The following is a 66,862-nucleotide window of genomic DNA, read 5'->3' on the forward strand; positions in this document are numbered from 1 at the left end:
ATTTCTTGTAACTTTTGGAGAAATAAATAAACCCTAGTTTGCCTCCCTATATAAGCAATGCTGTATCATGTAATTTTAGGAGCACCTCATTAAAGAAAAGACCCTATTCAGTGGCGAAGCTTGGATTAAGACACCGGGGGCCGGACTCAAAATGTTTACTGAATTTCACAAACGGAGGGGGCCGGGGTCAAATTTTCGACCAAAAACGGCTAAATTTACACTACGTATAAAAAATTTGGACGAAAACGGGTAAATTAACACTACTACGCAAAAAAACCGGGGGCGGGCCGCCCCGGCCCTAACTAACCTTCGCCCCTGACCCTATTCATTGCCCATGGACGTAGGTTGCACATCATGGCCGAACCATGTAAAACTCGTGTTCATATTGTCACCCACTCACCTTAGTGGCCCGCTTTATATTATTTCATGTAACTTTTGAAGAAAGAAATAAATCATAGTTTGTCTCCCTATATAAACAATGCTATATCATGTAATTCTAGGAGCACCTCATTAAAGAAAAGACCATATTCCGTGGCGAAGCTTGGATTAAGACACCGGGGCCGGACTCAAAATGTATACATAATTTCACAAACGCAGGGTGCGGGGCTCAAATTTTCGACCGAAAACGGCTAAATTTACACTACGTATAAAAAATTTGGACGAAAACGGGTAAATTTACACTATTAGGCAAAAAAACCGAGGGCGGGGCCACCCCGGCCCTAACTAACCTTCGCCCCTGACCCTATTCATTGCCCATGGACGTAGGTTGCACATCATGGCCGAACCATGTAAAATCCGTGTTCATATTCTTGCTTTATTATATTATCATTATTATATGTTTTGAGTTGGAGATAATAATCCCGCCATCACCAAAAGTCTACGGCCACCATTAATTATTAACATACTGCAATAGTTGTTTTAGTTTTGTATTTGATTTTATGTACGTGAGAAGTCAAAGCCACCTCCGTCATTCAACAATTAATATTATCAATCTAAAGAAGCCATAACCGCAAGTCGTAAACCCGTGTCCCGCCGACCACTGTTGAGTTCCGATCAGTATTGTTGCTGCCATGGGTTCTGTTTGTTTTGGGTTATTAATTCAGTTCAGATTAGTATTTGTTTTATCATTTATTCCGCTACGTTTGTTTGTAGGTCCTAAGAACGGATCAAACAACAAATAACTAGATGAAGAAACACTAAGTGAACCCTGGGCAGATTATAGATAATCTGGGGTTTAAGTAATGTTTCCCACGAGGATGAGGTCCAGCAGGGAAGGTTGTTCTTCAAGGGACCTGCAAAACAGACACCGTAAGCTCGTCACTGAGAAGGGGGGGTTCCTCCTTGTGACCACCCTCCGGCGTGAGAATCAGACTAGATTGCTCTGAATATAAGTGTATATTAAGAGATTGCTAGATAAGATTGAGATATCAGATGATGTCCTTACCATTCCAAGGTGTTGGAGTATTTATAGCCGAAGGTAGGTTTCCTAGAAGGTACAGCCGGCTGAATAGTATTCCTGTTCCACCAACAGTGGACTACGCACAGGCCATGCTGGTTGGTGGATAGGCTACGGCCAACAGTAAAGGTCGGCTGTATACTGTTCCTTTACTGCCGGCTACGCACTGTTCCACCAACTGTAGGCTGCGCACGTCCCATCGTAAGGGTTGGTGAGTAGGCAGCGGCTAATAGTGACAAACAGTACTAGAGGGTGCTCCTCCTCGTATTGTTGTCGGTGAGCTGTCACCCTGTGATTGGTTCATGGGCTGCTCTGGTCAAATTGTCTGTTCCGCCCATACCTTAGTAGGTATAGTACGAAAGACCTTCCAGAAGCATACGGACTGGCTCATTTAGGCGGGAGTATTCCCGCCTTGCTCATTCCTTCATGTGACTACTGAAGTAGTGGATGCCTTGTGCGTGTAGCCTTGCTGTTAGTGCGGGTAGCCTTCCCTGATGGCTTGTATCCGCAGCTGCGGGAACAGGCGGGGTACTTCACCATTGGGAGGCTTTCCCTGCGGGTACAGCTGGCGTACTGCGCGTAAGGTTCTCTGAGCATGGTGGGTCCTGCTGGAGCAGTTGGTCATTGCGCAGACGTCCCTATTCAAGGTGAGTCTTGCGGGTCCAACTGGGCTCTGCTGGGACCTACCTCTTCAAGTCCCCCCAGTCCAATGTTCTTCTCATGAATTATAAATAAGTGAGGTGAACTTTTGGACTTAGCAAGGGGTTTTTGAAAAGGGTTTAGTTTTTAGGTTTTCCGTGGTGATTCTTCCCGCGGTTTTCCTGATGTCACGCAGAAATTCCCGACTTTTCTGCTTGATCTTTGGGTGTGAAGCGGGTAGGTTTGTAACCTCCTCGTACGTCAGGAGCGTTGAGTCCCACTTGTGTGGATTCTCCATGGGGTTTTGGTAGTTTTCAACATACTGATCAATTATGCTAAAACCACCAATCCCATCATGGAGTTTCGAACAATATAGTTCTCGACGTTCCCGTCATGCGGGGATGTTATTCCCGTTTCCGCAAGCATGGCCCAGAAGATCCTTCTTGGTTTGAATTCCCTGCAGAGTGCTAAGTATGTGAAGGGTTTTGTCTTGACACTGTACCCGCACTTGTCTTACGGTTACTTTACTTCCAAGGTATTCCTGGCGTCAATTCCCTGCGGGTGCTAAGTATGTGAAGGGTTTTGCCTTAACACTGTACCCGCATCCGTCTTACGGTTACTTGGTTGCCAAGGTAAGGGGTATTTTCCCGCTTACTTTTGAATCTTTTTGAATTTTGAATTTTGAAATTCGAAGAGTTGGTGGAAGGATAAGAACAGTCCAAACCTCTGAAACGTCGTGCGACGGTTTCTTCTGACTGTGTCAGGACGTGCAGGAAGTTATGGTGACGTGACAGTACATGGTCATTCCAGACGCTTTTTCAGGCGCGTGGGCGCGATTTTTCGGGCGCGTGGCCGCGAAATTAATGGTATGCGTCCTATCAACAGCTGTTGCCAGCTTGCTTTTTGCCACGTGTCATAGTTTCATTGCACCTTCGATTTCTCTCTCTTCTGCATTAAATGCATCGCATTAATTGCGATTAGTATATAAAGGGGGAGAGGGTTCTTTGTAATCCACACTTTCACCCTTCTCTTCATCTTCCAAGCGATTTCCGGCGAATACTCACCTTTTCAGGCAAGCATTCTCCCGAAATCGTTTTCTTCTTTCTTTTGCAAGATGTCGTCTCGTGATCTCGATTCTACAGCCGATGACAAGAGTACTGCTGGCGAGTGCCAGTGTGCTCTGCCTGGCGATCTGTATCATTACATCGTCAGGAAGTTCATGCTCGAGTCTCTCGAGCCTGAGTTTCCTGAACTCCACCAGACGGTGTATGATGCCCCCAGAGGCAAGATCGGGGTTTATGCTGCATTCTTTGTTTATGGGAATCTTAGGTTCCCATTGACAAAGTTTGTTTACCGTGTCCTTGAGAGGCACGGTGTGCACCTGACCGAGGTGCACCCGATGGCGATTGCCAAGATTCGGCACTTCGAGTGGGTGTGCCGGATTCTGGGCATTGAGCCCTATGTTGACCGCCTGATGACCTTCTACACTTGGAGGTGCATCCAGGGGTGGTACACGTTGATAACCCGGATTAAGGGTTTGAAGATTTGCGCGACCGAGCGCAGTCTTCGCTCGTGGAAGAGGGAGTTCTTCTACATCTCCGCTCGCGCCATCCCCCTTGCCATGAAATTCAAGAACGGGCAAGCACTTCCCAGCCTTCACGCCTCCAACTACGAGGAGGCGGAATGGTTTTCGAAGATATCCCGGGTCCAATCTCCGGTTTACCGGTTTGCGGAGTCCGGGATGGTGATGTTGGGGATGAGCCGGGTGTGGAAGGAGGCGGATGCGCGAAAGATTCCGATCGTCCTCGAATACGGTTCGAACTCTGTCCCTTACGGTATGCTTTGTTTCTTTTTGTTGATTCTGAATTTCTTCTAACTTTTTTCCTGTTTATTTCAGAGGGGAACGACTTGCAGTCGCTCCTGAACCCGCGGGAGGCTGACGGTCCCGCTCGGATGGGTACTCGCGCTCTAGACGAGAACGAGTTGCCCATCCTAGAACAAACGGCGGATCGGTTCGTGGAGGTCTATCCGCAAGGCCATGAGATCCTTAGCGCCCGGCGGCCAGGTAAGGCGCTATTCGACCCTCGACCCCTCAATGTTGAAACCTCTGCTGGAATTCCTCTAATCGTATGTTCTGATGAGGAATCCGCAGATGGTCCTCCGTTGGTGCGGAAGAAGAAGGCTGCCGGCGGGAAGGGGAAGGAGAAGGTGGCCTCCACTGCCGATCCTGCGCCTCGGTCTGATTCGGAGACCGAGAGCGAAGAGGTGGCGGGGAATCCCGGTGGTGATAAGATCACCATTCCGGAGGCTGTGACAACTGTCGCCGCCGGAGAGCCCAAGAAGACGACGGTGACCGGCGCAAAGAGGCCGGCTCCATCGGGTTCGTCCCCGCCTCTCCGTACCTTTAGGCTCAAGAAAACCCGTAAGTACAAACTTCCTTTATCTTTAGCTTCATAGTTTAATATCGTTAACACTTATCTTCTTTACGCAGGCGTGGATGTTGACGCATTCCAGGGTGGAGCGCAGAGGAGTACCTCACCGCCAATGACGGTAGGCTTGGTCAGCCTACCTGAGGCGACGACCCAGGCGCCTGCGTCTGCTTCCGCTGGTTCAGTTGCTCACTCCTTTGAGCCGACTGTTCCAGCTGTGATGACGTCACCGCCGGCTGTGAGTGCTATTTTTACAGCATCTTTCACCGAGCCGGCGGTTACTATTGCTGGGGGATTCCGCAGCGGCGACCGCGGCGGCCGCTACCATGCCTCCTCCGTCATCGGCAACGACGGCCGATCCTTCAGGTATGCGTGGGGCGTATCGCCAACCTCTGCCACCTTCCCATCTGCCTGACCTCTTGGATGGATTTCCCTTGGGTTCAGGTGATGGGTTCGGCGGCTATCGGCCTGTTATTGACCCTATAGGCGCGTAGGGTTCTTTTGGCCTATTTTATATTTTTCAATCATTTTTTCCTAACTGCTCTTTGTTTTTTGCAGTGTCGGATTCCAATGAAGTGTATGTTCCACGATGGAACATTCGCCGAGGAACAACCCTTCGCACCCCTGTGGAGTGCGTGGAGTGGGCTCGTCACGCTGCTCCTAGTGGTGCGTTGGGGGATGCCATGGCTAGCTACCAGGAGGGTAGGCTAAGCAATGAGCTTCGGGTTCTCCTGGCCCGGATGCAGCCGCGCGTCGAGCTGCTTTGTCGTGAAAACGACAAGTTAAAAGCAGCTCGCATTCAGGAAGTAGCTCAGGCGCGGGCTGTCCGGGAGGAGAATAGGAGGCTCTCCGCCGCGGCGGCGGAGAAGGATAAGGCGTTCAAGGCCCTTGAAGTTGAGGTTCAGGCCCGTCTCGAGGCTCGCTCCAAGGCTGCCCAAGCTGTTAATGAACAGGTTCGGCTGGCTAAGGAGACTGCTTGGAACGCGACTGAAAGGGCCACCAAGGCTGAAGCTGTTGCTGAGCCTCTACGCCTGGAGAATGAAGAGCTTAAAGCCAAATTAGAGGCTCTCCAGCAGGCTCATGATGCCTTGGCGATGGAAGACGCTAAGAAGCTTCAAGAAATCCTGGACCAGAGGGGGGTGCTTGACCATACCGAGCGTAAGCTAAAGGGCGTCGAAGAGGCTGCGGCTAAAGATGTGTTGCTTGCCAACCTCAACAAGAGTGAAGACGAACGCGCCCGTAACGAAGCTCAAGCTGCCCTCCAAGAAGCTCTGGTTGCCAAGGAATGGCTTCTTCGAGAAGCGTTGTCTCAGGTAAGTTTAGCTTCATGTCTTCACGCTTTTCTTTGTAAATAGAAAAGGTTGTGATACTTGTATTTTTTCTTTGTAGGCTGTGCATCGGGTCTTCTCAGAGACGTCTTATGACGATGCTATGAGCGCAGCCCTCAACGCTTCTCATGAGGATGGGGAAAAGGCCGGCTTCCTGCTTGGTTTAGGGTTCGTTGAGAAAGGCATCCCGCCTTCCAACTTCCCTTTGTACGATGTGGATACTGAAGCTATTTACGACCAAGCAGTGAACCAGTATGCCGCCTTCCCGCATCCTGTGGTGGAGAAGGTGAACGAAGTCGCTGCTGCTGATGATGGGCTAGCTATTCTTAAAGCCTTCCTTGAACCACCACGCTCTACTGATGGAGCGGGTCCAAGTGGAAGTGGTCCTGAAGCCTGATTCTGAAGATCCCTTTCCACCATTAGCGTAGATTTTTGCTTTTGTATAGCTATCTTTGTAATATTTGAATTTGATGAAATAAAGATTGTGTTTGTTCTTTGCCTTGTTTATTTTACGCATGTTTTGATCTAACTTAGTAATTTCTTTAGTACTTAGATAAGTTAACTTTTTAACGTGGCAGATTATAAGTTTGTCTCGCTTCCTCTTTCATGATTGTGCGGGTATGACCGTCACTTACACTTAGTAGGATGGCTTGACTTTACTTATATCCGACCTGCGTGGAAGTTTTCTTCCTCTTTTCCTTTGAAATTTTCTAAGTGTTCAGAATAAGTTAACCTTTGAACGTGGTAGATGATAGGTTGAAGTTTTGCTTCCTTGTTCGTGATTGTGCGGGTAAGACCGTCACTTGCACTTACAAGGATGGCTAAACTTTACTTACATCTGACCTGCGTGTAGGTTTTCCTTATTTTTAGCGTTGTGTTTATGCGGGTTTTGCCGCCTTCCACACGTAACGACTTACTTCTTCCCCCATTTATGCGGTGAATACCGGCACCAGTGTGGGAAGTTCATAAGTATAAAGGTAAGGCTATCAACACATTGTGAAAGGAGAATCATTTCCATTAGAAGTGGCTCTAGGCCTTTTCTTTACAAATTTGGAATTGATCTACATATAACATTTGCGTAATTGAGCTTCATTCCATGTTCTTGGGATGGGAGTGCCATCGAGCCTTTCGAGCCGGTATGCGCCCTTTCCCAGGACTTCTTTGATAATGTATGGCCCTTCCCAGACCGGGGCCAGCTTTCCTGGGCGTTCTTGGTTCGAAGCCTCGTTGTTACGCAGTATGTAGTCTCCTACATTGAAGTTGCAGAGTTTTACCCGCGTGTTGTAGTACTTTTGCATTTGTCGCTTGTAGTTCTCTTCACGCACTGCGGCTAAGTCTCTGCGTTCCTCGGTTAGCATAAGGTCCAACCGTCTTTCCGCATCATTGTCTTCTGGCTGAATCAAGACCCTTGGTGAGGGTAAACCAATTTCGACCGGGACCATGGCTTCAGTGCCATAAGTGAGACTGAACGGGGTTTCTCCCGTACTGGCCTTCTTCAGCGTTCTGTTTGCCCAAAGGACGTGCGGAAGCTCGTCCACCCAGCCGGATCTGTGTTCCAAGAGTTTTTTTTTATGCCTTCGACGATGCTCTTATTTGCTCTTTCCACCTCACCATTACCTTGCGGGTGTGCCACTGAGGTAAAGGTGTGGGTGATTTGAAGTTCTTTCAGCCACTGTTGTAGCTTCTTGTCAGCAAAGTTGGTGCCGTTATCGCTCACCAAATTCTCTGGAAGTCCAAAATGACAAATAATAAATTCCCAAATAAATTTTTTGATATGTTTCGCGGTTGTTTGGGCTAAAGGTTTTGCTTCTATCCACTTGGTGAAGTAGTCGATGGCTACCACTAGGAACTGAACATTTCCTGCTGCTGTAGGAAATGGGCCTGTCACATCGATGGCCCACTTCTGAAATGGCCATGAAGAAGTGACTGGAACAAGTTCATTCTTCGGGCGGTGCGTGTTGGGTGCGTAAAGCTGGCAAGACCTGCATTTTCTGATGTATGCCAGTGCATCCGTATGCATCCCCGGCCAAAAGTATCCCGCGTTGTTTAGCTTAGCTACAACAGCGCGGGGACCTGCGTGTACTCCACAGATGCCTTCGTGTACTTCCCTTAGGAGGTAGTCAGCATCTTGGTTGTCCACGCATCTTAAAAGTGGGCCAAGAAAGTTACGTCTGTAAAGGATGTCATCGATGAGTTGATAATTCAGTGCTTTACAGCGTAGTTTTCTTGCCTGTGTTTTGGATTCTGGTAGTGTACCTGCCGCAAGGTATTTTATTATTGGTGTCATCCACGTTTCCGTGCCGGTTTGGATGACACAAATTTCCTTGTGCGGGACCGAAGGTGTCTCGAGGAGTTCAATGCGGATGTCCTTTCCTAAGTGGGTGAAGGCTAATGATGCAAGCTTGCTTAACGCATCCGCAGATTTGTTTTCACTTCGCTTGACGTGTATGACTTTGCAGTCGTTGAAATCGTGCATAAGGGATTTTGCTTGTGTGAGGTACAGGGCCATTGTGTCGTTCACGGCCGTGTACGTCCCGTTGATTTGATTGGCTACTAACATGGAATCCACGTGGGCTTCCAAGTTTTTCACTCCCATCTTACGTTCAATTCTCAGCCCAGCCAAGAATAATCCCGCCATCACCAAAAGTCTACTGCCACCATTAATTATTAACATACTGCAATAGTTGTTTTAGTTTTGTATTTGATTTTATGTACGTGAGAAGTCAAAGCCACCTCCGTCATTCAACAATTAATATTATCAATCTAAAGAAGCCATAACCGCAAGTCGTAAACCCGTGTCCCGCCGACCACTATTGAGTTCCGATCAGTATTGTTGCTGCCATGGGTTCTGTTTGTTTTGAGTTATTAATTCAGTTCAGATTAGTATTTGTTTTATCATTTATTCCGCTACGTTTGTTTGTAGGTCCTAAGAACGGATCAAACAACAAATAACTAGAGTTCTTGGATCAATCTGCACCACTAGCTAGGGGAAATTACTAGTGGTTAACCGAAATCTCAGATCTTGTTTGATTCGGTTTATTTTCTGAAGACGAAAGGTTAGAAGGGAGGGGAGAATTGGTGAGAGGATAAGATTATGATATTTTGCAAAAGGTTAGTGAGTACGTGGACATGCTCTTCTATTTATAGGAGAAGCATGCTATGCCTCTTTCCATTATAACCGGCCCAATGGGACAATACAAGGCCTGCCCAAACATACAATAAAGAAACCGACAAGCTAAATAGTATACAACGTGAATAGATCAAATAATAAAAAATACTAATAAACAAAACGGGACCCTACAATATCCCACTAGTCTTTAGTATTTAATCCGTTAGCTCTTGTCTTCAGTCGATCTCGTAGTCAAAGCCATTCTAATAGTTGAATAGTTGATTGCCAACAAGATAATGTACAAACTTATTGAACTTCTCAACTATGTAACATCGGACGTCTTCAACTGTACCCAGCAGGGATTTGTATTGCTTCAATAGATCTTCTTTGCTGAGTGCTGCAAGCTCATGTTCATCAAAGAAGCGAAGGTGGTGCATGTCTTCACAATGAATTAATGCTTCCCCGTGCTGTTATCAAACTCCCGCATATGAAGTGCTTGAACAAGTTGGACAAGAATGATTCACCATGATAGATTGCTCTCCCGTGCTTGTGAGTCTTGTATATCCACATTTTCTTATTCTTTCCAGTAGCTGGATCAATCTCCGTTGGATGACGAAAGGACTTACCCTTGTTGATCTTGAAGTCTTGGTAATCCTTCTTCCACTGCTTGCTCAGAAATCGGTAAACCATCCCTTGAGCTCCTTCTCTGTCATGTAGTGGCCCACGATTCTTCTGAAATAATTCATGTCAAGTTCGGACAGAGTATGCATATCAGTCAAATTCTGTCAAATTCATATAGGTAAGATCTTTGTTGGCTCGTCTAATGGCCCATGTTTTAGTGTTTGGGTGTCGTTTGCAGTAGAAGATTGTAAAGTCATCCATGTATGGATAGATGCGGTCTCGAATGCTTGCTTGGTTGTTGATTGAGTAGGACTTGTTCTTTTTTCGTCTCGAAGCTTGAGATGATTCAGCAGCAGCAACAGTAGTCACAGTAGGGAGAGCCACCACAGTCTCATCACGAACCGGAGTATCCGGGTTCGGAGAGTAGTTGATCCCATCGTCATCTTCTATATTTTCTTCTTCTTGTTCCACGACTTCTTGAATGATAGAGTCGGTAACTACAATATCATCAACACTAAAAAAAGTGGAGATCTCGACCTCCAAAGCAGCACCCGCATCTCTAACTTTTCTGGCGGGATCTTCTTACGCATCCCTTGGCGAGTCCTCAGGTTGTTGTTGACTAGCCTTATTTCCTCCGGTTGTACTATCACCACCACTTTCGTCATCAGCACCATTACCGCTCTCATCACGTGGTTCATCATAACTGTCATGAGGATCATCATCATCCGCGTCATTCTCATCACCACCTTCATCATCAACATCAGACTCATCCTCATCATCATCGTCATCACCATCATCACCTTGAACAACATTCTCACCAACGGCTGGAACAATTACTTGTGTGACTGAAGTAGCCACAACAAGTGTAGTAGTAGCTACAGCTACTTGACTAGTACTTGCAGCAGTAGTACCAATAGCAGCTATGCTCACAATGGTTCCAATGACCGTGATCGGTTTATCACCACCATCACCAACATGGCTACCACTTGCACCTTTCTTGGATGATCCAAAAACAATCCTATCTAGACTGCTTTGATCTCCAATTCATCTAGCTTCAGCAACGCGATTAGCAAGAGCATATCGTTTCTTTTTTGCTTTGCTCAGCCTCTTGCTCTTCGACTTGCACACGTCCTCTGAATGTCTCCATCGAACGATTACTCTGATTCTCAACATCATCATCGGTCATTCGCATGACCTCTGATGCAGCAAGATAGAGATTCACAAGACCCTCGTTGATTAGGTCTTGATCATTACTGAGACTCTTTTTCTCTTCAATCTCTTCCTCCAACCACTCAATCATCGATCCGAGCCCGACATTCTCACCTATTAAGGTGCCCACGGTCCTTGAAGAGGAGGAATCACCTTCCAACAAACGAACACGTGAGTCAAGGGTCTCACATTCAATCAAGGCTCGATCAACACTTGAATCTAGCTCCCTCCTTAGATTTTGAGCAAAGTTTGAGGAGGAAGGAAGATCGGTTTCAAGATGTGTATAACGTCATCATGACGTTCAACGTTCAGCAAGGACTCTTGACTTGCCATTCATTGTTGATTGTCCACCCGCTTTTGCAGGTTTCCAATCCAAAGTCTCTGACTCTCGATCAAGGCTCGATCAACCTAGGGAGGTCTTGCTCCAGTTGAGAAATCCGAGCAACCAGTTCATCCCTATATTTCACAACTCTCTCATTCATCTCCTGTTGATATTTGACAAATTTGATGAATATGTGTTCCACTTTTACCCTCTTCTCGTTTGATTCCTCCAAAGTCTTAATCTTATCGAGTATAGGATCCCGAAACACTAGAGATCTCGTTGAATTTCCACTTGACAAGGGAATGACAGATATAACAAGACTTTTAGTGGTTGAGGGAGGTGTAATGGAAAAGGTTGACTGAATGATTTTTTTGGTAGGCATGGTTATGGTTTGGGTAGGTAAGGATGTGATTATGGTTAGGGGTAAGCTGATAGCTTGAGTTGAGGTTTGGGTGGCTTTTGTGGTGGTTTGGCCGGTTTTGGGCTGATGAGGTGAAGGTGGTGGTCCAGAAAGATATACCTTTGATTAGGGAGGTGAATTGGTAAGTTGGTGAACTAAAAGGTGAGGAAGTCCTAAATGGTGAAAAGGTTTAACATGTAAACTCAGTTTCGATTTAGGTGGTGGATATGAGTAGGTTTTCAAAAATAGATGGCATAGGCTCATCTAATTTGGAAGGTGAGGTCTCGGGAGGAGTGACTGGTTCATCTACAAGTCTCCTAGAGGTGGTGGATTTGGTTTTGGTCTTGGGTTTGGGTTTGGGCACATGCACTTGTTTAGTTTTAAGTGTTTCTAATATGCGGGCTAGGGTGGTTAGAGAGGCTTGGTGAGGGTCAGCCTGTATTGTTGATGGTGGTTGTGTCATCATAGTAGAAATAGTAGGAAAGATTACATTAATTTAAGTCGGGATCTTGGAAGGTCCGGACTTCTTGGAGTCCTTAGCCTTCTTCAAACGTTTAATATGACGCTTGGAATCCTATTCTTCTTCAACGACTTCTTTGGACTTCTTGGAGTCCTTGCTAACAACCTGTTCTTGTCGTGGAGTCTTTTGGTTCTATGCTAACCCTTCACATCCGTCTCAGTATATGTGGCCTCACTATCAGCCACATCATCCCCAGACCGTCATCATCAGCATCATCACCATCGTCCCCACTATATCCATCTCCTTCTTACTTAGTATCATCACTATCTGGTTCAGTCTCAGCAAACAGACCAAACTTCGTACCAAGTTCTTTGCCTCGGTACCTATATTCACTTCTTCCAACGGGCTCCAACATGGCCTTAAAAACCGTTTGTTTCACCATCTTCACATGATGAGGCTCAGATGGTGTAACAAAATTTCTTTCATCGCCAACCTCTTCTGGATACACTGGTCTTGGAATAGTTTGCAGTGACACTGGTTCAGGTATAGAAGTTGACATCATTCATGCTATTGACAAGAGTTTGTAGTAACACTGGTTTAGGTATAGAAGTTGGAACTTGAGTGCTTGTTGAGAGTGCGTTATACATGCCACGAAACTGGTTAAACAGGTAGTCATAGTCAAACAACCAGCGAGCATCAATATGGTTAAACTCTTTCCAGTCAACATTAAAGGATTCCACAATCACCTTTGTCTCCTTGTTGTAGACACAATAGGTGGTTTTGTTGGCTGCATATCCAACAAAGTAACACTCATATTCCTTTTCACAAGAAAGAATTTTTGTGAGGTGGAACATATTCACTTAACGTACTTGCCTTTTAATTTTCAAAAACTTTCCTTTTATTAAAATTACCCTCAACTTTACAATCTTTTGATTAGCAACTAGTTATGTTCGTACCATCAACCACATTTGTATTCACATTAATTTTAACGAAAGTTTCATCATAAATAGTCTCACAATCACTATCAGAAACAAAACTATCATATTCATTCAAAACATTTCGAGAAGTACCAACATTAACACTCTCATAAATTACATGATCATTTAAAAGTATTTTCTCTCCATAACCCATGTCCTTTTCCACACACCTAATTTCTTCTACACGATCTGCTGAAGAAGATAAACTACCATTAGAACTAACTGATGAAGGAATGGCTTAACAGTTTTGGAGACAGGAGGAATAAATGTCTTTAGTTTTGGCACATGCCCAATACCATAGGCCATTTCGTCCTTAGATGGGGTATTAAAAGTAAAGTGAGGTAGGCTATAATAGTTCTCATCGAACGAATGTGGAATTGTTGTGTTATCATAGCCTATTATTATCTTTTGTTTCACCCCAATCTACGGCTATCTATCTTTGAGCTAAGTCTAATTCTAGATTCTCAGTTTTAGCATCTAATTCCACTACACGTCTTTCATGAAACTCAACTAGTTTATTAGACTGAAACAATTTCACATTTAATTTAGCCATGCCATTATTATGGGTTTTTATTCTAGTGGCAAAATCTTCTCAACCTTTTTGAAATCATCATTCTAACATTTAATGCTTAGATTTTCATCTATTAATGCAACATTATGAGTTCTATAACTCTCTGTTTTACTAATCTCAATTTCTCTAAAAAGAGCATAATCAGTTATTCTTATGTAATTCTTGAAACGCCACTTGAATTCTTCAAAGTTATTATCCCACTTAAGTAGCTTAGGTAGCCTCATTCTTAAAGATATTGAAGTTCTTTGTCTCCTCAGCTTCAGTTGACATCATGCAAATCAGCTTTTAATCAAACAGTTCAATAAACAGGTTCTTCAAAAAGTTTTAAGTGCAAACAATTGAATCGCAAAGGATTCGAATCGAATTGGTAAACGGATCAAATAGGATTTGAATCTAATCGAATAAGGATTTTAACCGAATTGAATTGAGAAAGCAATTGAATCGAATAGATATATGATTCGATTGGTTTTGAATTTCGATTTGACTGGTTTGTTAACTCGATTCGAATGGTTTTTGTATTCGAATCGAATGGTTTGATACTCGATTCAAATGGATTGAATTACACAATCACCTTTGTCTTATTGTTGTAGACACAATAAACGGTTTTGTTGGCTGCATATCCAACAAAGTAACACTCATATGCCTTTCTAGCAAATTTTGGATCAAGGTCAGAACATGTATGGAGTAAAGTGCATGGACATCCAATTGTCCTGAAGCATTTGATTTTTGGCTTGGTCTTATAGTAGACTTCAAAAAGGGTCTTCTTTAAGTGCTTGCTAATGATCACACTGTTTTGTATGAAGAGATTAATGGATGTTTGGAGTCTAAAAACATGGTTGTTGCAACTTCGATCAACGTTCGATTGCAACGTTCATCTACCCCATTCTGTTGTGGAGCGTACCGGGAACTGACCTGGCGATCTATTCCATTTGAATGACGCGATCTATTCCATTTGAATGACAAAAGTCGTCCGCAGTCTTTCTGCAGAATTCAGTTCCGTTGTTATTTCTAATACACTTCACCTTCTTGTCAGTCTGCCTCTCCACAAGATTTATGAATTTGATAAAAAAAAACTGCGCGGTTTCATCCTTGTGTCCTAAAAGAAAAGTCCAATTGGAACGCGAAAAATCATTAATAACAACAAGACAATGGACTTTTCGGCCGATTGCCAAAGGATGAATAGGACCAAATAAATCCATATGTAACAGTTGAAGAATGGAATGTATGGTATTGACAGTCTTGGGCATGTGAGAGAGTTTGTGTTGTTTGTATTTAGAGAACGAAAGACATTTTTCAATGCAAGAGAAACTTTTAATAGGCAAACCCCTCACATGCTCACCTTTGACCTGTTTGTTTACATTTTTAAAGTTGACATTGCCAAGACGTCTATGCTATAGTGATGGGTCGTTCTCCGAGGCCTTAGATATTAAACATGAAGCAGTCTTACGTGAGTATGAACTATTCATGTCTAATATGTAAGCATCATTATGCCTCAGACTATGCATCAAGATCCATTCCTCTGGGACCTTGGAACCTGGTTTTAAGATCAGGCATTCATTATTCATGAAAAGTGTGGAGTATTTTCGATCACAGATCAGTGAGACACTGAGTAGATTGTGGTTGAGCTGTTCCACTAGATTGACATCATCAAACGTCAAGATCCCGTTTGAGACTTTTCCTCTCTTCGTGATATTTCCTCCCATGTCACCAGCAAATGAAACGTGTCCACCATCAAACGGTTGCACGTCAAAGAGTAAGGACTCGTCTCAAGTCATATTTCGGGTGCAACCACTGTCTAAGTACCAAATACTCTTGAGAAGCCTTCTTGACTGACCCTACACGCATTGGCAATTAATTACGTACGGGTTCCCGAGACTTAGTTGTCTTGGGAAGGTTAACCATGAAGTCACCAAACTTTATTTTATTTTCTAAAAAGATGAAGCTTTATGAATCAGAATCAGAACAATCCTTAAGAACCCATGCAGGGCCATGTTTTTAGTTTTTGGAAGATCTTTTGGACCGTCTTATATTGGTTTCAACAAAAAAAATCCTCCGATATCTCGATTTTTGGACTTCTTCTCATTCCTTTTTGTTGGGTTCGTTGACTTCTTAGTCTTAGAATCCTTTTTTGATATTTCCTTCTTGGTTATCCAAAAAGGTTTTCTTGTTTTCACACTGTTTTTGTATCTCACATCCATTTCATTGGCATAACTATCGGATCGGTCATTCCTTGTTCTTGAGCTGGGTGTAGCTTTAGAACGGGACTGATTAAGCTGATTGTGTATTTTTGTTGCTTATGCCTGTAATGTCTTGCAAGGTGAGATGGGTTATAACAAACATAACAACATTTTCTTCTAGAGTCCGTATAAAACATATCAGAACTATGATACACACGATGTGATTGGAAGGGTGATGCTTGGAAAGGAACATGGAAGTTATCTGTTTTGTGACCTCGATCATGATAAACATTTGAGTAAAATGAATCAACATAATCTTGTTGGTGAGAACCATAGTAGTTATTATCAAAATGATTGTATAATTGAGGATGTTCATAATGAGTAAAATGATTGTATTATTTGTGAGGTGGAACATATTTACTTAACGTACTTCCCTTTTCATTTTCAAAAACTTTCCTTTTAATTAAAATTACCCTCAACTTTACAATCTTTTGATGAGCAACTAGTTATGTTCGTATCATCAACCACATTTGTATTCACATTACTTTTAACGACAGTTTCATCATAAATAGTCTCACAATCACTATCAGAAACAAAACTATCATTTTCATTCAAAACATTTTGAGAAGTACCAACATTAACACTCTCACAAATTACATGATCATTCAAAGTATTTTTCAAAGTATTATTATAGACTGAGTTAACAAATGATTGTTTTAGATTTACGTTGGAAACAAAAAGTGAATTTAAAAGTATTTTCTCTCCATAACCCATGTCCTTTTCCACACACCTAATTTCTTCTACATGGCCTACTGAAGAAGATAAACAACCATTAGAACTAACCGAAATAGAAATGGAATCAACAATTTTGGAGACAAGGGGAATAAATGTCTTTAGTTTTGGCACATGACCAATACCATAGACCATTTCGTCCTTGGATGGGGTATTAAAACTAAAGTGAGGTAGGCTAGTATAGTTCTCAATGAATGGAGGTGGAACTATTGTATAATCATAGCCTATGCTTATCTTTTGTTTCACCCCAATCTACGGCTATCTATCTTTGAGCTAAGTCTAGTTCTAGCTTCTTAATTTTAGCATTTAATTCCACTACACGCCTTTCATGAAACTCAGCTAGTTAATTAGACTGAAACAATTACACAGTTAATTTAGCCATATCATTATTATGGGTTTTTTTCTAGTGGAAAAATCTTCTCAGCCTTTTTGAAATCATCATTCTAACATTTAATGCTTAGCTTTTCATATATTAATGTAGCATTATGAGTTCTATAACTCTTTGTTTTACTAATCTCAATTTCTCTAAAAAGAGCATAATCAGTGTTCTTATGTAATTCTTGAAACGCCACTTGAATTCTTCAAAGTTATTATCCCACTTAAGTAGCTTAGGTAGCCTCATTCTTAAAGTTAATGAAATTCTTTATCTCCTCAGCTTCAGTTGAAATCATGAAAATCGGTTTTTAATCAAACAGTTCAATAAACAAGTTTTGCCAAAAGTTTTAATCTAAGATGAATCGAATCGCAAGGGATTCGAATCGAATTGATAAAAGAATCGAATAGGATTTGAATCGTATTGAATTAAGCAATCGAATCGAATAGAGATTCGATTCGATTGGTTTTGAATTCCGATTGGACTGGTTTCTTAACTCGGTTCGAATGGTTTTTGTATTCGATTCGAATGGTTTAATACTAGATTCGAATGGATTGACTTTGATAGGTTTTGATTTTTTGAAGGTACATATTGTAGTTTTGCACGTATTTTCACACTACTACAACTTTATAGATACTTATGGAAACTCGAATAAAACTTCTTGAACACTTGTAGATCTAAAACCCACCAATTATAAGGCTTGAAACACACAAATTCTTGAATTTTAACACTCTTAACAATCACAAGAACACTCAAACACCCTTTTTCACAAACCCGAAGGCTTCAAACGCACTTCTTTCAATCTTCTAAACACTCTTTTAACCACAAGTGAACCTGTAGACCCACTTAAACACTTGAATACAAGTCTTCAACACACAAACAAGACCAAAATCCAAGGTTGTGACCCAAGAACCATAACTAGTAGAGCTTTCAGCTAAGAACAGATTAAACTACATACATCTAGAGTTCTTGGATCAATCTGGACCACTAGCTAGCGAAAATTACTAGTGGTTAACCAAGATCTCGGACCTTGTTTGGTTTGGTTTATTTTCCGAAGAGGAAAGGTTAGAAGGGATGAGAGAGTTGGTGAGAGGATAAGATTATGATATTTTGAAAAAGGTTAGTGAGTGCATGGACATGCTCGTTTATAGGAGAAGCATGACGTGCCTCTTTCCATTATAACCGACCCAATGGGCTCAACAATACAAGGCCTTGGGCCCAAACATACAATAAAGAAACCGACAAGCTAACTAGTATAATCGTGAATAGATCAAATAAATACAAAAAACTAATAAACAAAACGGGACCTACATTGTTCGTCTTGATTGTTTATTGTTCGTTGTAGTAATTAAATAGATCACCCATTAAGTTCTTAAGGCTCACGCTGTTGGTGTGTTTTAATTACCGTAGCCCTATCCGACCAACAGCACCTAACATCCACTAAATCAGTAAAAACACCTATTTAAACGTAATATATGATGTAAACTAACCGTAATAAACATAATCGGTGTAGCACACACCTTTGAAGCCGAAAATGAACACAAATGAGCAACAAACAAAGCATTTGTGTAGCGAACCGATGGTTTGTGTATGTTTCATGTGTGTGAATTCAAATTACTTAATGAAGAAGACAGTTCAAAATCTATGCATACTCGATGAAGTGTCGCCACCACGTACCACCGGCGTCACTCGGTGAGTTTATGTGAGTTACTTTGCAACCCTCAGAGAGTGTCACGTATCACAGGATGTGTCACTTGTGACACTAGTAATTGCCATTACATAGTGTTGTCGGCAAAACCAAGTTATTAATTAATACAACTTTATTTTCTTTAAGTCTAGTGCTAATATCTTGCTAGCCTCATAATCTTCATTACTCAATTGACATTTTGGAAACCCTTTTCTAATTGTTTTTTATGTCAATATATTTTGAATATAGTAACCAACATAAAATAAAAACTTATTTGAGTAGAGAAAACATTATAATTCATTCTCAATTATATGTTTTTAATTAAAGTTTGAAACTTGTGGTTTACGATTAAAGTTAATAAAAAATGTAAAGGTAAAAATAACTTTTTATATCTCCTGAAAATATACGTAAAAGTTTGAATAAAAATAGAAAAACATTTTTTTTATTTTTTGATATTTTGTATTAAATATAACAACATATATTACATATGTAAAAAAGAAAAAAAAACGATGTTACATAGGGTTTTCATGGGTGTTCACAACTTAAAAGAGTTTTCATTTTATACATTGTCTAGTAGCCATTCTCTATCACATTTCTACTTATTTTAGATAAAGTTCTAGTAGACCTAGTTTTACTAAATCGTCAACAAGATTAACCTTTGGACCTTTATCAATAGTGCACTTCGTTTAGGACTTTTCTATTCCAAAATTTAAATCATGTTAGGATTAACTCCATCCCAACTTTTGGATCCAATATATCAACATGATAAACGCCAATACCTTCTATATTAGCATAATCAAGATTAACTTCTTCAACACTAGCATCCTTAACACTGTCATCTTTAACATTACCAACTTCAAAAGTTTTATTATAAGAATAAGGATTTCTTTTGATAAACCTATGTAGACCCTTGGCTAGATATTTTCTTAATTCTTGATCTACTTTTCTCTTTATATATAAATAGTTGTTTTTGGTGACATTACGTCTGAAAATAATATAGTAGACTAATAGTTAAGAGGTAGTCTCTTAAGAGGTAGCCTTTTAAGAGGTAGCCGTAAGTCATAAGTCTAAATGGTTAAGAGGAGACTTAGAGGACCTCTTACCAATTAAGAGCATTAAAAGCTAGCATCTTGATGGTTATTAAGAGGCTACCAAATATCCCCATCAAGCATCCAATTAGTCAAGCAATCAAAGAAAGAATAATCACAAATATTTCAACTAACAAATAATTATCCATTGTATACTAATGTAAATACCAAATTAAACAAATAAGGTGGAAAAATTAAAATTGTTGGGTTTGTAAAGTCCTTGGGCTCGTTTCTATTGGGCTTATTTATTTGGATGTTTAGAAGTCTTAGTTAGTTTTTTTGTTCACCAAACCTTAAACCCTAGATTAATTTTTATAAATAGTCCATGTAATTGTACATTTTGCACTGAAATACTAATATTAAGATCCCTAGTTGCAGAGAGTGGACGAAGGTCTCTTGACCGAATCACTATAAATTGTGGATTGGTTATTCCGTTGCCACATTTTGTTCATAACAAAAAAATTACCTAAATCGAATGAGTAATATAATGATTTGATGAACCAAATTTGAATTAGGATTGCCATATTGTGAAATGTGTAATCTAGTCGACACTAAAGCATTGCTCGATTGGGTTAATTTAAATAGTCTAATTACTAAAATGCTAGTTGGGTTTAATTTAAATGGGCTAATATATTTATTAGGTTTAAAAGGTTATTGGGTTTTAATTATTTAAAGTTTATTGGCTTAAAATAATTATTGGGTTTTAAATATTTAAAGGTATTTGTTTGACAATAATAGTATCTACTATTATAATAAACAAAAATGTTGATTGAACCACAAACCCGTTAGTTGGTTTAATATTTTGACAAGTGGCACACTCATGTAATTTATAATTAAATTTATTATTTAAAATACAATTTTAATTAAGATTTAAAACATTCCATATTAGCCTTATCAATCATCACATCAATATTAAATTTACACATTATACCTACTTGCATATATTATTTAAATATTAAAATTTTAGATATAGTTAATTTTAGCGTATAGTAACCATATAACCGTTTACAATATGTACAAAACTAATGTTGTATTTTTTGTTTACGGTTATGGTGGAAATGGTAAAACCTTTTTGTGGAAGACACTTTTTGCTTCAATAAGATCCAAAGGAGAAATAGTTGTGAATGTTGCTTCAACCGGCATTGCATCTTTATTATTTTCAGGGGGAAGAACAACACCTTCAAGGTTTGGAATTTCTATAAATCTTACTGAGGTTTCATCTTGTAGCATTAAAAAAACACCTTTATTAAAGAAAACAAAGTCATTTATATGGGACGAGGAACCTATGACTCATAAACATGCGTTTGAAGCTTTGGGCAGAACCTTGAGAGACATGTTGGGTCAAAATGGTAATATGAATTGTGAAAGGCCATTTGGTGGAAAAGTTGTCGTTTTTGGTGGTGATTTTAGACAAACTCTTCATATTGTTCAAGGCAGCACGAGGCAAGACATTGTTAATGCATCTTTGTGTTCATCCTACCTTTGGGGTATTTGCAAACTACTTAAACTAACAAAAAAACATGAGGTTAACCGTTGGAAGTGATAAATCTAAAATACAACAAACAAAAGAGTTCGCTAATTGGCATTTGGATCTAGGAGAGGGAAAACTTGGTGTTCAAAATGATGGTGACACGACTTTTGATGTTCCTGACGATCTTCTTATTAAGGATACTAGTGATCCTATTTCACAATTAATTAACTTTGTATATCCTTGTATCCTCCGAGTATGAAAATCCAGATTTCTTTAGTAAAGGAGCCTTACTCACCAACAAATGAGGTTGTTGAGGAAGTTAACAATCATTTGTTGTCCATGTTTCCAGGATAAGAGAAAGAATACCTTAGCTCTGATAGTATATATCCATAGGAAAATATTCATGATACGCTTCAAGAAAATATGTACTCTCCTGATGTTTTAAAGATTAAAAATTTCTGGAATGTCAAATCACAATTTAGTACTAAAAGTTGGAGTACCGATCATGCTACTTAGAAATGTTTACCAAAAAAATAGTCTATGTAATGGAACAAGACTACAAGTAAAAAGACTTTATAATCGTGTTATTGAAGTTGTCATATCTGGAACCAATATTGGTGACCGCACTTATACTTCAAGAACAAATCTTATACCAACAGATAAAAAAATTATGTTTAGATTTCAAAGGAGACAGTTTCCGGTTGCTGTTTGTTTTGCAATGACAATCAATAAAAGCCAAAGCCAATCACTTTCTAGGGTTGGTTTATTTTTTAGACAACCAGTTTTCGCCCATGGCCAGTTATATGCTGCGTTGTCTAGAGTTAAAACAAGATGACTCAAAGTACTCATTTTTTATAAAGATGGTCAAGTTTAAAAAAAAAAACTACGAACGTTGTATATAAAGAGATTTTTAGAGAATTTTGTCATGTAATTTTATTTGTCTTCATTGTAATTTATTAGATGTTTTAAATGCATCTTTAGATTCATTAACTTTTTTTATAATATAATTTATCCAACTAGTGTATTACACGGGTATCTAACCTAATATATTTAAAATATTATAACAAAATTTGAAAATTACGGTGATGTCGAACGCCATGTGCGATCATCTACCTCGCACTTGGCCTGGGCCAGCCATACTTGGTGTCACAATCTTCTCTAAATATGATATAAATTCCAATATGAACCCATAGTCACGTACCAGTCACCAAAAATGACATGCCTTATGACCAAGGTTGTTGTGACCATGACCTTCACATACCAATAATACGAATCAAGCACCGTAATTTCATTTAGCATGGGGACGTTCTTAGCAAAATTTCAAATGCCAAATTATCTTTTCACATAAAAGCACTTATAACTGCTCGAGTATTTTGTAAGCAATTAATTCCGTATTGTACATATACAACTACGTATCGTATAAATATAAAATCAATACTAGGCATATCGAATGGAAAAGTGGCAAACTTTTTAGGCACCACTTGGCTCCAACTAAGCGTAACACTTAAAACCATGGAAATGACCCTGCACACCACCACAAACGGACATGTATCACACATAGACTTCGTAGGAGACTAAATAGAATGATAAGGTCAAGATGTGCCTACATGTTGGAAGGTAAACCCGATTCACTGCCTACACATTGAAAAATAGGTTCCTTTGAAGCTAATCTAAGCAGGCACCATAGTTTCCTACATGCCATAAAATAAGCTCCTTTCAAGCCGCCCCAAACAGGCACTATAACTGCCTACATGCCTATTTTGAATAGGTAATAAGTTCCTTGCCTATTTTGAAGTTTTTTTTTTAAGTCCACATGCCTGTTTTAAAGAATGCCCCTTTATTTATCTAAAAGTGCTATTGATAAGAAATTATAGGCGCAAATGATACTACATAGGACCACCATCCAGGATTCAAGCAAACCCCAAAAAAACAGACGTTTTATTTCTTGCTCTATCCAACTTCTACTTTTATTTCCTATATTCAAAACTGAATGAAAATAATTTATATGTTAATACTGCAAAAGTGTTACTGATTTTACGTCTATGGAGGAAAGAAGAGTGATCAAGACGAAGTTCATCATTCCCTTCCTTGTAATATTTGCATCAATATGTTGTTCCATTGCTGTAGACACCATATCTGCAAACCAAATTATTAAATATAATGAAACCATCGTTTCACCGCAAGAAACCTTTGAGCTTGGTTTCTTTCGCCCCGGTAACTCCACAAATCATTATGTCGGAATTTGGTACAAGAAAATTCCCATCCAAACTGTTGTATGGGTAGCCAACCGTAACAAACCACTTACCGATAACTCCAGCGAGCTAACTCTCACCATTCAAGGAGTTTTAATTCTCCGGAACCCCACCACCGGCATTGTCATATGGTCAACAGGAAACTCATCATCAGCCGTGTCGGTTAAAAATCCGATTGGTCGGCTTTTAGATACAGGCAACTTTATAATTCAAGAGGAAGGCGAGGACATCAATCAAGAAGATCCCATATGGCAAAGTTTCGACTTTATTACAGACACTTTACTTGCTGGAATGAAGCAGGGCAGGAATTTTGTTACCGGGATTGAAAGAAACATGACGTCATGGAAATCTGATGATGACCCTGCTTTGGGTGAGTTTTCGTATTGGATTGATACCAGGGGTTACCCTCAGCTGATCCTATCCGACGGAGACGGGAAAATAAATTTCAGGGGAGGTCCATGGAACGGACTCAGGTTTACAGGAATTCCTTATTTGAGACTCAACCCGTTTTACACCTTCACATTTGTTCTTAATCCTGTAGAAGTTTACTACCAATATTATCTTAAAGATACTTCAACTTTCATGAGGCTGGTATTAAGACCAAATGGTCATGCAGAGCGCATGTTATGGATTCAAAGAGAACAAGAATGGACCCTTTATACCGCCGCACAAAAAGATCGGTGTGATGAATACGCGGTGTGTGGGCCATACGGGGACTGCAAGATCGAAAACTCCCCGATTTGTGAATGCTTGAAGGGGTTTGAACCCACATCTCCTGATCAGTGGAGGGATACAAATTGGTCGAGTGGGTGTCGACATAAAATCCCTTTGGATTGTAACTCTACAGAAGGGTTCAACATATATTCTAATTTGAAGTTACCAGACACTGGGGAGTCATGGTATAACCAGACCATGACCCTTGTAGAGTGTGAGAAGAAGTGTAAAAGTAATTGCTCGTGTACTGCGTACACATATACGAATATATCAGGGAGTGGGAGTGGTTGCGTGCTATGGTTTGGTGGCCTAATCGATATTAGAACCTTTGCTGAAGATGGGGACTCACTTTATATAAGATTATCAGCTTCTGAATTAGGTAATTAAAAACATTATTTTTATTTTCATTAGATATCACATAATTATTTGCCTAAATGTCAATTTAACTAGGACATTATGTTTTGTCACAGAGTCAAAAGAAAACAGTAGCAGAAGCTCAAGTGCAGTGAGAAAAGTACGAGTTATTATTCCCGTAGCATTTGTAGTTCTGGTCATACTAGCTTCAATATGCTTATTTTACCATTTCAAAAGGAAGAAGAAACAGCAGCAAGGTATTATATGTACCTGCAGTGTTAATAGTTCCTTTAACAGAAGCTTTGGTTGTCTTTTGAAAGTTGTGGTTTTCACGGCGACAATAGGAAACATTTCAGGGCATGATGGGGAAAATAGAAGTGGTGATGAAGATTTAAAGCTACCGCTATTTGACTTGTCTACAATACTTAAAGCTACCAGCAACTTTTCAGTGAACAACAAACTTGGAGAGGGTGGTTTTGGACCTGTTTACAAGGTATTATATGGATCCATACTCTTCTATGCATAATATAAGTTGATTCGTAGCGCAAGTTAAAAAAAACTGTTCTTGTTAGCTGTGTATCCTATTTTTGTTCTTGTCTGATATGAGTTCAAAAGTGGGTAGTGGTTTAACCAACAATAACTGTAATAATGGTGAACGGAAATAAGTCATAATATGTAATCTATGAGGATGTATACAACACTTGTGTGCCATAACGATATCAAAAAGTCATAATATGTTTCAGGGTGTACTCGAAGACGGGCATGAAATAGCAGTGAAGCGGCTAGCAAAAACATCCACTCAAGGACTTCATGAGTTCATGAACGAAGTGATATCAATATCTAAACTACAACATCGGAATCTGGTCAAGCTTTTGGGCTGCTGCATAAAGGGAACGGAAAAGATGCTAATTTATGAATACCTGCCAAACAAAGACCTTGATTCCTTCATATTTGGTAAGTGTAGTGGAACAATAAAAAAATTTATCAACTCCGAATGACCTAAACTAAGATTCTAACTATTCACAGATAAAATTCAAAGCAAACTGCTTGATTGGCCTGCACGTTGCAGAATTATCGATGGAATTGCTCGTGGACTTCTTTATCTTCACCAGGATTCTAGGCTCAGAATCATACATAGAGATCTCAAGCTAAGCAACATTTTGCTTGACATGGATATGAACCCAAGATATCAGATTTTGGCATGGCTAGAACATTTGGAGGAAATCAGATAGAGGCGAACACAAACCGAGTGGTTGGTACATAGTGAGATTCATCTACCCTAACCTTATTTAAATCTATTTAGTAGATTACTTACGAGAACACTGAGTTACTCTATTATACATGATATCTTTAGTTTCCACTCAGCTCATTAGTCTAAACAAACCTATTTTTTCTTAAGATTGTTTCAGACAAGTTAGCTTTATGTGAGGGCAGGGGGCAGGGCTAGACCCGTTGCCATGCTAATTTTTTTTTACACTAAATCAGGTTCTTCAAAATACCAGACCGTACATGCTCTTGAAGTGCAACCTTATTTAATTTAATTTAGTAAATAACTTACGTTAGACTTGATTCCACACAGTGGCTACATGGCGCCAGAGAGTATGCAGGAGATGGCAACTTTTCGATAAAGTCCGATGTATATAGCTTTGGCGTATTGGTATTGGAAATCGTGTGTGGGAGGAAAAATAGAGGGTTTGCTCAAAATGAAAATTTCAACAATCTTATTGGTCATGTAAGTTTTGGCCTTTAAATTTGAAATGGAAACTTGTATAATATGTTAAAATCTAAAAAGCTTTTATTATTTTTTAGAAAATAACCATATAATATATATACAAAGGAAGACAAAAATGAGAAGTGTGAGAAGGATTTGTGACCATACAAAACCCATAAAAATAAATTCAAAAAATCAGTTAAAAAATCATAACTCAAAATATAAATAAAAAACGAAAAAAATTAAAAAACTAAAATGCTTCCGCCATCATTCCTGTTAAAAAAATACAAAAAAATAAAAAAAAATTGACGAAAAGACACAATGCCGAGATCAAAGACACAATGACAAAATTGAACAAAAGACACAATTATAACTAAAAAAAGACACAATAGATCGTAAAATATAACACAATGCCGAACACAATATAACACAATGTTTAGTAATATAACACAATATAAAGGAAAAATAACACAATCTCAAGGAAAAAAGACATAATCAATGACGAAAATAAACACAAAACACAATGATAAACAAAAAGAAACAACGACTTTTTTCACTTACCATTGTGTTTTTTTATGAGAACGAGAAACACAGTTGAAACATTTTTGTATTTTTACATTTTTCGTCCTTTATTATATTTTGAGTTATGATTTTTTATTTATTATTTTTAATTTTCTTTAAGGGGTTTTTTTTGTATGGCTACAAATATTTGTCATCCTTCTCATTTTTTTCCATTTGTAAAATAACTTGACCTTAATAATACGGTTATTGTTTTATATTATTCGTTTCTAATATTTATATATTTTTTGAGTTTTAATTTTATTTATTGTATGGAAGTTAATAATATACTTAGGGTTTGATGATAAAATACTTTACAAATATATGAGATGTTATAATCCGATTTAAAAGTTATCTGGTTTGGTGAGACCTAAGATCCACTTATTTCTTTTACCATATAATTGTTTCTTATATTATAAATAATACATTTTTTTAAAAAAAATCACATATTAATTTTTAGTATATCCCTACTTTATAGGATAATCACATCAAATATATGATGAGATTAATTTAATTTAATGAGATATTATAACCCGTTCAAGGGTTATCACCTGGTTTGGAGACACTCATACATTGGAATTCGGGTCAAATGCATGAGAAGCCTCCATTTCTAATGGTTTGGAAAAATGTAACGAACAACCGGAGAGCTTTTAAAGGTTTCGTTTATATATATTATAGATATATTTATCTTAAATATATATAAACAAAACCTTTAAAAGCTCTCTGTTTGCTCCCTACTTTTTCTCAAGTTACCATATTGCTTTATTTGTAAATGAAGGCTTATGATGCATTTGACACGAATTCATAGGTATGAGTCTCACTAAACCGGTTTAGATAACCCTTAAACGGGTTATAACATCTTATTAAATTAGAAATTAATCTCACCAAATATTTGATACGAAAATTTCTATAAAATAGGGATATACTAAAAATTAATATCTTAGTTGAAAAAAATAATTAACTTATAATTAAGAAACAATTTTAGAGTAAAAAAAATAAGCGGGTCATGGGTCTCACCTAACCAAGATAACTTTTAAAACGGGTTATAGCATCTTATTTATTTGTAAAACCCTTTCATTATCAAATCCTAGTTACATTATTAACTTGATTATAATGAATAAAATTAGAATCCAAAAATATATAAATATTAGAAATAAATAATGTAAAACAATCCCGTTAAAACAATCCCGTAATACAGGGGATAAAAGCAAGTATATTTATATATAAATAACTACTAGTATGATTAGTAGGTATGTGATTTAGGTGTTTTAAAAAGTTACCTAACGTAAAATGAGAACATGGTTGGTGATGCAATTTGTCTTTGTGAAACTATGAAACTTATGAGTTGTGTTCATTGTTTTTACAGGCATGGAGACTTCATAATGACGGCAGATCGTTGGAGTTGGTTGACAAGTGCTTAGGTGAATCAATTAATGTGTCTCAAGTTCTACGGTCAATCCATGTTAGTTTATTGTGTGTTCAACGTCACCCTCAAGATAGGCCAACTATGACTAATGTGCTCCTCATGCTGGGGAGTGAGGGTCCATTACCTTCACCCAATGAACCAGGATTTTATGTTGGGAACACTAAACACGATACTACTCCAGTTTCAAGCTCGTGTGGAATAAGTACTAACAATGAACTAAGCATTTCTGTGTTGAGTGGTAGATAAAATGAAAGTTTCATGTACAAAAGAAAAACCTTCCCGCTGTAAGCTTATTAAGCGTATCATATCATAGTATGAAAAATGTGAACTTTGGTTTATCTTTCTACTTGGATGGACAATGATATATAATTTTATTGCTATTAACTATTGTTTATAGTGATTTTACAGAACATCACGCCTAACTCATAGCTTGTATTCTATATCTAATTAATAACTTCTAGTTGTGATGAAAGTGCATTAAACCCATTATACAGTAAAAGGGATCATAAATCTACTTGTTTCCAAGGACATCTTCAGACTACATTGAAATAACTTGTTAGATACTCATAGCATAAATGTTAAAGTGCCCATAGTATATTCTACTATTGTTGATTGAACAATTGCTCAGGTGGTATTATTGTCAAGTTGAAAGATCGTCGTTAATGACTGCTAGTGAGCAATTATAAAAGGGGCTGAAATTAGGTTTAGACTTGGACTATTCGTTGTGATAAATTCCTTGTAACTTCTTTCTGTAATCGCTAAATCATTCAATTCGAGTTAATAGATTTCTTGTTTTCGTTTATTCTTGATTCAATTATTGATCCAATTTTACAAAAAATTGTATCAAAGCCACGTTGGCTCAAATCTGAAGAAATTGGTCGATCTTTCTGTCGTTATCAATCAAGATGGTGTCAACGAAATTTGAATTGGAGAAATTCGATGGCCGGAATTATTTCTCGCTCTGGAGGGTTAAAATGCGTGCTCTACTGGTTCATCAGGGCATCGGCCTGTTGGGAGAGCCGAACATGCGAGAGGGATATACGGATAAAGAGAAGAAGGATGTGTTGAAAAAGGCTCATTCAGAGATTATCTTGAGTCTTGGTGATCGTATTCTTCGTGAGGTATCAGAAGAACTCACGGCGGCCGGAATTTGGTCGAGTTGGAGACTCTGTACATGACCAAGTCTTTGGCAATCATATTGTACTTGAAGAAAAGATTATACACATTTCGCATATGCCTGGTAAATCTTTAGAAAGTCATACGGATGAATTCAGTAAGTTGATTCTTGATTTAGAAAATATTGAGGTTGAGCTTGATGATGAGGACCATGCTATAATCTTTCTGACCTCATTACCATGGTCTTATGAACATTTTGTGGATACTCTCATGTATGGGAGAGATTCTTTATCCATGGAAGATGTTCTTGCTGCATTAAACTCCAAAGAGTTGAATAAAAGGTCTGATGTTCAAGAAGAGAGTGGTGATGGCTTGTTTGTTAGGGGAAGATCAGATCAGAAAGGGTCCAGGTGTAAAAGTTCACTAAGATCTATGTCTAAAGGTAAGAGAAGATGCTTTATTTGTAATTCAGAAAAGCATTTTAAAAAAGAATGTCCAGAAAGATTGGATAATAAGAAAGGTGATACAAGTTCTTCCAAGAATCATGGAAATGTCTCTCATAATGAGCTTCTAGATGGGTATGATTCTGCAGATGTGTGTGTAGCATCAAGTAATGGTGCCATGGATGGTTGGATCCTAATAAAGATTGTTTCAAGATATTGAAATATGAAGATCTTGGTGTTGTAAAACTAGGAGATGATAGGCCATGTGTGATTAGAGGACATGGTGTAGTAGCTTTGAGTCTGGATAATGGGATAGAGGTGGAGTTAACCAATGTCAGGTATATTCCAGAATTAACCAAGAATTTAATTTCATTAGGGACATTTGAAAGAAAGGGATTTACTATTAGCTTAAAATATGGTAAAGTCCGGGTTATTAAGGGGTCAATGGTGGTGATGTCATGCACTAGAGGGGAAAATAACATCTATGTATTAGATGGAAATTCTGTTGTAGGGACAGTTAACGTTGCTGATGGTAAAACAGTCAATAGTGCAGTTTTATGGCATATGAGACTTGGGCATATGAGTGAGATAGGATTAATGGAATTAAAGAAGCAAGATGTTATTAGAGATCTTTCAAGTAGTGAAATAGGGAATTGAGAAAACTGTGTTTTTGGTAAAGAAAAAAGGGTTAAGTTTTCAACCGGTAAACATAAGTCTAAGGGTATATTAGACTATATACATGCGGATTGTTGGGGTCCCACTAAGCATGTATCTCTAGGTGGAGCTTCATACTTTCTTTCCATTATAGACGACGAATCAAGAAGGGTTTGGGTGTATATCCTCAAACATAAGTCTGATGCCTTTGAAAGATTTAAGGAATGGGTAGTCTTAGTTGAGACTCAAACTGAAAAGAGAGTAAATAAACTAAGGACAAACGATGGTTTGGAGTTTTGTAGCGGTGGGTTTAATAACTACTGCAAACCAGAGGGATAGCCAGACATTTTTCCATTCCAGGTACACCACGGCAGAATGGGCTTGTAGAAAGAATGAATAGGACATTGATGGAAAAGGTGAGGTGCATGTTAATTGCAGCAGGGATGCCTAGGAGTTTTTGGGCTGAAGCAGTTAAGACTGCTGCATACCTTGTAAACAGGTCACCATCATCAGCCATTGAGATGATGGTACCCATGGAGAAATGGTCTTTGTGAAAAGCCAGACTATAGTCACTTTAAAGTATTTGGTTGTTTGGCTTATTCACACATAAGTCAAGGGAAGTTAGAACCTAGGGCTTTGAAGTGTGTTATGTTAGGATATCCTTATGTTGTTAAAGGATATAAGTTGTGGAGACTAGATAGTAATAGTTCTAGAGTCGTGATCAGTAGAAATGTAGTGTTCAAAGAAAATGTCATATATAAAGATGTTATTGTTGGTTCAACTGATGAAGATGATTGAGTCCAAGTTGAGGTGGAGCCAATGAAAAGTACTTATGAACCGGGGAGCACTAGTCATTCTACTAATGATGATGATAGGGGTAGTTCCAGAAATAATCAAAATGATTATTGGTTAACAAGGAACAGAACAAGAAGACAAGTAATTCCTCCTGCAAGATTTAGGAATGTTGATGATATATCAGCATTCGTGCTTAATATTGCTAAAGAGGAAAGTTTTATTGAGCCATTATCTTATAGTGAAGCTGTAAATTCAATGGATAAAGAAAAATGGATTCAAGATATGCAAGAAGAAATGGATTCATTATACAAGAATCAGACCTGGAAACTTGTTGATAAGCTGAAGGATCACAAGTTAGTGCCCTGTAACTGGATATATAAGATAAAGGAAGGCTTAGTGAGTGAGAAACCTGGATATAAGGCTAGGTTGGTGGCTAAAGGATTCACACATAGACATGGTGTGGATTATAATGAAATCTTCACACCAGTGGTAAGACATACATCTATAAGGGTGATACTTGCATTAACTGCTTTAAAAGGGTTTGAACTAGATCAGTTAGATGTTAAGAGGGCTTTTCTTCATGGTAACTTGGAAGAAAATTTATATATGAATCAACCTCAGGGTTTTGAGGTTGAAGGGCAAAATGGTAGAGTGTACTTATTGGTAAAATGGTAGAGTGTGCTTATCGTACCTAAGGTTTGATGAGTATATGATATCTTGTCGTTTTAACATAAGCAAGTATGATAGTTGTGTGTATTTCAAGGAGTATGAGAAGGACAAATATGTCTATCTGTTGTTATATGTAGATGACATGTTGGTGGCTTGTCAAGACAAGCATATTATTCAAGTAACAAAAGAACTGTTGAAAAAAGAATTTGATATGAAGGAGCTTGGTGAAGCGAAGAAGATTTTGGGTATGGAGATAAATAGAGATAAAGGTCAAGGTTTGTTGTATCTTACTCAGACATCTTATATTAAGAAGGTATTATATAACTATGCAATGAAAGATAGCACGTCTGTGAGTACTCCATTAAGACAATAGTTCAAATTATCTGATAGGGATTCTCCTGTATCAGAAGAAGAAATTGAGTATATGAACAAGATTCCATATGCCAAGGTGGTGGTAGCTTGATGTACCTTATGGTTTGTACAAGGTTGACTTAGGCTATGCAGTCAGTCTTGTTAGCAGGTATGTTTCTAATCCTGGTAAGACTCACTGGGATGCACAAAAGTGGATACTTAGGTATCTTAAAGGTACTAAGGAGGTTGGGCTGGTATTTGGGAAAGAATCTTGTGGTGATTGCATCGTGGGTTACTCAGATGCTAACTTTGCCAAAGACTTAGACAAAGGCAGATCCATGATGGGGATCTTTGGTTAGTTGGAAAGCATCTCTGCAACATATAGTAACTCTGTCTACTATTGAAGCAGAGTATGTTGCACTTACAGAAGCTGTAAAAGAAGCAATTTGGCTTAAAGGGTTCATTTATGAACTAATGGGTATTTTGGTCATTCTTGAGGTATTTTGTGATAATCTGGGTGCTGTTTTGTTGACCAGAAATGCTATATATCATGAAAGAACTAAACATATAAATGTTAAGCTTCATTTCATTAGTGATATGGTAAAAGCTAAGGAGGTGATAATTCAAGAGGTGGACACTTTAGAGAATGGTGCTAATTTGTTCACTAAAGTTCTACCAGGTTCAAATTTCCAATATTGTTTATATTTTCTAAACATAGGTTGACATTGATGTTAAGGTGGAGATTGTTAGATACTCATAGCATAAATGTCAAAGTACCCATAGTATATTCTACTATTGTTGAGTGAACTTTGTATTCTATTAATTCGACTCTCGCTAGTTTCATTGGTGGCATCATTTGTCCTCTCGAGGCATGTGCTCAAGGTCGTCGATCATGCGTGCTAAAGTACTTAGTTTCTATATTTAGTCTCTTCGTAATCTTAATCCGACTACCATAGACATTGGAATTATGAAAGGTATAGTCATATTCGATATATTATGTTTAAATACAACTAGAGGTTTACCCGGTGCGTTGCGCCGTGCAGGTCGGTAAAAGCAAGTGGTGGTAAAATCCAAGTGTTGTCGGTTCCAAGCGTTGAAGCGGTAAGTCGACGTGAATTCGGTCGGCTTCGGTTATGTGCACTAACGGAACTAAAAGCAAAAATAAAACAAAAAATAAAATAAAAATTGAGGTGGACCATTTGGGTGACGTCAGTTGGTAAAACTTCAGCGTTGGTAAAACCCGACTATTGTCGATCCCGGGCGCTGACTCTATGAAAATTCGACCGGTTTCTGTTATGTTTGTTATGGTACTGAAACTTAAAAAACAAAATTAGCATCACTACAAGAAAAAAGCCATATAGTGACATATAAAAGTGCTACTAAAACACAAAAAGGTGCCACAAAAGACCTCTAAAAGAATGTGCGGCACACAAACAAAGTGCGACTAGAAGTGGTGACGCTAAAGCCTTTTAGTGGCGCTTTTTCGATATGCCATACAAAGTTTTTGAGCTTTTAGTGTCACTCTTTTTAGTGCCACAATATAAAAATAGACTTTTGTGGCACAACTTGTGTGCCTTTAAAAATAATCTTAGTTATATATACGTATTAGTTTTAGTGGCACATTTTTTTGCCACAATATAAAAAATACTTTTGTGACAAATCTTGTGTTAGTAAAACTGTTTTTATTTAAATATTAATACTATTTTTAGTGGCACATAACTTTGCCATATTAACCACATGACTTACTATATAAAATAAAAATTCAATAAAATTGTAAATGTAGAAATATTAATTCTATAACTTCAATAATAAGTTCAATCAGAAACATATTCCAAATGTTGGAAAACAAATGTGTAACAAATAACATATTCCAATCTCCAAATGTTTACATGAGGAGTCTAAACGTTCTTTTGGGTGAGATTTTCACTTTCATAAAACTTAGTCCACAGCTTCTCATGATATCTACCTTGTCATCAACATTATAAACAAACATTAGTATTGGTTCAAAATTTTTTTTCAAAAGTTCTTTTTCTTTTGTGACCTTCATTCTAAAGTATATAGACCTACCTGATTTCTGCGTGCACCTTTGCTCTAGTCATGAAAGTTATGTTCCAAAATCCACTTGTAATACCCGAAAAAGAAACAAAGACTATCATTGTGAGGCCCATAACTGACATACAAATCATTAATTATCACACATTGAAATAAAACAGAGCATTACTGTTTCCGTAGTTATGACATCTCAACCCTGAGAACCCGCTCAATTTTAGGGGCAATGACTTCTCAACCTTCTTAATAACCTCTTCTCAAAATGTGAGGTCACTGGCTCTTAGCTCCATATGAAAATCAACAAGCCTAGTTAAAGTTAATTGTTACCTCAGTTTCGTTAAATGAGGCAAGATTCTTGTAATTTTGTGAAACTCGTCCTCACTATAAAATCTATCGAAGTCCAGAAAGTGAAGGCCTTGCCAAAAAAAGAATCCACTAAAATCTAAATCTGATATGCCCCTGTAATATAACAACCCATGTATTCTAGGCTCATAGACCTTATTTAAGGAAAAATGAACACGGATTTAGAAATGAGACACCTATCATCTATCTTAAAAATCACGTAACTCAAACTTCGCATGGAACAAGATTATAATGCCAGATCCATTAAATTTAAACTCAATCACTTCACAAGCAATCAAACTCAAACAACAAGAACTTAAACTTGATAGTTAATACATGTGATTACATGAAATGTGGTAAATGTTATTACCGAATTTCTTTTAAACTGTTGACGGTAGCTGTTGCAGCTTCCCCACTGTCGTATTTCTTAGTGAAGTCATCATTAATGCTTTCAAGAAAAGCAACTGGAACCTGTCTCAGCTGTCTGCAAATGGATTTAACCACAACACAGTATGCTTCATAGAAAAGATAATTGTTAGTTGATATGTGATGGAAAAATCAAGTGAGTTCATACCTCAAGCATGTATTCTTATGATAATTATTAGCCAGGAAACATACTAAACCAGGCATGTGAGCTTTTTTATTTTTTGTTTTCTCTATGATTGGTGAATAAGGTTTGTGGTATATTTAAACTGCAATTACAAGCTACAGTATTACTGAATCACATATTATATATCCTAATACAAGTAAATACAGAAAAATTACAAAACTGCACAAATAAAGGTAACAGTTACATGTTAGCGTGTAACCTAGCATACAAATATAAACAGTTTGAAGCAAAACCTGCATACTTTTACCATTCAAGGCACTTTAGAATCTAAAACTAAAAATGCAATCTCAATAACTTATTGGTGCAAATCAAATAATGAAATGTTTGAAATCCGTATTATGATCGACAATTTGTTGCTGGGAAAACAAGCAATGAAACTTTACACTGAGACTAGCTATCTAATTCTACTTGATTCATTCAGATCCAACATACACAACTTAGATTTACATTCAATTACGGTTGTAATAGAGCCAAGCCAGGGTGAGCCTCGAGATCAAGCTTAAACAAGCTGGCTAGATGTCCACTTGTTTACTTTACCAAGCTAAAAAGTCGATCTCGGCTCCTTTTAATGATCGAACCGAGCTCGCTGTTTTTTTTCATTTTTATTTTGTTTGTTTAAAGATATTGATGTATAAAAGATATAAATATAACTTTTTAAAATACATTTATATATAATTTATAAAGTAGAGAATTTACAACATTATATTCCTAGTTTTGTTCATTTTTATAACGTTTTAGAGATCAGGTGGCATTATATATGTATGTTTTTATTTTTTTTTTCTTGTTTTGGTATGCTATTTTTATTAATATTTATATATTAAAAGTTAGGGTTTAATCTACATAAGCCGACCCTGGGGCGCGCTTGGCTCGTTTAGATTCGAGCTTTTTCGAGTGAGCCCCAAACTTTTTTAACAACATTACATTCAATCAATTAGACATCAAAATAGCAAACACGCACCGGCATTAACCTCATCAACAAGAAGCAAATAAAACAAGAACTGATACAGATTGTTCAATTGATTTCTGACGTGGTGCAAAAAAGAACGAAATTATACTTCAATACGTGTATTTAAGTTGTTTTAGTTATGAATCAGTCATGCAAATCTAGTTTCCATAAACCCTTGTTAATTTTTACATTTTTTGATTGAAATGGAACAATTTCTACAAAGACAGTTGTTTCGTGAGCAATTTCCACTACTCCCTTTCTTAGGTTTCAGGTTAATTACATTTTATTTTCTTTTGTGCTCTTATGCCTCTGTTTTTCTATTTAGTGTTTTTTCAGTTAAAGATTTTTATGATGAATAATAATGTTTTTACTTGTAGGTTGTGAGCAATAACTATGAATTTGCTGATCAGCAAGTCCACTTATTATGTTATTCATGTTATCCAACTTCATTTGGATTTTTGTAATATTTTGATTCGTTTTATTTTAGCATTTGTGGTTTTTGATGTATGTTAGTGTCCACTTAAATACCTTATTTTTAGTGGCATAAATACTAAAATACCACTAAAGGTGTGTGCTAAGAAAATATGGCATAGACAAAGTGTCATTAAAGACAACATTTTAGTGGCACAAAGGCTTAATACCACTAAAAGAATGTGCCAATAAAATGTGGCATACACAAAGTGCCACTAGTACCTAAATTTTATTGGCACAAAGGCTAAATGCCACTAAAAGCATGTGTCAAACAAATGTGGCATACGTAAGTGCCATTAAAACATGAAATAGTGGCACAAAGGCCACTAGTACATTCGGCCGCAATTAAAAATGCGTGCCACTAAATGACATTTTTTTTGTAGTGCATTCGGTAGGTTTTCGTTACGATACTGAAACTAAAACACACACGACAACTCTACACAGCCATGAGCCCAACTAAAAAAAGAACATTTAAACCAAAAACTACCTCATGCAATCTTAGAGAATCGAACCCACGTAACATACCAATCAAGGCATTCACAAATATCAAAATAGCCAACAGGTCACCATTAAAGCTATTGTTAATGTTCAAAACTAATAGTTCAAATACTAAAACTTAAAAGTTTTACTTTGTGGCGCCAAAGATCTACTTTATACTAATTAGTAATAACAAAGAAGATAAATATAGCAAGTCTATCAATGCTAATAAAGAATGAAATCAGTATAAAATAAAGAAGGATATGGGTAATCCTCCCAAATCGTTAAACACCCCCCCCCCCCCCTTTCAAGCGAACCGGTGGAGAAGACACATGAAGCTTGCCACGGAGTCTTGAAATAAATTGCTCTAAGAGTCTTGAAATAAAGGGCTCGGTAACTGTTTAGTAAAAAAGATATGCCACCTGGAGCTTGGTAAGAACAAACCGTGTAAGAAGTTTCCCCGATAAGACAAGTTATCCTCACAGTCAATGTCTTATTGGTTCGCTCGTTTATGAGAAACAATATTTTGCAGAAAAATAGTACTAAGATTGTTGCATAATAAAGTGGGGTGACCATACGGAAAAGTATGTAAATCACAAAGAAAATGAGTGACCCAAATTAGTTCGGCTGCAACATTGGCCATAGCCCAATATTACCGGGAAACTGTTGGTTGTTTCTTTGCACTCCATGATTCAAGGTTTCCACCTAGAAAAATGGAATAACCATAAGTGGAACACTGAGTCTCGATGCAACGTGCCCAATTGGCACCTCAATAACCGACTAAAGAACCCATGGGAACATTAGAGAAATTTAGACCATAATAAATCGTTCCCTTAACAACATACCGAAGGATTCGTTTAACTAGCTGAAAGGGATCAACAGTAGGAGCATGTACGAACTGCCTAGCCTGATTGGCAACATAAGACAAATCAAGATGAGTAATGGTGAGATACTACAAGGCGCCGACCAAGGAGGATCATGGAATGGGGTGCCGGTTGTAAGAAACACGCCATTATTTCCGTTGTAAGAAACACGCCACTCTTTCCAAGGAGGATCATGGAATGGAGTACCAGTGTAGCAAGAGGTTTCAAGTCTAGAAGCCCAGCCCGTTGGAGAATGTAATGGGCATACTTGATTGATTTAGAAATATGCCAGTAGGTGTATTAGATTGTTCTCGCCAAAAAAAATAATTAAGGGTACCCATGTCTTTAATGGCAAACTCGGCATGAAGACGAATAATAAAGACTTTGATGGACGATTCATCATTTCCCGTTAAAATAATATCATCAACGTAAATGAGCAAGCATAGGATCCATGAACCTTTGGAAAACAAAAAGAGAGATGTTTCTAATTAGCTGCAAATGAAACCTTGACCGATAAGAAAAGAACTTCCGGACAAAAAATCCGGCCACCACTTTCACTCCGTCATCACGGCGACGCTACCTCGGCCACCTCCTGTCACCGCTGCCATGATCGCAGCCCACATACTACCGCCTTCAAACACCTTCATACGACCGAAAAAGAGAAAACATGGGGCCGCCAGAAAGGCACGCTGGAGCCTCTTCCGTTATCCACCATATGGTACCACCACAGCCGCCAGATGGGACCACCACAGCCGCCATCTCTTCTTCTTCCTTTCTTTCGACTGGAAAACCTTATTCTCTTCTTTGTTTGTTTGCCGAAAAACGAACGGCGGAAAAACGAGTCACCACCAGTACCGCCATAAAGCGGTTCCGAAACACCCGGATCGGGCACTTGTAGATCCCGAACATCCAGATCTAAAAAGAGAATGCTTCAAACAAACTTATTTCCCACTTTATTTCCGACATTATTTCTAAAACTTCAACGGATTTTAACGTCTCGGTTCCGGTAAAAGCGGAAATAGAACCTGAATATCAAGAGCAAAGTTGAATCATAAGATTCGACCCGCTCAGATACCAATTGTAGGTCCCAAAACGACCACTCGAACGGATTTTGCACTTGATAAACGTGTCGAGACGGGTGCGGTAAATCAAACGACCACATAAATATAAAGAGAAGATATGAACGATCTTGTTGTCAATTAAAATATTAGATATATTTAAAGAAAGAACCGACCCGCCCAATGTGAGCTCCCCTTGGGTGGTGATTTACATCTTAGAAACACACATACAATAAACATATAAAGCCTCTATATATAATAAAAGCTAAACATTCTAGAAGCTTTATCCCGTTGAAGCTAAACGCGTGTTCCCGAATCTCTTGTTTCGTGTTTGGTTTTGCTCGCCGACATTAATAATTATCTTGACCAAAATATATAACGGGTTTCGTCATTTGATATTGCAAGTCACTAATATTGGCCTTACAATCACCCCATTGGCTTGTGACATCGAAACATCGTCGAACCGTGTCTCACATCTTCACGAATCAACCCGATAAAGCTAAAGCCTCTTCAATCACACCCTAAAGGTATGATCCACCTAATACATTCAAGAAGGTGTTACCGCTTCTTTATCCATCTCGGATCTTCAAGCAGTATAGGTTTAGAAGAAATATCGGGGATAACGATCAAATGAAAAAATCTTGTTATTTCATCTTTAAGTCCAAATTTGTATCCAATTTATTCAAAGTTCCTCAACTTCTCGAACGCCTCGAAGATAACATAGAAATAACATGCTTTGAACATGGTCCAACAATGACGAAACCTCGAACGCATTTTACTTTCTTCAATTGGTCAACCCAAAAAAGATCCACAACTTGCAGCCCAAATATGATCCAGCCCATAAACACTCAGCCCAAACTAATAAAAAACTAGAAGGTCCATAACACTTTGGGCCATAACATGTACTATAATCATGCAGCCCAAGCCCAAATCTATAAGCCCACCTTCCTTTTTCTTTCTCATTTAGGGCAAAAAAAAAAACTTACAACATAGCATGTAGCAGCAGCCAAGATTCACCAGCCGCCACCACCATTTTTTCGGCGTCGGAAAAATGCATCCGGCCAACCATTGCCGAAAAACGGGCCTACGAAAAACCCATTTGAAAAACGCATTCGTGTCCATTTTCACAAAACAACGCAGCTACCACGCCACCTTTACATGTTCTCCGTTGTTGGTCTATCAACGCATTCGAATGGTATTTGAATCAAACACACTTGTATTTCGGGAATGATCACAAACAACTTTCTTGCCACCTTTTCAAACATCCCTTTCTTGTGTATATCACAACCTTTGATCATACCTTTGTAGATTTACACATAATCCAACATATTAACCTTTCCAAACACTATCTTTTGAATATTTAAACACCACTTTAACACAATTTTCTTGAAGATTTGAAGCTTGAACACACTTTGTTTTTGAACTTTTGAAGACTTTATCTTGAACAAGTGACCCCGAAAACCCACAAAACCTCTTGAAAATCCGTCTTTTGACACAAACAAGACCAAAATCCAAGGTTGTGACCCATGATCTACAACTAGTAGAGCCCGAAAGCTCTGATACCAATTGTATGTCCCAAAACAACCACTCGAACAAATTTTGCACTTGATAAACGTGTCGAGACGGGTGCGGTAAATCAATCGACTGAAAATAAATATAAAGATAAGAAATGAACGATCTCGTAGTCGGTTAAAAGATTAGATATATTAAAAAAAAATACCGACCCACCCAAGGTGAGCTCCCCTTGGGTGGTGATTTACATCTTAGAAACACACATACAATAAACATATAAAGCCTCTATATATAGTAAAAGCAAAACATTCTAGAAGCTTTATCCCGTTGAAGTTAAACGCGTGTTCCCGAAGCTCTCGTTTCGTGTTTGGTTTTGCTCGCCGACATTAATAATTATCTTGACCAAAATATATAAGGGGTTTCGTCATTTAATATCGCAAGTCACTAAAATTGGCCTTACAGCCAGCCCCCTTTGCTTCTTTATTTTTTTGTTTTGTTATTTGAAGCATATTAATGGTTTATAAAATTATTTTAATTAATATTAAACATCAAATAAACTTTATTTTATCAAACCGGCACCTTTAAGTTTTATGTTTCTTGTCAAATAAGCTCGTATATAATTCATATACAATATATGTATATATTATTTTAAATAAACCTAATTAAAACCCGACACTTTAAATTCACGTTTTATCATCGTTGAGTGTTTTTATAAACTAATTATCTTTATTATATATATATGTGTGTGTGTGTGTATCATTATTTAAAAATTGTAACAATTGCATTTTAAACGTATTAATTATATTTATAAAATTTGATTTTTCGTTTAATAGTCCAAGATATATATTATATGATAAATATATATTTTAACGTTTGTCTTAAATTAATTAATATATTACAAATTATATTTATATATGCACACATTTATAATTGCATTTTATTTAATTAATATTATTTAAATAATCATATAATTATTGAACTCATGTTTGTTTATTTAAACTAATAATAATGAATTCACAATAACAAATAACCGTAGAGATCAATCGTTTAATCAATAATGTATTAAATCACAAACATAACTCAAAATCACATTGAAATCTTAATTCATTATATTATGTCATATCATTTATAATTAATTTATATTATTTAAACAGGAATCCTTGTCGGTGTATCCCAAATGGTTCATCACTCTCACATCATCATTTTAATTTCGTTAATATTATCAGGTTAGTATCTCACTCACCCTTTTTAACTCATTTATTTACTGTTTTGGGGACATATGAGTTCGTAGATATTATACTATTATTTAATTCTCAAATTTGCAACTGTTAGTCTTGTGTGTTAAGAATTTAAACTTAACGTGTTATATGCTTATATACTTTATTTGAATACACGTCGGAGAGGTCCAACGTATTCGAAGACTAGTATGATCATACGCCCGTCGTGTTAGCCATCGTTCAGTTTCATCTGGCATCGAGCTTACCGATAACATTATATAAATACTCATTTTTAAATTGCTTATCTCACTTGACACCGTTTGCTCTTTTATATTGTTATTATTAGTATCTTAAATCTGGTGTTTTACTCACCCAACCCAGTGTTGACAAACCTTTTCGTATTTTTAACACATATGCAGGTTATTACATGATATGATTATCAAGATTGTTTGGAAAAATTTAGGATTGCATGCTAGAGAGAAGAAACAACAATTTAGATCTTATTTTAATGATATTTTATGTACTATGATTATTTGGATTTGTTGTACTACTTAAATTAAAAATAGATATTGACATTTTAAATATTGCATGATTGTATCTTAAGAGCTGTGAGCAATCAGCTCACGCCCGGAATTTCCGCCTTAGGTTGAGGTGTGATATGGGTAAGCCGTGAGTAGGCCCGGCTCCGAGAAAGGTTAAAAAATTTTGGGCCGAAGGCTAAAACTTTTTAAGCCTTAATAAAAAGGGGGTATCTTGTTGGTTTTAAACAATTTAATTTTTAAATGAGCTTTAATTTTTAGGTTTTGGGCCTTACGATTTGGTTGTGTAAAAAACATTATTTTTTAAAAAATATAGTTAAAACCTCTCAAATGAGGTTAGAACCCACAACCTTTTGGTTGAAAATCATACCTATTTGTCATTAAACCAAATTAGGAGTTACTGCTTCTTTATCCATCTCGGATCTTCAAGCAGTATAGGTTCAAAAGAACTATCGGGGATAACGATCAAATGAACAAAGCTTGTTATTTTCTCTTTATGTCAAAAATATGTATCCAATTTGTTCAAAGTTTCTCAACTCCTCGAACGCCTCGAAGATAACATAGATAATAACATGCTTTGAACATGGTTCAACAATGGCGAAACCCCGAACGCATTTGACTTTCTTCAATTGGTCAACCCAAAAACATCCATAACATGCAACCCAAATATGATCCAGCCCACATACACTCAGCCCAATATCTAGTGGCCCAAACTAAAAAAAACTAGAAGTTCCATCAGACTTTGGAACATAGCATGTATTATAATTATGCTGCCCAAGCCGAAATCCAAGCCCACCTTCCTTTGTCTTTCTCATTTAGGGAAAAAAACTTACAACATAGCATGTAGCAGCAGCCAAGATTCATCAGCCGCCACCACCATTTTTTCGGCACCGAAAAAACGCATCCAGCCAACCATTGCCGGAAAACGAGCCTCCGTTTATCGACGCCGCCACTGCCAACCTATGTCACTTCCACCGCGGTCAACAAAGCTGTCACCAACGTTCTCTAAGACCACCGCAGTCGCCACCCATATCCATCCTACACCGGCAACGTGATTCCGGTGACCGCTTCCGTACAAAAAATCCGGCCACCACTTTCACTCCGTCATCACGGCGACGCTACCTTGGCCACCTCCTGTTACCACTGCCATCATCGCAGCACACATACTACCGCCTTCTACTACCTTCATACGACCGAAAAAGAGAAAACATGGGGCCACCGGAAAGGCGCGCCGGAGCCGCTGCCGTTATCCACCATATCACCACCTCCATTGTCGTATTGGCTACTATGACCACCATAAGTCACAGCCGCCTCCATAAATTGTTCAACCTGCATTTCCGGTGGCCGCGCCCTTTACCGGAAAAAAAATTCAGGCCACTGCCGCGCCGCCTTCGTGTCCTTTTTCCCAAAACAATGTAGCTACCATGAGATCTGGAGACCACCACAGCCGCCATCTCTTTTTCTTCCTTTCTTTCTTTGCTGGAAAACCTTATTATCTTCTTTGTTTGTTTGCCGAAAAACGAACGCCGGAAAAATGAGTCACCCCACTACCGCCAGAAAGCGGTTCCGAAACGCCCGGATCGGGCACTTGTAGATCCCGAACATCCAGATCTAAAAAGAGAATGCATCAAACACGCTTATTTCCCACTTTATTTCCGACATTATTTCTAAAACTTCAACAGATTTTAACGTCTCGGTTCGGGTAATAGCGGAAATAGAACCCGAATATCAAGAGAAAAGTTGAATCATAAGATTCGATCCGCTCAGATACCAATTGTAGGTCCCAAAACGACCACTCGAACGGATTTTGCAATTAATAAACGTGTCGAGATGGGTGCGGTAAATCAAACGACCACATAAATATAAAGATAAGATATGAACAATCTTGTTGTCAGTAAAAATATTTAGATATATTTAAAGAAAGAACCGTCCCGCCCAAGGTGAGCTCTCCTTGGGTGGTGATTTACATCTTAGAAAAACACATACAATAAACATATAAAGCCTCTATTATAATAAAAGCTAAACATTCTAGAAGCTTTATCCCGTTGAAGCTAAACGCGTGTTCCCGAATCTCTTGTTTCGTGTTTGGTTTTGGTCACCGACATTAATAATTATCTTGACCAAAATATATAACGGGTTTCGTCATTTGATATTGCAAGTCACTAAAATTGGCCTTACAATCACCCCATTGGCTTGTGACATCGAAACATTGTCGAACCGTGTCTCACATCTTCACAAATCAACCCGATAAAGTTGAAGCCTCTTCAATCACACCCTAAAGGTATGATTCACCTAATACATTCAAGAAGGTGTTACCGCTTCTTTATCCTTCTCGGATGTTCAAGCAGTATAGGTTTAGAAGAACTATCGGGGATAACGATCAAATGAAAAAAGCTTGTTATTTCATCTTTAAGTCCAAATTTGTATCCAATTTGTTCAAAGTTCCTCAACTTCTCGAACGCCTCGAAGACAACATAGAAATACCATGCTTTGAAGATGGTCCAACAATGACGAAACCTCGAACGCATTTTACTTTCTTCAATTGGTCAACCCAAAAATATCCACAACTTGCAGCCCAAATATGATGCAGCCCACAAACACTCAGCCCAAAATCCAGTAGCCCAACCTAAAAAAACTAGAAGGTCCATAAGACTTTGGGCCATAACATGTACTATAATCATGCAGCCAAGCCCAAATCTAAGCCCACCTTCCTTTTTCTTTCTCATTTAGGGCACAAAAAAACTTACAACATAGCATGTAGCAGCAGTCAAGATTCACCAGCCGCCACCACCAATTTTCGGCGCCGGAAAAATGCATCCGGCCAACCATTGCTGAAAAACGGGCCTACGAAAAATTTGAAAAACGCATTCGTGTCTATTTTCACAAAACAACGCAGCTACCACCACCTTTACATGTTCTCCGTTGTTGGTCTATCAACGCATTTGAATGGTATTTGAATCAAACACACTTGTATTTTGGGAATGATCACAAACAACTTTCTTGCCACCTTTTTCAAACATCCCTTTCTTGTGTATATCACAACCTTTGATCATACCTTTGTAGATTTACACATAATCTAACATATTCACCTTTTCAAACACTATCTTTTTAATATTTAAACACCACTTTAACACAATTTTCTTGAAGATTTGAAGCTTGAACACACTTTATTTTTGAACTTTTGAAGACTTTATCTTGAACAAGTGAACCCGAAACCCACAAAACCTCTTGAAAATCCGTCTTTTGACACAAACAAGACCAAAATCCAAGGTTGTGACCCAAGATATACAACTAGTAGAGCCCGAAAGCTCTGATACCAATTGTTGGTCCCAAAACAACCACTCGAACGGATTTTGCACTTCATAAACGTGTCAAGACGGATACAGTAAATCAAACGACTGAAAATAAATATAAAGATAAGAAATGAATGATCTCGTTGTCGGTTAAAAGATTAGATATATTAAAAGAAAGAACTGACCCACCCAAGGTGAGCTCCCCTTGGGTGGTGATTTACATCTTAGAAACACACATACAATAAACATATAAAGCCTCTATATATATGTCACACCCCGCCAAAACGGAAGCGCGGGCGAGTGACGTCATGTATACCGTAAGCATATGATTATCGCCAACAATCATGTATTAGGATACCAATAGTATTAAAAATCGTTTACAAATCATAACTTATTTTCAAACAAAGTTCTTTGAAAACAATTAGGAGATTTCTCGTATATGACCCTAAAAATCGATAGGGTTATACAAGCAAAATCTTCCAAAATGGTATCCTAATTATGCATTGAGGTCCCGTCTTCATGATTCCTTATATACGTTGTTAATTCCCTGAAAAACATACGTTTAAAAAGTCAACACAATGGTTGGTGAGTTCCACAAGTTTGGAGTCTCTATATGAAATCATGTTATTCATAAATCATTGAGTCAGTTCGCAAACTAGTATACGATAACATATTGAAACAAATACGATTATCCTCCGTAGACTAGCTAAATCTACGAATTAATATGACGAACCCTGAGCCTATAACCAAACCACGACTTATATCCTTTTGCTCTGTTCAAATCTCACAGATGGAATATACGCACCCTGTTTCGATGCAATATCGGAGGTTAGCGCGACTAACCTAACAGTAGGGGGAAATGTCAACATCAATAGTACTATTCGTATATTCCTATGGCTAACTACGTTAGTTAATGGTTATAGTATGCAAGCAAGGGACTTATAGCACTACATAGTTCAACTCATGTTCGCATAAGGATTGTGTGTTTTGTTTCTAATTATCGTATATAAAAAACAGTTGTGTATGTTTTCCACCCCGGATAAATAAAACAGTAAAACCGTAAAAGGGGGTAGTGAAACTCACCTCGTGAGATCATTGTTCGGTTCGCTAGCAATTTCAGTTTAGACCCGAGGTCCGCTGCCTTCACACGTCCTAAACGCGTAAGGTCAGTTAGTTTCCATTATCGACTCGCAAGTCGGTTTACGCTAGTCGCTTTCATCCAACTAGAAGTTTCGTTAATCCGTTTGTGCCAGTTGCTTTCACTAACCGGTCGTTTCATTTGTTGTGTCGGTTGCTTTAACCAACCGATCGTTTCGTTTAAGGCGTCAGTTGCTTTCACCAACCGATAGTTTCGTTTACTGTGTCGGTTGCTTTCACCCAACCGATCGTTCCGTTTATTTCGTTAATAACGTTTCACATATTAGTTTTGGGACGACCCATTGTGATAAGTTTTTATATAAATATTTATATATACTTTTATAAATATTAGGAATGTAAATCTTGTTGGTATCGGTTTCATTTGTATATAACCGATTCGTTGATTACATGTCATTGATTTCTTGAAATACACTTATATTTATATAAAATAAGTAAATATACGTAATTGTTTGCATCGAAATGTGTTCATGTGTCCATGTATCAACTTGAAGCCGGGTTAATATAGTTTATTCAAAATCATATTTAGGCTTAATAAAACTATATAATTGCAACCTCAACATAAAAATTTATAAAATCTTATATCTTTTCCATTCAAAATTTCAAAACCCATTTTGACTTTTAGAAATATATATGCTTGTTATTCTATCAAAAATCACATGCACTGCTTTGAACATATTTTATTCAATAAGATTGTTTGGACTTGAAGTCATCAAGTTCACTTAGTTTTCCAAATAACCGCTTTATTAAACCAATTACTCGTGTTTTACTCGTTTATTCTTTCATATCTAAACTATATATATTTTTATAACTTCATTTTCCATCTTTCAAATAGCCTACTTGTATATAAATATTTTATACAAAGATTCATCTTTTTAACATGCGATTGTATAATATATTTAGGACTTTGTGAACACAACCTAAGTTAATAATTCATAATCACCATTTATATTCGAAAGAACCCTTTTAACTAGTATTTAAACACCAAAATTACCTTTATCAATATTTTACAACCCTTTCAAATCTCTAACCAAAACTCATCTTTATTAAGTTTAAGCATATGTTTTAGCATCAATAAACATATTGATGCATACCTTGATCGTTGGGTGTTAGAGCTAGCATAAACACAACTTATATAAATATAAATATAGGTTTAGAGATGGGTTTTGGCTCACTTAATTATAGGATTAGAAATTAGGAAAATAATTAGAAGATCTTGAGCTAGGAATCCACCTCTTGAGCTTGTACACTTCCTTTAAAAAAAAACCCCTAGTCCGTTGTTGCTTTCTTGGAATATCTTGAAAATGAATATATGTGTGTGTAGCAGAGCCAAAGATAGAGAGACAGGGAGAGATTTGAGATGAAAGAGTTGTTTGGTTTGTGAGTTTAGTTCTTATAACAAAGAATTATACTAATAGGAGATATGGAGCACATGACTCATGTTAAAACATCACCATTCAAAGGATGATCATTGAGTAATTGTTGAACATAAATCAAAGAAATGTTGTGTATATATATGGAGGGGATCGGCCGAGAGTGGTATTTGAGAAATAGAGTTGTTGTTTGTTGGGTGAAGTTTTACATTTGTGCTTTCTTACATAATAGAATAAGAAATACTAGTGAATGCATAAAATATCTAGGAATTTGGATATGAAAATATAGTGTGAAAATAACCAAATGAATAAAAATAAGTAAAAGGGATGGTGGGTTGGTTGGAGCCAGCGGATAAGAAGGGTGAGGAGAGGGGTTTTGTTTGGTAAGGTAGTGGATGTGATGATGATTATATCTTTTAATTAATATGTTCTTGTTCAAATGTTTTCAAGTCTTGTTTATATAAATGGATGGAAACATGTTTCCTTATTTTAATAATCATAGATGGGTTTGAGTGTCTTTTGAAACAAGATCAAATCATTTGAGTGATGAAAGATTGGTTGGCAAAAATAAAAGCATGGGATGGGAGTGATAAGAGTAGAAGTCAATAGGGGGAAATCTATGAGTACGATTGTTTTTGGTGGTACATGAAAATTATAATTATTTGATCAACCTTGTGTGTACTATAAATTTTCTATATATCTTGTGAGGTTTGAAATTAGTGATTAAAGGAAATGTGTGTTGTTTTCCTTTAGCGGTTCATGCAACAAAGTAAAGAGCATTTCTTTTTATTTATTTATTTTTCTTTCATTATTGTCTTTCTTTCCCTTAATATCATGTTCAAACCCTCTTACGTTTATGCATCGGTTAGTATAATGAAGAGTAGGATCCATAAAAATATATAATAAATGCTTGTATGATTATGTACCGTCAATATTTCACGAAGTACAAGCGTTTAAGATAATGATAGACACGCTCGAATAATCAATTCATATTTTCCGTTGATGTATTATAAATTAATATAAAATATGTTTGTATAATATAGAATTTGAACCTTTTAGGTTCGTTAAATAAGTTCGAGTTGTTTAAACAAGTCATCACCAACGTTCGTACCCACTGGATAAAATGAAAAGTTCGAGTAATTTCTAAAATTACTTAGATGCAATGTATCGTGCACATGGGCTTATGTTAGACTCGTTATTATCTTAACAAATTTTAATCACGCGGGAATTAACGTTAAGAAATCATGATTAAGCATTGTACGAAAATGACTTAATTTATGGGATGTCACAATATAGTAAAAGCAAAACATTCTAGAAGCTTTATCCCGTTGAAGCTAAACGTGTGTTCCCGAAGCTCTTGTTTCGTGTTTGGTTTTGCTAGCCGACATTAATAATAATCTTGACCAAAATATATAAGGGGTTTCGTCATTTGATATCGAAAGTCACTAAAATTGGCCTTACAGCCAGCCCCCTTTGCTTCTTTATTTTTTTGTTTTGTTATTTGAAGCATATTAATGGTTTATAAAATTATTTTAATTAATATTAAACATCAAATAAACTTTATTTTATCAAACCGACACCTTTAAGTTTTACGTTTCTTGTCAAATAAGCTCGTATATAATTCATATACAATATATGTATATATTATTTTAAATAAACCTAATTAAAACCCGACACTTTAAATTCACGTTTTATCATCGTTGAGCGTTTTTATAAACTAATTATCTTTATTATATATATATATATATATGTGTGTGTGTGTGTGTGTGTATCATTCTTTAAAAATTGTAACAATTGCATTTTAAACGTATTAATTATATTTATAAAAATTTGATTTTTCGTTAAATAGTCCAGGATATATATTATATGATAAATATATATTTTAACGTTTGTCTTAAATTAATTAATATATTACAAATTATATTTATATATGCACACATTTATAATTGCATTTTATTTAATTAAATATTATTTAAATAATCATATAATTATTCAACTCATATTTATTTATTTAAACTAATAATAATGAATTCACAATAACAAATAACCGTAGAGATCAATCGTTTAATCAATAATGTATTAGATCACAAACATAACTCAAATCACATTGAAATCTTAATTCATTATATTATGTCATATCATTTATAATTAATTTATATTATTTAACCAGGAATCCTTGTCAGTGTATCCCAAATGGTTCATCACTCTCACATCATCATTTTAATTTCGTTCATCTTATCAGTTTAGTATCTCACTCACCCTTTTTAACTCATTTATTTACTGTTTTGGGGACATATGCATTCGTAGATATTTTATTATTATTTAATTCTCAAATTTGCAACTGTTAGTCTTGTGTGTTAAGAATTTAAACTTAACATGTTATATGCTTATATACTTTACTTGAATACATGTCGGAGAGGTCCAACGTATTCGAAGACTAGTATGATCATACGCCCGTCGTGTTAGCCATCGTTCAGTTTCATCTGGCATCGAGCTTACCGACAACATTATATAATTACTCATTATTTAAATTGCTTATCTCACTTGACACCGTTTGCTCTTTTATATTGTTATTATTAGTATCTTAAATCTGGTGTTTTACTCACCCAACCCAGTGTTGACAAAACTATTCGTATTTTTAACACATATGCAGGTTATTACATGATATGATTATCAAGATTGTTTGGAGAAATTTAGGATTGCATGCTAGAGAGAAGAAACAAGAATTTAGATCTTATTTTGTCTTTACTTATTTTAATGATATTTTATGTACTATGATTATTTGGATTTGTTGTACTACTTAAATTAAAAATAGATATTGACATTTTAAATATTGCATGATAATATCTTGAGAGTTGTGAGCAATCAGCTCACGCCCGAAATTTCCGCCTTAGGTTGAGGTGTGATATGGGTAAGCCGTGAGTAGGCCCGGCTCCGAACGGTTAAAATAAAAGGGGGTATCTTGTTGGTTTTAAACAATTTAATTTTTAAATGAGCTTTAATTTTTTGGTTTTGGGCCTTACGATTTAGTTGTGTAAAAACATTATTTTTAAGAAATATAGTTAAAACCTCTCAAATGAGGTTAGAACCCACAACCTTTTGGTTGAAAATCATACCTATTTGTTATTAAACCAAACTAGTGGTTATGAAATTAAGTTTTAACATTATATATAAATATTGTTTTTCATAAAAATATATACATTTTTTTTAAATCCAGGCCTATCAGGGTGTCGGGCTGGGTTCCGTCGACCACCCGGCCCTCCCTTATAGCCGTCCCTGGAAATGAGTTAGAGATAGAGAGGGAGTGGAGAGAAAGCTAGATGGATACTATATTTGTCAAAAAGTTAACTGATGTATGGACATGCCTCACTATATATAATTAGGCCATACAATACAATCTTTCTATTCATCAAGGCCCAATGGGCTTAATACAAAAGGCCTCGGGCCAAAACATACTAAATTATTATATGCACGAACAACATCGGGAATAATACATAAGACTGCATTAATTAAATTGGCTCTAAGCTAACTCCACATGGATTGCGACGACTACACAATTTGAATTGCCTTAAAAATTATCAGTGGTATGGCTTGAAGTTTGAAGAATATTGGTTACGTCTTTGTGAGTATTTTTCATTACAAAAACAAAACGAAATATCATGGTGCGAAACTGTATTCTTTATAGGGATTAGCGAAAATGCATAAGTTTTTGACATAGTACATCTAGATACATACATCTTTAAACTTATCTACCATTGATCAACATTGTGATGGTAAGATCATTGCTAGAAGTTATTCCATTTGAGCTAAGAGAATGTCTAGCGTCTTGCTTAGTTATTCCAACATAAAATCCTGGTTCTTTGGGGGAAGGCAATGCACCCTCACTCTCCAACATCAGGATCTCAGAAGTCATAGTCGGTTTATCGTCTGGATGACGCTGAACACACAACAAACCAACATGGATTGACCTTAGAACTTGAGACACATCGATTGGTTCAGATATGCACTTAGAAACTAATTGCAAAGATCCGCCTTCATTATGGAGTTCCCAGGCCTGTCAAGAACATATAACACAACTATTATGCTTTTTTTTCAAAAGGGCAAATAACATTTAAAGGAGTAACCAAATTTGTTATTGTCTTCTGTTTTTGGTAGTCATGACAGTTAAACACCACAATAAAAGGAAAAGTCAGTATGCTATAAATTGCCGAACTTCATTTTGACATGTTAGATTACTTACAAAACTATTAGTTTTTTAATCAAATCTTTATAAGTTGTTTAGCTTGTTTTGGGTGAAAACAAAAGTGTATATCCAGAAACAAAAGAAACTTAAAAAAAATACAAAAATAAATCATTTCACCCTTTTAAACAGTTTACACTTTAAAATTAACTGAAACTTACATGTCCAGTAAAGTTTTTGCAATGTTCTGTATGGACAAATTCTCTATTTCTTTCACCACACACAATTTCTAACACTAATACAACGAAGCTATATACGTCTGATTTTGTAGAATAAATACCATTTCCTGCATACTCTGGTGCCATGTAACCACTGCAAGGAAGAAGTTAATATAACATATTTAGTACGTTAATTAAATTAGATTGAGGATAGGGTATATGAATCTCACTATGTTCCAACCACTTTGTTTTTATTGCCTATAGTTGATTTCCCGCAAACATTCTAGCCGTGCCAAAATCTGATATCTTTGGGTGCATGTCTTTGTCAAGCAAAATATTGCTGACTTTGAGATCTCTATGTATGATTCTGAACCGAGAATCTTGATGAAGATAAAGAAGTCCACGAGCAATTCCAGTGATTATGTTGTAATGTGTGGTCCAATCAAGTAGCTGGCTTCGGGTTCTATCTGTGAATTGAATGGTTTGAATGTAGTTTAAATTATTGTTGATTCAATAGTTTTATTAATTTCTAAGTTGTTTCGTCTTTTATTTACCAAATATAAAGGAATCAAGGCCTTTGTTTGGCATGTATTCATAAATCAGCATCACTTCGGCTCCTTCTATGCAACACCCCAAGAGCTTGACAAGATTGCGATGTTGTAGTTTAGATATCGAGATGACTTAATTTTTGAACTCATGAAGTCCTTGAGTTGATGTGTTTGCTAGTCGCTTCACTGCTATTTGCTTTCCATTTTCGAGTATACCCTGCAATATATCGTTTTAAGAAGTATAGAACTAAAACCCTTCTATACAGAAAAATACCAGAACACGACTACAGAATATTATTCAAAAAGAAAAGAAACTGAAAAAATGGACAAAACGAAACAAAAAACGAGTCCGAAATCGAACAACTCGTCCGGTGTGAAAACTCATGTTGGCTTGAAACCTGAACAGAACCCGTTCCAATATGAAACATGTTTCGTGCTGAAACCTTTCTCGCACAGAAACCAATTCCGATCTGAAACCTGCCACATTTTCTTATGACACTAACTCAAATCGACCTAATTATTTGAATGTGTGACCCATTTTGACCCGAAAATAATAAGATGGAATTTAAAATGACCCATTTTGACCCATTTGGTTAAATGTCAGAAGCAAACCAACCCATTAAATAATTAAAAAAAAACAAATTGACTCATTTGAAATGGTTTGAGTCAAGATTGTCACCCCTATATGCGACCTATCAAGTATAAAACAAGGGAATTAACTAAGTTAATATTGATAACATGGATTCCATCTATTAATTCTTAACACTGCATTCTTGAGTTTTTTATTTAAGGAATTGGAAAAGAAAAGATAAAAAAATTTTTCTTTTTTCATTCTTGAGTTTTTTTATTAAAAGAAAAGAAAGAGAATAGAAAGAAAATTTAGGTCTTATTTTTTTCAAAACTTTCCTGCCAAATATGACATGATTGTGAAGAAAGTTTATAGCTCATTACATTATTACTAATTTATCTTATCTCAATTCTCTTTTCCAAGTTGCTATGAGGACATAATTGTAAAGTTATAATATTTTTTTCTATTTTTTCCTTCTGATCTAACTCAAAAATGTAATTAACACTTTCTTTTTTTTTTCTTTTATTTTAACTCGAGAATTCATTTTTAATATATAATTTCTTTTCATTTCTTCCTCTATCCAATCTTATCATTTCTTTTTCTTTTATTTTAAACCCGAGAATGTAATGTAAGGGTTCCATAAAAAAATTACATTCCGCTTTTAAATAATGAAAGAAAAACATTGGGGGTGTGGGACCCAGTTTACATTATGTGGGTCCGGCCCTATATACATCAAACTGTAAATGACAAAAAAAAACAACACATCTTGCCGTTTGATCATATGATTGATCTAGTCCACAACCTTTGAATGGGTCATGAAATGACCGGTTCTCAAGGCAACAAATGCGTATCACAGAAGTATGTGGCAACAATTCTGATCCATAATATAAACAATAATTTATTGCTTACTTTCTTAGCTTAGGTTAAGAATCCTCATACGTTAACACATATTTCCTTTGTCTCATTATAAGTGTTCATATTTTCATTTTTATTTGTTCTATTACAAGTGTGCACTTTTAAAGTTTATTAGCCAATTTTCAAATTTACCCTTAAACACACACAACTATCATTAATAAACAATATTGATAGATTCACTTTCAAAGGCATTATTGTCATTTAATAAGAAAAAAAATAATCATTCAATCTAACTTAAACTTTGTGTTTTTCAAACCATGACACTTATAATGGGACGGAGGAGTATAAACTAGGTCATGCAGTCACATAATATACCTTGTAAACGGGTCCAAAACCGCCCTCTCCAAGTTTTTTGTTAACTGAAAAGTTGTTTGTAGCTTTAAGTATTGTAGACAAGCCAAACAGTGGGAGCTCTAGATCTTCATCATCACTTCCTGTCCCTAATATAATTACATATGTAATAATTTTTTTTACTAAACAATATTGGTTATCTCAGACAGTTTCTGTTTTTAATACCTTGTTTGGCTTTGATGCATAATAGGTAAATATAACTGAGCTGAACCCATTCGTATGTAGTGAAATACTTGGTATTCAAAATTCATACCTTCTTGTTGCTTCTTCCTGTTATATCCATAAAATAAGCATATTGAAAGTAGTATGACCAAAACTACAGATGCCACTGGGACAATAACTTGTATTCTTATCCCTGAAGTTTCGCTTTTACCGTCTTCTGTTGAATCTGTTTCAAAACATATTGTATTAACTCGTAAGCTGTGACATTTAGTGATAAATATTTAACTATCGGTTTTGATATACGTACATAACTCAGAAGCTGACAATCGTACATAAAGTGTGTCCCCATTTTCAGCCACCATTCTGATATCCATTAGGCCACCAAACCATAGCAAGCAACCACTCCCACTCCCAGATATATCCGTATATGTGTAAGCAGTACACGAACAATTGCTTTTACACTTCTTCTCACATTCTACAAGAGTCATGGTCTGGTCATACCAGGACTCCCCAGTGTCGGGTAACTTCAAATTTGAAAGCTTGTTGAACCCTTCCCCAGGGTTACAATCCAAAGGGATACTATGTCGACAACCCTGCGTCCAATCTGTAACTTTCCACTGATCAGGAGATGTGGGTTCAAACCCCTTAAAACATTCACAAGAAGGGGATTTGTCAAAATTGCAGCTCCTGAATTGCCCGCATACAGCATATAGATCACAAATTTCGGCTTTTTGGCCTAAAAAAGGGCTCCAATCCTGTCTGCTTTCAATCCACAAGAAGTGTTCCATGCTACCATTTGGTTGTAACACCAGCCGTGTAATAAATGAAATGTCTATAAGATCAAACTGGTAGTAAATTTCTCTTTGATTAAGAACAAAGGTGAAGTTATGAAACCGGTTGGGTCTCATATTATAAACCCCAGTAAACCTGACTCCATTCCATGATCCTCCCCTGAATTTTATTTCCTTTTCGTGCCATACGAACAGCTGATGGTAACCATTGGTATCAATTCCGGAAGTAAATTCACCCAAAGCAGGACCATCGTCGGATTTCCAGGACATCAAGTGTCTCTCAATCCCGGTAACCAAATCCCTTCCCAGCTTCATTCCACAAAGTAAAGTGTCGGTGATAAAGTCGAAACTTTGCCACAAGTGATATTCTTTATTGATGTCCTTACCTTCCTCTTGAATTATAAAGTTGCCTGTATCTAGAAGCTGACCAATTGGATTGATAACCAACATGGCTGATGATGAGTTCCCTGATGACCATATGACATTGCCCGTCGACGCGTTTCTGAGAATCAAAACTTCCTTAAGGGTGAGAGTTAGCTCACCCGAGGTATCAGTGAGTGGTGTGTTCCGGTTAGCTACCCATACATAGGTTCGTTTCGATATCTTTTTGTACCAAATTCCGACATAATGGTTTGTGGAGTTACCAGGACAAAAGAAACCAAATTCGAATGCTTCTTGCATGCGGGGAAACGATGGTCTCATTATATCTAATGGTGTGGTTAGAGGATATGTAGTTTGCACCGTAGGTACAAGTTATTGATGCGTAAAGAACAACGAGGAAGCCAAAGATCATCTTTGTTTTGGTCACTCTTTGCACCATTCACGCATCTGGAAATTTAAAACACAACAGCTGCCAATTTGGATGGATCAAGAAATTAAATATCTTTTTTGTGGAAATTAATAGCGGCCTGTCACCTTTGGAGTATTATTGCTACTAAGTTATCTTCTTTCTCCGACAATAGGGGACACAAATATCATTATTTTTTTCTGCCTTTCACTATCACCATAGAAATTTTTTTACAAAAAAGGACATGTGTTCTTGTTTTCCCATTTGAACATGATTTACTCTATTGTAAACAAAAGACACGTCATGTCGTCAACAGCAACTTGATTGTTCTTTTATCCATGTATATTGAGTGTCATTGTTAAAAGGAGTGTGGTACGGGCCCCCGTTTTGTATTTTAGTCATTTGTATTTGTTTGATCTATTTAGGATGTATTTTATTAGCTTGTCGGTTTATCTATTGTATGCTTGGGCCCGAGCCCATGTATTGAGAGCTCATTGGGCCTTTATAATGAAATATTAGTATGACATGTCTTCACCTATGTAATGTGAAGCATGCACATGATATTGTTGGACTCGATCAGCCCAAGAGACATATTAAATTGATGTGGCTAGTACGTTATGATCCAAGTCGGGTCATACCCAATAATAAGCTAGACAAACACCGATAATATTCGTTCATATATGATGTGATCATAACAAATGAATATTAACACTTGAGTTATTTGGAAAGGGGTTTCTAAATAAAATGTACTTGTGTAATAAACAAATCATATGGATGATTTATGTTTTATGAAAGAACATTACATAGTGTTATTTAAGTTGGTTAAATAACAACATGTGAATAATAATAACAAAGCATGTCTCTTAACATATAATAGATTTTATAAGTTATAAGTTATAAACTTATAAAAGTATATATGTATGGGTATATATATATATATGTTTAGAGTTTTATAAAAGAAAAAGATAATAACTCTTTCAAATGTAATATTATTATATGTTTGAGTGGAGATATGTAAGGTGAGTGGAGACATGCAATGGTTATTATTGGTGGAGAGAAAGATGCCTTTGAATAAAACCAAGTCTTTCTCTTTCATTCTTTTATAACACACATAATTTCCAAGTAAACTTTTCTCTCTTCCTCTCTTGGGTATTTTCATCCAACATAAGAAAAGAAGAAGAAAATTTCAAGTGCAAATCCTAGCTAGAAGTGGTGTGTTGTTGAAGCTTGGGGTATGTTAGCTTGAGGAGCTTCCATATTCAAGTTCTTACCTTTCAATCATCATCTCTTTCACCCGGTTTTGTCATATTGAAAGGTAGTAGTAACATGCATGGACTTATAGTGACATGCATGTATTTGATAGTGTGTAATTCGTATTTGGATCCGGGTTTGGGTTTTGCATGTTTAAAATTGGTTTTATACATATCATATTAACAAGATTTAAAACTTTTATATCCATTGCGTTTTTGGTAAAATAGGGATTTTATCACTTTGATAATCTTGTTAAAACCCAACAATGGCATCAAGAGCCGCTTATACGAATGCATGCTTCATAAGACCCAAAATTTTTTGGGTTTATGGTGGGTTTCACCATTTGGCCGAAACTTTTTGGGGTTTTGGTTACCCCATGGTTTTTCAAGGTTATCTTTACATGCATTTGGTAATCTTGAAAAACCAAGTCATTTGGATGATTGTTTAGTTTGTTTGGACAAAACCCGAAACTTTCGGTTTGCTTAAGCTTTGGCCGAAAGTGTTGAGACAAAAGGGGGAACCATTTTGGTCTTGTATTATTGCATATTTGGATGTGTAATAGATGTTCATAACCTAGCCATGGCCTTGTGTTTGGTTGAATGATTGTGTTGGTTGTTTGTTCATTCGATTTGGTTGTAATATTTATTTGGGTTTGTAATCTATTTATTCATTCATATGGCTTGTAATAATAAGTAGATTAGATGTATTTCTTTTACTAGAAAAATGTATTAGGATATATTTTGTAAAAGAAGATGCATGGATGGAAGCCCAAATAAAATGATGAAGACCACAACACCGGGAGTAAACACTTGGAGCATATGGATGCGGAATCAAGTGTTCACCGACACAAGTGCATGTTCTTTTGGGTCCCTTTGGAGAGACTTTTTGACACATTTGTCTTCGGTCAACAAGTGTGGTCAATATTAGGAGGCTATGGTTATGAACTTGTGGTTGTGTATATTTTATGCTTGCATGGTTGATTTACTTATTATTTGCAATATGGTTTGCTTAACAACTTAAAATCAACTAGCATAAAATTGGTTCCTTAGAAATCGTTAGGTAATAAAAATTGGTTTTATTAATAACTAATGATTTCATAATAAAAATGGGTTTTATTAATTGGAACTTTGAAAATGGGTTTTTCAACTAAGTACCATACATTTGAATGCATGCAAATGAAAGGTACAATAAATAGTTTTCCAATCTAGAATTTAGAAAACTAAAATCCATTTTTAAAAGCAAGCTAAACACCATCCTTTTATACGACACTTAAGTCACTTGTAGACTTGAAAGTGAGTTAGGATCACCTAAGCACTTTTAAGAAAACTTGTGATCTTAAGGTGATTTGACAAGTACTTTTGGCATTAGGATCACCTAACCACTTGTATGAGTAAATTCACACGTGTGTATAAGTAGGACGACTTGATTTGAAACCATGACTATAGGATCACCTTAACATGGCGTTCAAAGGTGTTGATGGGATTTAACATACCAACTAAACATATGATGTTTAACCGATCCCATAAAACTAGAAGTTGCAAAGGGTTGCAATTGTCAAACGTTGACTACCTTGTTAATTCGAATAATAGGATAAAGGTCACCTAACTACTATTTGAATGAAACGTTGGGTTCTAGATTTTAATCAATAATTGTCTTGGAGACATTTAAAGGGTATTAAAGATTAAAATTTTATTAATATCGAAAATACTAATTTGAACTTTGTTAAAATTCTTTTAGATGGCCGCAAACAACGCACCGAACGCAATTATCCCACACGTGCATAATCTATCACTAAGATCCATTCTGGATAAGGATCGTCTAAACTTTAACAACTTCATGGATTGGTATCGAAACTTGAGAATTGTTCTCAAGCAAGAAAAGAAGTCTTATATTTTAGACGATCCTATTCCCGATGAACCCGATGTCAATAACTTGGATGCCTATGCGGATTGGTTAAAATACACCGAGGATTCGGTGCAAGTTTCTTGCCTCATGTTGGGAACAATGATTCCCGAGATCCAAAAGGATTTCGAGAATCATGGGCCATATGACATGATAACCCAACTTAAGGAAATGTTCCTTACTCAAGCTCGGGTTGAGCGATTCGAAACGGTTCGAGCGCTTCATGCATGTCATATGGAAGAAACCCAATCTGTTTCATCTTATGTACTTAAGATGAAGAGCCACATTGATCGGCTTGAACGGCTTAACTGTCCCGTCTCAAAAGAGTTAGCCACTGATTTAATCCTAAATGGCTTAACTAAAAGGTTTGAGACATTCGTCATGAACTACAACATGAATGGATGGGACAAAAGCATTGGTGAGCTTCACGCAATTCTTAAGACAGCTGAGGCCGGCATGGGTAAAAAGGTTTTACCCGTTCTTGCGATCAATGAGGGTGGCTCAAAGAAAAGGCATCACCCGGAACCAAAAGCAAAGGTTGTCGTTGGTAAGAGGAAAGTCAAGAAGGGGTTCAAGGGAAAGGCAAAGGCGGAGCCAAAGCCAAAGAAGCTAAAGGTTAGCGCTGAGGATCCGTGCTTTGGTTGTGGTGAGATAGGTCATTGGATGAGAAACTGTCCGACCTATCTCAAGGAGTTGAAAGCTAAGAGGGATGCGGGGCAAACCTCAGGTACAACTTTCATGATTCACATTGATCTTAATATTATTTCTTCTAACACATGGGTATTGGATACCGGATGTGGAACTCACATATGCAATTCATTGCAGGGGTTCAAAAGAAGAAATGAGGTGAAGAAAGGAGATATAAGTCTCTTCATGGGTAATGGAGCAAAGGTTGACGTCCAAGCCCAAGGAGATTATGTTTTAAAGCTTCCAAATGGTTTGGAAATTGTTTTGAAAAACATTTTATATTCCCCTAGTTTGACTAAGAATATTATCTCTGTTTCTGTATTAAGACAATCTGGTTATGACTTTAAGTTTGTTGATAATGGTATTTATGTTTTCATGGATAATGTCTTTTATTTTAAAGCGATGCCGTTTTATGGCATTTATGAATTAATTCATGATGACTCATACATTGATAACTCGTTGTACCAAGCTAACACCAAAAGACTCAAAATGGATTTGAGTAATACTTTTCTTTGGCATTGTCGTCTTGGTCACATAAACAAGAATCGTATTCATACACTTCGAAAGAATGGTCTTTTGAAATCAAATGTTGATTCATTTGATGAATGTGAATCTTGTTTATTGGGAAAGATGACCAAAGAACCCTTTAATGGAACAAATGAAAGGGCGAAAGACTTATTAGGTATCATACATTCGGATGTATGTGGACCTTTTAGGACAATGACAAGAAATGGTGAAAGATACTTCATTACCTTTACCGACGATTATAGTCGCTATGGGTATGTGTTCTTGTTAAGACACAAAAATGAGGCCTTTGAAATGTTCAAAGTCTTCCAAAATGAAGTACAAAATCAACTCAACAAAACAATCAAAGTACTACGTTCCGATAGAGGAGGTGAATACCTCAATGATGCGTTTCTAGAACATCTTAGGAGTTGTGGGATTGTCTCACAACTTACTCCACCTGGAACACCACAACGTAATGGTGTGTCCGAAAGGAGGAATCGAACTTTATTGGACATGATTCTATCCATGATGGCTAGAAGCTCATTACCTCTATCATTTTGGGGTTTCGCTATGATCTCTGCTGCCCGTATTTTAAATATGGCACCAACCAAGAAAGTGGATAGGACACCTTTTGAAATATGGCATGGAAAGGCTCCAAAATTTTCATATTTAAAGGTATGGGGTTGTGAGGCTTATGTTAAGATCTACACCCCTGACAAACTTGAATGTCGATCCACTAAGTGTATATTTGTAGGATATCCCACGGATTCGATGGGATATTATTTCTACAATCCAAGCGAGCATAAAGTGTTTATAGCTCGAAAGGCTAAGTTCTTGGAAAGAAGGTTCCTTATGGAAGGAACTGATAGAACTATAGAACTCGAAGAGGATCGAGAACTACAAGCCGATACACGTTTGGTTGACACTAGCAATCAACAAGAGGTTGTTGAGGATGATCAAATGGTTGATCAAAACACACAAAACATTCACAAATCTGGTAGAGTTAGCACCCCACCTGAGAGATATGGATTTTTCATGGATGGATGCTACGTGGTAGATTCGGATGAACCCACCACATACCGAGATGCAATGTCGCAATCTGATTGTGACAAATGGCTAGAAGCCATGAATGTTGAGATGCAATCCATGCATGACAATCAAGTATGGGACTTGGTTGCTCCACCTCTAAATTCCAAGCTGGTTGGAAGTAAGTGGGTTTTCAAGAAGAAAACTGATATGCATGGAAACTTGGATACTTATAAAGCTAGACTTGTAGCAAAGGGTTTCACTCAAACTCAAGGGGTTGATTATGATGAAACTTTCTCGCCCGTGGCGATGCTAAAGTCTATAAGGATATTGTTTGCCATAGCCGCATATTATGACTATGAGATATGGCAAATGGATGTCAAAACTGCTTTTCTAAATGGGCATCTTAATGAAGATGTCTATATGGTTCAGCCTGAAGGTTTTGTCGATCCACAACATCCTAACAAAGTATGCAAGTTGAAGAAATCAATCTATGGATTGAAACAAGCATATAGGAGTTGGAATCACCGTTTTGATGATGAAGTTAAGAAATTTGGATTCATCAAAAACGCTGAAGAAGCTTGTGTGTATAAGAAAGCTAGTGGGAGCATCATTACCTTTCTGGTATTATATGTCGATGACATATTACTGTTTGGAAATGACATTCCAACCTTGGAAGGTGTGAAAGCCTGGCTTGGAAGCTGTTTTTCCATAAAGGATCTTGGTGAAGCCGCCTATATTCTGTGAATAAGGATCTATAGGGATAGATCAAGGCGGTTGATAGGTTTGAATCAAAGTGCATACATTGACAAGATCTTGAAAAGGTTCAAGATGGAAAACTCTAAGAAAGGTTTGGTACCTATTCAAAGAGGAACGATGTTGAGTGCTTCTCAATGTCCAAGCTCAAAGGATGAGCAAGACAAAATGAGTGGTATCCCATATGCATCTGCTATAGGATCCATCATGTATGCCATGATTTGCACTATACCGGATGTGTCATGCTCCTTGAGCATGACAAGTCGATACCAACAAAATCCGGGAACTAGCCATTGGATGGCTGTTAAGAGCATATTGAAATACCTTAGAAGGACTAAGGATATGTTTCTAATATATGGCTCTGGTGAGGAGGAACTCGTTGTGAAGGGTTACACTTATGCGAGTTTCCAAAATGATCGAGATGATTCTCGATCACAATCGGGATACGTTTTTGTTCTCAATGGTGGTGCTGTCTCATGGAAGAGTGCAAAACAAGACGTGGTAGCTTTATCCACCACTGAATCTGAATACATCGCCGCCTCCCTGGCAGCTCAAGAAGCTGCATGGATTAGAAAGTTCATTGCCGATCTACGAGTGGTTCGTACGATTCAGTGCCCTCTAGAGATCTTTTGTGACAACGAGGGTGCGATTGCTCAAATCAAGGAACCCCGTGCACATCAAAAGACTAGGCACATTGAGCGGAGATTCAACTACATAAGGGATGAAGTTGAAAAGGGAAAGATATGTATTCGCAAAGTTCACACTGATCAAAACATTGCGGACCCACTCACGAAACTCCTTGAAAGGCCGAAGCATGAGAGTCATACTTGCGCCTTAGGACTTCGATATTCTAGTGATTGGATTTGATCAAAATTTATATCTGGATATTGGAACAATTTTATTTTAACTCAATCATATGGTTTTGGTTATGGTCATGTTCTTGAGTTATGTTCCATTTTAGTATGTTTAAATCCGTGAATAATTTGAATTATTCTAAACGTCCATAGTCGTTCATATTTGTGGGAACAAATGTGAAAGTAAGACTATTATGAACTTGGATTGGTAGATATTCATGAGGTATGAATATAGCAAAGGGTTGCTGCCAAGGTTCATAGATATTTATGGGATAAATATTGGACTGACCCGCTCTCAATTTTACTGCATGGAATCCTTGGGATTTGTGATCATAAGTAAATTTGAGTAAAGGCGAACTTCATAGTATCCTCCGACCTGAGATACATATTGGGTCTTGATATTCATCGACTATTATGCTTTGACTTAGTTCTTCGCTGCTCTGAAATATGTCAGTACATAAGGCTAAGCTCAAGTATAGTACAAGGTGATAGTGAGAGACGTATGTAGTCAATATGGGATTTGTCCCTCTTATTCGTTGAGAGTTAAATGTCTAAGGCCTGACAAGTTAAATCAACAGAGAATGATCACTCTGTGTCTCTGGATTTAACATGACATTTGTGGCAAAATGATAAATGATAGTTTTACCTAATCATTTTCAAGTATGGGACTTGAAAGGGATGATGTTATTGAATGGCACTTCGTCATACGTATTAGGGGTAGTAAACCGTAGTTAGACGGTATTTGCTACTTGCATCAATCTTCTATGTATCTTGTGCAAGTGGGAGATTGTTGGACTCGGTCTGCCCAAGAGACATATTAAATTGATGTGGCTAGTATGTTATGATCCAAGTCGGGTCATACCCAATAACAAGCTAGACAAATACCGATAATATTCGTTCATATATGATGTGATCATAACAAATGAATATTAACACTTGAGTTATTTGGAAAGGGGTTTCTAAATAAAATGTACTTGTGTAATAAACAAATCATATGGATGATTTATGTTTTATGAAAGAACATTACATAGTGTTATTTAAGTTGGTTAAATAACAATATGTGAATAATAATAACAAAGCATGTCTCTTAACATATAATAGGTTTTATAAGTTATAAGTTATAAACTTATAAAAGTATATATGTATGGATATATATATATATATATATATATATATATATATATATGTTTAGAGTTTTATAAAAGAAAAAGATAATAACTCTTTCAAATGTAATATTATTATATGTTTGAGTGGAGACATGCAAGGTGAGTGGAGACATGCAATGGTTATTATTGGTGGAGAGAAATATGCCTTTGAATAAAACCAAGTCTTTCTCTTTCATTCTTTTATAACACACATAATTTCCAAGTAAACTTTTCTCTCTTCCTCTCTTGGGTATTTTCATCAAACATAAGAAAAGAAGAAGAAAATTTCAAGTGCAAATCCTAGCTAGAAGTGGTGTGTTGTTGAAGCTTGGGGTATGCTAGCTTGAGGAGCTTCCATATTCAAGTTCTTACCTTTCAATCATCATCTCTTTCACCCGGTTTTGTCATATTGAAAGGTAGTAGTAACATGCATGGACTTATAGTGACATGCATGTATTTGATAGTGTGTAATTCGTATTTGGATCCGGGTTTGGGTTTTGCATGTTTAAAATTGGTTTTATACATATCATATTAACAAGATTTAAAACTTTTATATCCGCAACGTTTTTGGTAAAATAGGGATTTTATCACTTTATAATCTTGTTAAAACCCAACAGATATAGACACCCTTTTTGAAAATATTCTAACCTTATCCTCTCATCAACTTTCTCCCTACTTCTTTCTTACCAATACTAATACTGTAGGGCTAATATTCTATATTAGTATTAGGATTGTGTATGTTTTTATATTTACTAATAGTCGGTGTATTACATACCTCAGTACGTTTACTTTGTACGGACGAAATGCAAAGGTCTGAGAAATGGGGACCCTATATAAAGGGTCACTTAACCCATTTCTTCACAACGAACTTCCAACAATTCATTTGAAATAAACTCTCCAAGGAAATAAAGAGAGAAGTTTTCTCTCTGCCAAACACCTCCACTTTCTATCTCTTTTTCTTTAGTTTATACAAACTAAGATCCGAGATCCAAGTGTTGTTAGTGATTTCCGCTAGCTAACAACACGGATTGATCCGAGTAAAATTGTTAGATCCATCCAAAGAGGAACTACAAGTGGTATCAGAGCTTTCGGCTCAACTTTTGTTGTTTTCGGATCAAACTTTTCGGGTTTTGATCTTAGTTTTTGTTAGATTTGAGGTTGTTTATCGGGTTATCAACTACTTAGGAGTACCTTACACCTTAGTTCTACACAAAAGTCATCGGATCTGGTGTTTTTGGGTTTTGGTGTCCGAGCTCAGATTTGGTTGAAAAACTCAGATCTAGGCGATCTATTAATTTTTAGACTAAAATCATTTAGACTTTATTGCTATTTTGGTTGTTATTTCCTCACAAAAAAAGTAAACGAATAGGATTTGGATATTTTATTTAATATTATTTTAATCAATTTTATTTATAAAAAAATAGGTAAAGTAATCGAATGATAAAGGAAATAGAATAGAGATTTTAATATTATTTTATTTTAATATTATTATAAACTTTGAAATAATAATAATAATAATAATAATAATAATAATAATAATAATAATAATAAAGGTAATCGAATAGGGTTTAGATATTTTATTAATATTTTATTTTATTATTATTTTAATCAATTTCAGTTTAAAAAAGGTAAGATAAAGGTAATTGAATAGAGTTGTTAATATTATTATAATCTTAAATAAAAGTAATTGAATAGATTTGTTATTATTATTTTATTTTAATATTATTTTAATCATTTTATTTAAAAAAAATCTAATCTAATCTAATCGAGTCAAAGTATTTCGAGTTGACCCGTTGACCGTTGACTTTGACCTATTGACCCGTTGACAAAAAATGTCTTACAATTCTAAGCTTGAAGGAAGTTTGAAAATGAGGGAAGGCCAAAATGATACTTTAAAAGAAGAATTCAACATGTTTAAACATATTCAAAGAGAATCAGTTGCTTCTCTTAAATAGATTTGAGTCACTCGTTACTAAATTGAGAAGTGTCGGTATCACAAATAAGTTGTCTGAGATCGACATGAAGTTGTTGAATTCACTTCCTTACACATGGAACAGCAGTGTGATTACCACCAAGAGAACGACAAACCTGGATACCTTAACACTCTCAGAGTTGACTCCGACCATCATGTATTGGTGTAAAGAAAATAAAGCTGAG

The 66,862-nt window shown here is 36.8% G+C and overlaps 1 protein-coding gene and 1 pseudogene across 6 annotated transcripts; one reads left to right on the plus strand and one right to left on the minus strand.

The window, feature by feature from the left end:
- The first annotated feature begins 22,929 nt into the window (after positions 1 to 22,929).
- On the plus strand, positions 22,930 to 28,614 carry LOC143537261 (G-type lectin S-receptor-like serine/threonine-protein kinase At4g27290; annotated as a pseudogene). The gene is made up of 6 exons (XR_013136016.1): positions 22,930 to 24,454; positions 24,546 to 24,922; positions 25,173 to 25,383; positions 25,456 to 25,692; positions 26,009 to 26,161; positions 28,065 to 28,614. The product of XR_013136016.1 is annotated as a G-type lectin S-receptor-like serine/threonine-protein kinase At4g27290 (transcript).
- A 23,017-nt stretch (positions 28,615 to 51,631) lies between these two features.
- LOC143537253 (G-type lectin S-receptor-like serine/threonine-protein kinase At4g27290) lies at positions 51,632 to 56,795 on the minus strand. Of its 5 annotated transcripts, none has more exons than XM_077031064.1 (6): positions 55,307 to 56,792; positions 55,091 to 55,225; positions 54,802 to 54,926; positions 53,010 to 53,220; positions 52,686 to 52,922; positions 51,632 to 52,111 (listed from the first exon to the last, which is right to left on the minus strand). In XM_077031064.1, the coding sequence occupies exons 1-4, from the start codon at positions 56,490 to 56,492 to the stop codon at positions 53,137 to 53,139; spliced, it is 1,530 nt and encodes a 509-aa protein (XP_076887179.1). In that variant the 5' UTR covers positions 56,493 to 56,792; the 3' UTR covers positions 51,632 to 52,111; positions 52,686 to 52,922; positions 53,010 to 53,136. The 5 variants fall into 5 exon arrangements, with proteins under 5 accessions (XP_076887179.1, XP_076887177.1, XP_076887178.1 ...); XM_077031062.1 differs by having other exon boundaries at positions 51,632 to 52,609; XM_077031063.1 differs by having other exon boundaries at positions 52,459 to 52,922.
- Between the last annotated feature and the right edge of the window lie 10,067 nt (positions 56,796 to 66,862).

The sequence above is a fragment of the Bidens hawaiensis genome, unplaced genomic scaffold, assembly GCF_021521415.1.
Source record: "Bidens hawaiensis isolate Kalapana, Puna unplaced genomic scaffold, B.hawaiensis_p1.1 tig00011152_1, whole genome shotgun sequence".
Lineage (NCBI taxonomy): Eukaryota > Viridiplantae > Streptophyta > Magnoliopsida > Asterales > Asteraceae > Bidens > Bidens hawaiensis.

Coding starts and splice junctions, on each gene's coding strand:
- LOC143537253 (XM_077031064.1), bottom strand. CDS start 56,492: ATGAGACCATCGTTTCCCCGCATGCAAGAAGCATTCGAATTTGGTTTC. Junction 55,226..55,306: donor ATTGTCAGCTTCTGAGTTAT/GTACGTATATCA, acceptor GTTTTGAAACAG/ATTCAACAGAAGACGGTAAA. Junction 53,221..54,801: donor GTTTTGGACCCGTTTACAAG/GTATATTATGTG, acceptor GATATATTGCAG/GGTATACTCGAAAATGGAAA.